General features: G+C 38.0%; 4 protein-coding genes across 4 annotated transcripts; 2 read left to right on the forward strand and 2 right to left on the reverse strand.

Annotated features, from left to right (window-relative positions):
- Nucleotides 1–5,411: 5,411 nt before the first annotated feature.
- Nucleotides 5,412–6,329, forward strand: LOC306639147 (olfactory receptor 9G19-like; the record flags this gene model as incomplete). Its single annotated transcript, XM_079102560.1, has 1 exon — nt 5,412–6,329. The coding sequence occupies one exon, from the start codon at nt 5,412–5,414 to the stop codon at nt 6,327–6,329; it is 918 nt and encodes a 305-aa protein (XP_078958686.1).
- A 22,143-nt stretch (nt 6,330–28,472) lies between these two features.
- LOC306639683 (olfactory receptor 9G4-like) lies at nt 28,473–34,096 on the reverse strand (the record flags this gene model as incomplete). Its single annotated transcript, XM_079103462.1, has 3 exons — nt 28,473–29,129; nt 31,815–31,888; nt 34,021–34,096. The coding sequence occupies 3 exons, from the start codon at nt 34,094–34,096 to the stop codon at nt 28,473–28,475; spliced, it is 807 nt and encodes a 268-aa protein (XP_078959588.1).
- Nucleotides 34,097–38,999: 4,903 nt separating this feature from the next.
- Nucleotides 39,000–39,938, forward strand: LOC306639684 (olfactory receptor 9G4-like; the record flags this gene model as incomplete). Its single annotated transcript, XM_079103463.1, has 1 exon — nt 39,000–39,938. The coding sequence occupies one exon, from the start codon at nt 39,000–39,002 to the stop codon at nt 39,936–39,938; it is 939 nt and encodes a 312-aa protein (XP_078959589.1).
- Nucleotides 39,939–56,388: 16,450 nt separating this feature from the next.
- On the reverse strand, nt 56,389–57,306 carry LOC306639142 (olfactory receptor 9G19-like; the record flags this gene model as incomplete). Its single annotated transcript, XM_079102557.1, has 1 exon — nt 56,389–57,306. The coding sequence occupies one exon, from the start codon at nt 57,304–57,306 to the stop codon at nt 56,389–56,391; it is 918 nt and encodes a 305-aa protein (XP_078958683.1).
- Between the last annotated feature and the right edge of the window lie 14,783 nt (nt 57,307–72,089).

Consider the following 72,089-nt stretch of genomic DNA (forward strand, 5'->3'; position numbering starts at 1 on the left):
AGAGCCCTCAGGAATGAAGACACTCACTGCAGTCTCTTTGCTCTCCTCAGTTTCTCCACATTTTGGTCAAATTCATTGGTAGAGTTTGTGGATGCTGATTTATGAATCAGAGAACAAAATGAAAAAGAACAGAAGTTGACCTAAAGGTAAAAAGGGAAGAAACCCAGCATCCTATTGTACTATAGTAAGTATGCACTTATAAACCTCCAAAGGTGCCTGCATAGACATGTGGGATATATCTAAATCTCCCTCTAAATCTATGTCACCTCTACCTATGTTTGCTTGGGTTCAATGAAACAGAGTACAGAAGTCAAGGGAAAATTATATCTGAATATACCCACCACAGGGGATCATATTTTCTAAATCAAACTTTTCTGCATCTTATTAAATGAGGTTGATATGATCATACTTTTTTAAATTGCCTTCTTTGCCATTCCACCAAGCTACAAAGCCATGAGGAATTCCATGAGTACAAACCACTTGGGATCTAATAATTACTATAAATAATTCTGGAAATAACTGATTTGGATATTGGAAAGTCAGAATAAGGTATTGCTGAAAGTTTGTTAGGTTGCATGATTTAGGAATAACTAATGGCGTAGAAGCTCTGCTTTAGTCTTATAATAATCCAGCATTCTTTTACATTCCATTATATGGCAAGAGCTATAAACCTCTTTTTCATTCACTACCATCATTCAATGCAAGTTCCTGAAACTACTAAAGGTAAAAAGGGATAGCGAGCTTATGCTATTGTTTGTGCTGAGAGGGAGCCATTTATGTCAAAGAAAAGATGGGAAATAAAATCATACAACTGACACAACTGACAAAGCAGTCAAAGAGAGGTGTTTGTTAAAGAGATGAACTTTTATGAATTGTGTTACAAGAACCCCACAGCATGACTGTTTCTATATTCATGCCCAAATAAAGCTAAAAGTTGAAATGATTTTACTTTAGTTTTTCCAAAGAAAGCAGAACACAAGTTAATTTACAAAGAATGTCAATTGACAGCTTACCATGGCCATCAGGTCGCCGCTGGGTGAGGTCAGTCAGAAGAGAACTCCTTTCTTAAAACACAACTTCAACCTGGAAGCTAGAGTTCATGTTTAAGGCTCAAGAGAAACATGATAGAAAGATCGCACTACTGTGTTTGTGTGTATTTATGTTACGATTATGAGCATTTTCTACTGAGAAAATTTACAGAATTGAGGTTCCAAAAATATCACTGACCCCAAAAACATCCTTATTAAATTTTAAGGAGTGGCTGTGGAGAACAAGAAGCCAGTGCAGAGCTTGGAGCACTGAGCTTTAGCCTCAGGTCCGCCCCTGGGTGTTTTGTGATCCCAGGAGTCATCTTCCTTCTCTGGAGGCCTGGGTGTCCTCCACCTCTGGTGCAGCAGCAGGAGGAGTACTGAGAGGAGGCACTGACCACGCAGCCCGGCAGGCAGTCTTCACTTGGACAGTGCTAGTTGCTTCCCTAACACCAGCAGCCCTTCTGCCAAGGAGCCTGGAGTTCCAAGTGTTTATTATTGATCCAGGTTAAGCCAGGATCTCTACGAATGCTCAGACTAGGACATTAGAAAGCCTCTGTGATCTCCTCTCACATCGTTCCTAGTGTTCCCATAAAATGTGTAATCTTCAGAAAAATCTAACAGACTTATGACACTTCCTACACCCCATTCTGTTTTTTCCTCTGTGTCTTCACAGGTGCACCTCATTTTCCTTTGGCGGGAATGTCCTCCTACCTCACACCCAAAATCCCTCCCTCTGGAGTGGAGAATTGTCCTTTAGGGGAAGCAGCAGAGTCTATACCCTGACCATACTCCCACAATCAGGAATGAAATTTTATCATATTAATACATCTATTTGTTTAAATTTTTTTATTTCTTCCATTAAACTACAATCTTCTCGTCATCAGGCCCAGGTCTTAATAATGCCTCTTGACCTCAGTACCCAGCAGAGAATCCAGAACACAGTAAATGCCAGACAGATATACAAACTCTGGAAAGATGAGAAGCCCTGGGAGAAATGGTTTTGAATCCTGGCTCTACCAGGGTCCACACGATGTGACCTTGAGCAGTGTGCATAGACCCATTCTTGTATCTCAGAAACCTCTTCTTCAAAATAGGAATGTAAGGACTTCTGCTTTACAAGTTTATTACTGTTGAAATGAGAGGACTCTTCTAAAGGACTCAGCAGACTACTTGTCACATATTATGTGCTCAAAAAATATTATAATCAATAATGGAGAAAGTGGACGAGTTACTTTTAGGAAGTATGATATGTTGGTTAAAATGTTCACCTTGCCACTGTAACATGAACTACTGTGACAGCTTTGATACCATAAAATTGAGCAATGGTTTTAGAAGCATGAATGGATATGTTTGTTACAAAATTCTACCTTTATAGATACTTAAGATGAATGAAGTTCACCTCTGAAGCAATCGAGTCACAGATGGATAGATATTCAAAGACTATCCTTCGATGAACTTCCCTCAATATAGCATAAAAATCATGAATTTTATGATCAAATTGTCTAGACTCAAATCTTATTTGTGCATACTTCTAAATGTTCATGTGCAGACTAATAAATTGTTCTGTACTTATTTGTTAGATTATGATATTTTTTACAACATATATTAGAAAATTTATTTGAGAATATTTATAGACATTCATTTAAAATATCCTAGGGGGCTGAGGTTGTAGCTCAGTGGTAAAGCATTTGTATAGCACAAGTGAGAGACTGAATTTGATCCTCAGCACCATATAAAAAACAAATAAATAAAAAATAAAGGTTAAATTCTACATTTTAAAAAAATCACTTCCTAGGTAGAGATTTTGTAAAAAGTAGGCTTTAAACATATTAAAATCATCATTTAAAAACTAATTTTCATTTTGTACACCAAGCAAGCTAATAATGACAATTCACTCTTCAGTTAATTGCTTTGAATCAAAGACATTCTAAACTATGAATCCCTGAGGTGCTTGAGTAATTAAATACACTGGGGAGCCTCACCAGGAATAAGTCACCTGGATTTGTGGTGTAGTCTTATGCTGGTCCTGACCCTGACTGTCAGGTAAGTGTGCTGGCCTGGGTGGGGACACAAGAAAGTTTCTGGACACACAATCAGGCTTGGCTCTATGACAAAGACACAGATATTGCAGCAGATGATTTGGGCCGAGACTGGAAACTTTCATTGACCACATCTGCGAGGAACTTGTCTGTGACAAAATCTGAACCTCTCAGACTTATGTTGTTGGTTTTGAGATAAGGTGTTAAATCCTAAATGAAAGGGACTTTGGAACCCACTTGAAACTGCTCTGCTGGTATCAAGAGGAAAGAAGGTGGCTTACTAGGGAAGTATATGGTCTCCCGAGAAAGCAGCACCACTTAATAATTGTCAATTTTTAGCTACTAACTAAATGTCATTCCGATCATCTGTAAAATCATATCTATTTAATTTGAACATAGAGGAGTGTGCTATAAGGAATGAATGAAATGTTACATGCAAAGGACCAAGTGTAAAGCTTGATTCAGCATAAAGGGTTGAAAATTTTTAGCTACTATTTTTATAAATCATCAAATGTTCAGAATCATGAAACTAAGAGCTTATTCAATTCAAAAGATGTTAAGAGTCAGGTTGAATCCAGGAATATTCAATTTTTCAACCACAAACCCTTTAAACTTTCATGAATCTATGGTTTGGAATATATTGGCACAATGAAATTGTTCTTCTTTTGTTTTAAGTATTAGAATTAAAATAAACAACCCATATCATCTCATAATAAAGGTAAGTCAACAAGAGACAAGTATTAAAGTAACATGCTTTGTGTCAAATGCAAATGATGGAAGCATTTTCTAGTGAAGGGGAAGGAAAGAAGTTACACTAGCAGACATACAGAATATCTAAAATGGACACTGCAGTGGTGAGATTAAGGTAGGAACGAGATAGAAGACATGTGAGGGAGAGGACTGCACTCAGCAATGCATTGACATGGAAAAACCTTGAAGGTACTGTTAGAGACAGGTGAGGACTGAGGAGGTGAGAGTTCCAGGTGTGAAGATGCAGTGGGGGAACATCCCAACTAGGGGAGGAGCTGCCAGGAAGGCACTGGACACGTCCTGACTGTCCTGGGGTCGGAGAGGGTATAGCATGGCTGGAGTGGAGTGAGCAGTACAGGAGAGAACAGTGGGCACTGGGAGCAAAGAGGAGAAGGGGCCCAGAGCCCAGGACCTTAGATGGCTTTGAAAGGACTGAGGCTTTTGCTCAGATTAAGTAGAGAAGTCCCTGGAGTGTTTGGAATGGAAGAGTGACAAGATACATCATGATGGGACCTATGGCTTCCAAGTTGAGAGACTCAAGTGGGGTATGAACAGGAGCAGGGAGGTGGCCAGAAGCTTCTGCAGTAATGCCCATGGGGATGGTGTGGCTTCCTCCATTATTGGAGCTGGGGAAAGCTGGCCAGCTTCTGGACATATTTTTAAGGTAGAGACCAGAGGATATTGTCAATCAATCAGATTGAAAGTTAGGTTCAGTCAAGAATCATAGTAAATCACTTTCTATGAGTTGAAATAAAGCCTGTTTCTGCTATAGCTCTGAAAGAGAAGGAAGGTTAGGAAGAATTCTAAATAATTTTTTTTTGTGTGTGTGATGTGTAGTAGGCACCCTATAGCAGTGGGGAATTGAATCAAAATGTCTGGGAAATATGGAGAAGAGAAAAGGTGAAGAATTAAAACTTTTAAACTCATTCATGTTTAAGGAACATTTGAAGCGGTTGGACTGAATAAGATCAAAAGGGGCTGTTTACAGTGGTAAAAAGAAGAAATTCCAGGAGTTCATTCAGGAAGCATTCTAAAATTCAAAAACTAGCATAGTGACACTGAGAAATGCAGCAAGGGAACTAAAATAAAACCAAACAGGTACATGATCTGGAAATTAAGTAAGAAAGCATTTTCCAGCAAGAAGAATACAGTGAATGCTGCAGATAGTTCAGATCAAAATATGCATCAAACCTAATTATTGGATTTAGCCATGTGAGGTCACTGCATCTCTCATGGATGAAGAATAGCTACAGTCAAAGTGGAATGATCTTAGATTTTACTAAGAAATAGGACAATTTATGAAAATTCACACTTATTAACACCAATATTAAGAAGTGAATATGAACTAAGCATTTTCCTGGGTCCAAGTGGAAGGATATAGTACAAACAGTTAGTATAGTCACTGAAATTTTTGTTTAGCTATAAAATGAAAATGTTCTAAAGGATCACATAGATTATTGCCTTCTAGACTAAAATTATCAGAAATATAAATACTCGTTTAGCATATTGTTTTTCTTTCTTTTTTTTTTTCATCAAAATGCTTCAAGTTAAACTCTCTTTTTCACTCTTCTGAAGTGAAATATTCTACGTCATGCCGAGGGGAAATCACACAGTGACCGAGTTCATCCTGCTGGGCTTCACAACAGACCCCGTGATGCAGCTGGTCCTCTTTGTGGCCTTCCTCATCATGTACGTTTTGACTGTGGCAGGAAACACCACCCTCATGGTGCTGATCTGTAATGACGCCAGGCTCCACACACCCATGTATTTTTTCATTGGAAATCTGTCCTTTCTGGATCTCTGGTTGTCCTGTGTCTACATTCCAAAGATCCTAGCAATCTGCATCTCCGATGATAAAAGCATCTCCTTTGCTGGCTGCCTGGCTCAGTTCTTCTTTTCTGCTGGGCTGGACTATACTGAGTGTTACCTGCTGGCTGCCATGGCTTATGACCGCTATGTGGCCATCTCAAAACCACTGCTTTATTCTCAGGCCATGTCCATAAAACTATGTGCATTTTTAGCAGCAGCCTCATATCTCGGTGGCTTTAATAACTCTGCTGTCCTCACCAAGAAAACTTTCTCCTTTGATTTCTGCAAAGACAATGTCATTGATGACTTTTTCTGTGACTTGCTTCCCCTGGTGAAGCTGGCCTGTGGCAGGACAGAGGGCTACCAGGCTCTGATGTACTTTCTCCTGAGCTCCAATGTCATCACCCCCATTGCCCTCATCCTGGCCTCCTACCTCTTCATTATCGCCACCATCCTGAGGATCCGCTCCACCCAGGGCCGCCTCAAGGCCTTCTCCACCTGCTCTTCCCACCTGGTCTCTGTCACCTTGTACTATGGCTCCATCCTCTACATCTACTCTCGCCCCCAAACTAGCTACTCTTTGGACACGGACAAAATCGTCTCTACCTTTTACACTGTGGTGTTCCCCATGTTGAACCCCTTGATCTACAGCCTGAGGAATAAGGATGTGAAAGAGGCTCTGAACAAACTCTTCAAATGATCACGACTGTCCTTCTGAGGAGGGAGCAGATTCATTTGTTGATATGGTCATTTGTCTATCAAGCAGAGCTGCCCTTGTGCTCCCCTGTGATATAATACAATGCAAAGTATGGGATTTCTACCCTTGGTATATGGTAGGTGAAGAATCTAAGATAATAAATTTACAGTAATACAGAAGATAAAATTGAAAACAATGTACATATTTGGATTGAATTTCATGTTACTCTATTTCAAAAACAACGATCTTAAGCCAAAAACAATGCTATCTTCTTACTCCATGATGCGGCAGAGACCCTACTCGTCCCAGCAGAAGTGTGTTTGTTAGATGCTTACAGAGTATGAGCTATATAATTATTTCACACAAATAGGAACACAAATATTGAATTATTTATGTATTCATAGCAAGTAGATGACATTTGCCACTGTTCTTTCCTTTAACAGACTATTTTAAACATTTGTAGATGTACTTTTTTTCATGAGAAACTTCAGTACAAAAATCCAGAGGTCCCAAATCAATAGTTTAGTGAACATTATTCCTAGCAAGTGTAATCATTCTCATCTACATGTATCTTACATAAGTTCTTTCTTTAAGGAAAAGGTTCCATAGATGATTTCTGAGACCCACTACAGGACTCTCTCCTCCCCACTTTATTATCTATGGATAAATGTATAAAGACTTTTGCATCTAACTATTGACAATCTAATCATCAAAACAATTATTATAATAAGAAATGACTACAATGAAGTAAAATGACTTGAGGAGTAATAGTCTTGAGCACCCAGTATTCATTGGAGAAAATTTTACAGGAAGAATGCAGTTAATGATCAAATAAAAGGGTAAACATGATAAAGGTGGATTAATTTTGAGTAAATTTTCATAGTATGTGCATATGAATGTAAGTTTTATTTTTAAAATACAAATATATCATATTATTGGCTTAAATAAAAAGAGAAATTTTAAGGAGCTAAGCATTAGTCAAATAGACCTGGAAAACACAGAAGCTCCACACACAGCAAATGGACTGATCTACAATGCTGGTCATCTGTGTTCAGATGGAATGTGAGACCTAGAGAGACTATCGATGCTGCTGTAATTTACAGTAACCATTAGAAACGGGGCCCAACAGTACAATCCCAGGATGCTTTGTTTGGAAAGCTATGCCTGCTCAGTCTCTGGTTTTCTAAAGGTATTTTTTCTTTCCAATTAAGGATAATATAATTTCTGTAACTTACATTTATCTTAAGGAATATTAACAGGCCCAATTGACTGACTTCTGTAGCAAAATATCAGTTATTTTATGTCAGATGTGTGAATATGGTAAAATAAATCATTCCGGAAGGAAACAGTGGCTACTAAAATTATAGTCCATGTGACAACTGTTTTGTCAAGACTTCCCAGTGTCCTAAAAAGTGATGCTTAGCCTAAGAGATGGTTCTAACCACTCTCCGCGCCTCTATTCTATTCTTTTTGGAGAAACAATGAAGTTCCTTCACCAAATAAGAACCAGTATATACACAATTACTGTAACCTTGACAAAGCTAAGTGCTTTTTCTATTTATTTTTTATATGAAAGAGTTATCTTGACTCTAGAGTCATGGATAAATACCTCCAAATCCTAGAAAAAGCAGATAATGTACGACTAATAATGATCCTAGGAAAATATAAAAACAAATAATGATAAAAATGTAGTTATACATGGGGCATTCATGTTTTAAAAGATGCTTTAGGTTTGATTAAGTGTGTACTTAGCAGTAAGTTCTCCCACACTCTGTAGTGAATTGCTTCATCCACAATTTTTGTCTTTGAATTATCCACATTAATTTGAAATTGCACTAAAATCATTGTGTGTGTGTGTGTGTGTGTGTGTGTGTGTGTGTGTGTGTGTGTTGCTGGGATGGAACCTTGCAAACAAAAGGGCTGAGCTCCACCACTGAGCTACATCTCCAGCCCACAGTATAAACATTTATTTATTCAATTCACAGATAAAGTTTAATTATTAATATACACATGATTTCCAAGATGTATCTTTTAGACATGAGTTTTAATGAACTAAACTTTCTAGTTTTTAATATATTTTTAATTTTTATTACACATACTTACACAACTTTTGATGTACATCATGGTAATTTGATGCATGTATACTATGTGTAATGAAATTAAAGATTTAAAAATATACAAATGTTTACTGGAAACCTCCTCTATGCATGAAAAAAAAAAAACCTCAGAGACTTAAATGTTATATTAAATAATGAGAATAAAAATGGTAGTATTTGTCTGGGTTCTTTAGAGAAACATACTATGGGATATCTGTGTATGTAGAGGTGAATTAGGAGCTGCAACTCCAACTCTGCCTTGTGGTCCAGCAGACCCAGAAACACCTGGAAACTGAGAAGACCTTTTGGTGTATATGAGTCCAGAGATTTTCCCATTATGTGAGTGAAAAGGATAGGATTTTTTCCCTCCTCTTTGTTTGTTCCTTTAAAAATATTCTTTTCTCTTTCTTTCTTTCTTTCTTTCTTTCTTTCTTTCTTTCTTTCTTTCTTTCTTTCTTCTTTTTTTTTTTTGTGTGGGAGGGATTCAACTGATTGGCTCTTTTTACAATTGCCTTCCACATTAATTTCTCTAAAACTGTTTAGTCGTGAGATGAATTATTTCATTCAAGTTTGGTAGCGTCCACTCACTGAGATCCAATAAGATATGCAAGGGAGAACATTGAGAACCAAAAATCCTCCCAAACCACCCCTCCCCTTTCCTCTCTAGTGGTAACAATCATTAACTGTTCCTTCATTTCCTCCTAGAGCATTTTTATCTATTTGCAATAATACCTATGAATGCATCTATAATATGCACATATAGGCCTATGGGAAGATACTGTACACTCCGCTCTCTGCTTTGTTTTCCTAATTAAAAAGCACTTTGGTGATAATAATGTATCTGCATATTATTAATTAATTACCTAACTCAGAATTATCTATCAAGTGTTCCTTTACTAGGCGCTGTACTGGAGCCCCTGCCAGAGGAGAGATAGGTACACTGGGAAACAGAACAGGCACTGACTCGGCCTTATTAGGGTGATGGCATAGGGCCAGACAGGGAAACTTACACAGATGCATGTACATTTTCCACCATAATTGACTCCAAAATTACACTACATATGTGCTTCTTCTCTAGCCCAGGATGCATAGGCTAAACTCACTGTATTGCTTTTGCTCAAGAAAATGGCAAAAATTAGTCAAGAGAGGAGATTTTTAATGCTAAGATGAGATTGAAATGTACATTGTGGCTATCAGTTTAGGGATACAAAATTATAAAAAAAGGGAAAAGATTTTTATGTATTATTCTTTTTTTTCCTTTGGCTATTAAGAAAAAATAAGATTGATTATATTTAATATATGTGTAAGTACTGGTTAAACCAATTCTTTTTTAATTTTACTACACTAATGTATATAATTTCATTCCTGTTGCTAATAAAAAAGAAAAAAACTGTTACTAATAAATCAGTATTACCAAAACAAAGAACACTGAAGAATACAGGGGATAATGATAGAAACCTCCTTCAATCTTCCCTTCATGTCCATCTCCCTTCAAATTCAGTTGTCACCTCATTAGGTTACCAACTCTCCTCTTAAAAATGGCATAGTCATTTTAGAGAAAATTTATATTTAAAGAAATATTGATTTGAAAGAACAGAAGATACCTTCTTCTGACAGATGTATTTTTCCTTTACATTTACCCACGAGATAAATTTTATTATTTTTTCATTGAAATTATATTTTTCAAACACTAAATTAATTTCCTGAATATGTGGATCATGTTTTGTTTGATTTTGATTCTTGTCAATCGCGATGTCTGTTTAATTGTTGTTATTTATTTTGTTGTATATCATTGAACAGGATGCAATCACATAATTTGACTTAACCATAAAAGTGTCTTCAAAATTTAGCTTTTCTTGTGCCCAGAAAGAGCAGGTGGACTTGGTCAGCACCTGTCCTGTCTGAACCAATCAGTGAATGTGCTTTCTTCTCTGGCCCAGGATGGATATGCTAAAACCCACTGTATTGCTTTTGCTCAAGAAAATGGTAAAAATTAGCCAAGAGAGGAGATTATTAATGCTAAGATGAGGTTGGAATGTACATTGTGGCTATCAGTTTAGGGATACAAAATTACAAAAAAGGCAAAAATTTTTCCATGTATTATTCTTTTTTTTTTCTTTGGCGATTAAGAAAAAATGAGCCCTGTTATCATCTTGTGGGACCATAGTGGGGTATGTGGCTCCTTGTCAACCACAATGCTACTACATGGGACACAGCTCTCCCAGCCCCTTCACCTTTTGACCTTTACACTTACTAGTGCTCACAGCATGGCAAGCCCTGTAATTGTTTTTCTAAACAAGATTTTTAAATTTGCAAACCAGGCTTCAGAAAGTTAGGGACATGTGTTGGTTATTTTTAAATTTTATTTACGTATTCAATTTAGTGAAGGGATACACAATTACTCTACAAATATTTGCTTCACTTGAAGCTGGGACTCATATTTGGCTGGCAATATGATTTGAAATTCTATCAAATGAAAACTGATAATTCATCATTTAGGATTTCTCCTCTTATTTTTCCCACAATGTGTAGAACAATTGTCAGCATATCCTTTTTCCTTTATGCCTTCATGATATTTTCCCCAAGTTTCCTCTTCTTATTAGGTTCAAAATGATAAAATGGGTAATTTTTTAATATTTAATGTTTGATTTTCAACAATTTTTGAGTCAATTCCAGAATCTAAGATCTAAGTCACCCAAAGGAAATTTGACGCACTCCATCCTTGTCCCCCAAATTTCTCTGATTAACTCTGTTTCAGAAAGTGTCGGCACCATTCTAAAAGTCTTTCATTTTGAGTGTTGCAAATGTAAAGCCTGTAGAGCAGCAAGTCTGAAACAAGGTCCCTAATTAGAATCCAACAGACCCTCTTCAACAGATAGACACAGACCACATTTCCTAGGTGCGTTCTCAAGAGGAATCTTGGGCTCCTGAAACCCATCTGCTCTCATTAGTAACCAGTGCAACCAAATCAAGAACTTCTGCTTTATACAGGTAGAGAAGTGTGTAAGAGGACTATGTTCTAGAACATCTGAGATAGACAGGGGCATGGCAAGAAGGAACTCCTCAAGACCTTGGGCATACTATGAAAGCTCTCACAGTCTCTCCAAGAAATCACCTAGCTCTGTGGTCATGACAACCTGAACCTTAAGCACAAGGACAAGGCCTATTTCCTGTTTTGTTCTCTTCTGAATACCTAGTGATTGGCACATAAATGGATTGCCCATAGTCATACTTCTGTAAAAGTTTGGTTCGTGACTAAATTGATGTGAATTATATTTCTGATTTTATGTAAAATCAACATCTTGAAATTGAAAGTAGTGATGTGGGTCATGAGTCATTTCAACACTTTGGTCATTCTGCAGTGAACTCTGAGAAAGTTCTCCTGCCACTACCCTCAGCCTGGAACTGAGGAAACAGATGCTGGCAAAGGGCCTCATCCGGCCTCAGGAGGCAGATATCTAGGAATGTGGCCTCTGTGCACAGGAACATGGCCTGTGGCACACTCTAGGTTAAACAGACGTCAGTGACTCAGAATCCTAGAGGCTCTATCACACCTTACAGTCTCTTTGTAGGTATTTGCTGTACCATTTTATAATTCGGAGTCAGAGAAGAGTTTTAACATTCATAAATACAGAAACTCCTTGTTATCTCTCTAGAAAAATGACTGTTAAACTAAATATAGTAAAATGAGAAACAAAACCAATACAATTTCTAATAAATATTCTAATAAATGCTTGATTTGAATGGACATTCAATGAACGATTATACACTTGTATACATAAATTAATCTTGTACCAAATCTCAGAAATCCTTCAAAAATTACCTACTGTTAAGGAACATAATGTGTTTAGCACTTATTCCTGATTATTCCTGTCTCTTTGTAAAGGGAATAATTTTCACAAACAAAAATGGAAAATTGTATTAATTTTCTCATAAGTGTCTCAATTCATGCAGCTCAGGTTTTTAAAGCAATTTATCATAGGAATCCTGATTGGTTCTCCTTTGTTTAATTGATAAAAGTTCATGCCAGCTTCTCATGGCACAGTAGATGCATCTGAAATTTAAACATCTATCAATCTGACTTTCCCTACTCTAAAATCATGCAGTTCTCCACATTGATACTTTCATTGTCCTCAACTTCCATTATGTTAGAAGTGTGTTGTCAGAAAACAGCATTATAAGACATCTGGAATTCTGTCCATCTAATCCAAAAAATGACTGTTGGATTGGGAAGGTCAAGTAGCAGAGAGCAGAGAGCACTATTCACTGTTTCCTAAGCTACTATTTATTCAATAAGTTTGTGTTCTTACTTTTCTTTCTGAAACACACAAAACCTAGGATTTATAATGCATACACACTTTCTATATGATATCTGAATATTATTCATCTTTCTCTAGTCCTACAGGCTTGGTGCCTATTGCATTTGCAAATCTCATAACAACATCTTTTTTCTGAACCTCAGTTGTGTGATCCATACTCTAAATTTGTTTCCCTGCTACCCCATTTTTCATGCTCTCCACAGAGCACAATCAGGTGGAAATCCATGCAAAACTGTATAGCATTTAAAACTGTGTGAGAAGTTACCATAACAATCTCTGAAAGTTTAGTGTGCCCCCTTAAAATATAGAGATACAAACACTTCTGTTATGTTTATCGAGTTTCTGTGTGTTTTGTTATTATAAAATGAGTTTCCCTCTTAAAGAAACACAAGGCAAGGTTCATGTTTTCTCCCATATAGTCAAGCTTCAGAGGAAAAGAAAATAGATAGGTTGGGTGGTAACATCATTTTCAGAGGGAAAACAGAGGAGAGGAAAGGGACCCAGGGGAAGAGAGGACAGGAAGGAAAAGGGGGAGTAGTGGGCAATGATATTAACCAGATTGTGTTGTTATATTGTGTGTATGTATGAATATGTGACCACAAACCCCACCATTATATGAAAGTATAATACACCAACAAAAACATGAAAAAAAAGACCTGTCACCTTGTACATTTCAATGTTTTCCAATTTTACTCTTTTTTTAGAAAAATAATATTCTTTCCTAGACAGGTTTTATATTTTTGAACTGTTCAATGAAATGTTGAATGAAATAAAATCTATAAACTGTGTAACTCTGGATTTGTGTTGTGTAAGCATTTACGTTAACGCCTCCTTTATCGAGGTTGAGGACAGGGATGGAGTGAAAGAAATCCAGAATTCCAGGTGTTTCACAGAGCTTCTTATGTAGATCACACTGGGTCTGGGTTTTCTTTGGTGCCCTCTGCAGGGAGTGATTCACTTTCTCTCGTGAATGAACATGGGGAACACCAAAGATTCTAGATCCACGTTTTAAAAATTGTGTGGAATAAGTAAAAATATTTTACCCGTGTGGCCCGTGAAATAGTATGTAAGAATTTTCACTGATAGGAGGCAGCATGAAAGAACTAACAAGAGCAGATAGAAGTGGCCGTTTTTCAAAAGCCTCTCAGATTCCTGAGAGTCTACCCCATTTATAAAGGTGAGAGGCTAAAGAAGAAGGCTGCAATTTAACAGCCTATGGAGGAGCTTGAACCAAATTGCCACATTGGCCTGAGGTAGGGGTGGTGGGTAGATGATTTACAATACAGTCACAATGAAGCAACAACAACATGCACTGTTTCTCTGAGTCAATTTGTACTGACAGAAGGAGAAACAACCCAGCTTTCATCTCTCCAGATTGTTTTCACTGGATCTCTCCCATTATGCACAAATCAACTGTATGTAAAAGAATAGTCAGGGTGACAACCCTTGGTCCTTGTTTCTGTCTTTCCCAGAAGTGTCTTCTGGCCCTCAGCCCTGACATGCTTTCTCTGAGAATTTCCGAGTTCCCTCATGGCATGTGAGGTCCTTACCAATCTCGGGGTGCTTGGTGGTGTTGCTCTTTCTTTATGTTCGTCTTCCTCCATTCTGAGCTTCTTGGGTGGATGAGGACCAGGTAACTGGATGAAAGAGGTGCCCTTTATTCTTGCATTGGTCTTGGAACAATTTTTCCAAGTCACCATGCAGTGGAGACTCAAGGGGTTTTACAGAGATTCAAAGGTACATTCTGTCATTCACAGTATATTTCATTCCTTCTTTCCCATAACATAAATACAAATCCTTTAAGATTCCAATCAAAAGCATCCTTAATGACTTAAACATTCTAGAAATCATCTCTGCATCCTTGCCCTTACAGTGAGTTTACATATTTAAATTCCCTTTTCCCCAAGTTCAAGCATTCTCCCAGGAGAGTTCTTGACACTCTGTGTAAGTGTATAGTTATGGGACCACACTTGTGACTCTCTTTATATTCCCTGAGGTAGTTTAAATTGGAATAGCTACTAAGCTTAACTCACTTACAGGCATTCCTGTTTCAACTGTGCCAACAATAGAGGACCATATGCACTTAAAACAGAGAAGTGAGATTGACATTAGATAATATGTTGGGAAGCTTATCAGAAGAGTTGCATATAGGGAGGAAAATAAGCCGGAGAAGTCAGTGATCATAATCGTATTTCCTGCACAAGGCATTATATAATTCTATACCTAATCATGGTGTCAGGAAAGAAATGGAAATTTAAGCTAAATAAATCCTCTAACAGGTCATTATTTCTGAGAGCAAGTCATTATCTCTGCAAGGTTGAGTGAGTAAGAAGTTGTCTAATCTAATCTTTGTGCTACCCAAGTGATCCACCAGTCCTCCCAGAAAATGATGGTGTATCTCAGGCAAAGAACTGGTTTTTGTCATGGGCATTTTGAATCCCTTCCAGTGGAAGTAGCTGAATCAGCCCAGAGGATGTCAGTGTCTATGGCCATGATGTTCAGGGGTCCCTTGAGCATGAACTGGTATGTATTGGGAAACAACTGATTGATATTCACAGTGCATGTCACCTCATCTACCTGGCTAGTGGCAGTCTCGCAGTGAATGCAAATGTACACAGAAGTTTGTATGCAGGCGTGGACAAAAAGGGTTTAGGACTTCTTCTAAGGCAGTTCATGACTTTGAAGATTCAGTTCAGTGTAAGTCTCCCAGTAATCTAGTTTCAGTTTCTGCAAACACAGTGACTTCAAAGTGCATGCTTATCCCTACAAGGCTACCAGAGTTTATTGCTAATGTGAGCTTGCTAAAATGTAAATCTTTAATGATTTATATTTGCTTCTACTTAGCCTCCATTTTCCTCCTTCCATTTTTTTCCTAAGAATAAATTTACTAATCCTGTATCCAATCTTCAGATCATCTGCCTAAAAAAATTGGTAAACTCTCATAACTACTAATTTGAAAATCCTCAGTTCATCCCACCACCCAAAAGAGATGAGGAGAGGGTATCCCATGGGATTCTGAAATCCATAATATTCAAGACTTTAATGAAAGTATTTGCCTGTGTATTTTTCCCAAGGATGTGGTATTGCATTTTCTTTAATGTATTAGCAGAGAGTGCCTACAGGGAGAACTTTGGGGAACTTCCATTACATTTGAACCTTTACAAAATGATAAGCCCCATGCCAAGAGTGCGGAGAAGACAGGTAAAATGATTCTGGTTCATTCTGTATCTCTACCCAATATGATTTGATCATGATTCCAGATAAATCATGATCTACTATATGCTTGGTCTTATTGGAACTACTGAGGCCAAAATAATCTTTCATATCGTTTACACTTTATACTACATTTCATATTACATTTAATGATCTTTCATATTTTTTAGCCCCATTGGTGAGAAACCAGTAACTGCTCAGTCCAAGAAGCTGGAAGACTTACAACAAGAGGGTCCAATGACAGAGCCCCAGTCCAAGCATGAGCTCTCCCTAAAGAGTTGTTGGTAGGAACATCCTAAAGCAGAAAAATTGAACCCTAATACCCAGGGTCAATAGCAGCAGCCACAAATGCACATACTCATGAATCCATCTTGTACACACGTGTGGACTTCCTCCTTTTCCACATTTGGTTCCATCTGGAAGCCCACCCTATGGTAGGTTTCCCCACATTTAGGGCTGACTTTTCATACTCAGTTCACTGATTTACATGCAAACCATCTCTGGAAATACCATCACAGATATACTCAGAATTGTGCTTTACTAATTTCCTAGGCATCTCTCAGTCCAATCAATTTGACAATCATGATTAACCATTAGATTAACCAGGAGATCTGGAGAGTTCCCTTTTTTCAATATTATAATACCTAGGTAAATGGCCTCAAAGCATTCAATAAAATTCTTAGAGGAAGATGTATGCATACACTTTGGCTAAGTTTGAGGTCCTTTATCCAAGGATCCAAGCTCCATTTCTAGCTATAGTTTTAGCGACTTTGAAGTAGCTTAGCATAGGTTGGAGATTCATTTAAGATTTTATACTTTCCTCCTAGGAGAAATTGTACTGGTATGTATACACTAATAAATGGAATAATTCTTCATTACAGGAAAAATCCACCTTAGTTAATTTCTTACCTATTCCCTTACTTAGAACCAGCAAACCCAGCATACTTTGTATGGATGTGCTCCAAAGAAAATAGTTGATTACCATCTAGAGTTTGTAGTGTAACTCTAGAAATGCAATTCCATTGCAGGTACTCTCACCATTGTCCCTAGCCTAAGGATGGCTCCTGGTGCAGAGCTCTGTAATAGTGCTGGTGACTTTGTCAACAATGTATTTCTTAATGTCTTGGTAAAATGGTCGTCCCTGGATTCCTATGATAATTGAGGTGAGAGTTAGCGAGTGTGTTGGTTAGGCAGAGACAGAGGAGATGGCACACAATGGGTCACGTACAATATCCCTATCTTCCTGTATCTCAGACTTCTCCACTAGTATGATAAATGGAAAATTTTACTTATTCCTCTCATCCTGTCTAATATCTATTGCTAAGTCGCAATATGTACTAAAATAGGATTTCTTTGAAATATCTTCACAATCTTTTTAATGCATTTTATAATACTGAGAAAATTGAGCTTTGAGGAATCCAAGTCAGTTCTTCAAAGTTACAACCATAGAAATTGTTGGCATCAGGATTCAAATGCAGATGCATTTTTAGCTCTTATAAAGATGTGACATTATGCTGCAGTCCTTTACATGTGCTAACACCTTGAATGTCACAAAATTGTCAAGTGAGCAGGGATTCTGTAATTAATAGTGGTAAAATCATCATATATTTCTTTCAAATATGATCTACAGATAACCTGAATTATAAGCACTTGTACTAATTCAATGAATGCAGGCCCCTCAGTCCCTCCTACTACCTTAGAAACTAAGGGGCAGGGCAGTTGATTTCTATGTGCACTGAATTTGAAAAACACTGCTTACTTGATTTTGTAAGTCCAACTGATTTGAGTCAGTTGTTTAACAAAAAGCTACATATAACCCCTACTCATATATACAAAAAAGAGTCTGTACATGGTTCTCCAGGGATTGAGAACTTGAATTTTTGTTAATGGATTAAAAGTAAAATTCTTTTCCCATGATGCTCTAGCTAGTTTGGTTTGAGATGTCAGTTCTGAAATCTAACCCATTCATCATGACAAATACAGACAGATAACCTGTTGCTGGCATGAGAAACACTTTCTTTTCATTTTTATAACTATTAATAACACAAATAGCTACTAATAACCGCTATCAGAAAATGTGGATATCAAATGATTCCATGGGGTTTTTGGGTAAAAGGACATTAATATTCCACCTGGAGAATCAATTCCATTGGAGTCTTTCTCTTCCAAATCAAGGCTTCCCATTCATTCACTCATTCATTCAGCATATACTGTGTGGTCTATTTTATTCTGGGTATAATTATAGGTACTGCGAGTATTGAAATAAGCAAAGCAAACAAAAAAATTTTATGGGGTCTACACTTGTGGGCTCCTAGCTCTGCTTGACCCTAATGACTTTGTGCATCCCTGAAAATGTGAATAGAACACTATATCACCACAAATAATTTGACCATTTATTGATATGATGCCTTTATTTTCTATTTATTTACACAATTCCTGGAAGAAAACTATGAAATATCAAAAAGTAAAATGGAAAGTTTTGGAGAAATTTCTTAACAGACGGTGACATACGTTAGGGAATTAAAAAAAAAAATATATGTGATTGTATTTTTGATTGCTGCAAAAATCAAGTGCCATTTAGTATCTAGTAGGCCAGGATCAAATGTCTTAGAGTAAGAGAGTTCTCTCAATGCAATATGTTCTGCCATCTATAGCCAGTATCTTACTATCTTGATGGAACTTTATGCATTCAAATTTATAATTATATGAACTTGACATCCTTCCACTTTATAAACATGTTCTTCAGCTTTCCATCCATATAATAAACACTTGACATAATCAACTTACAATGAGAAAAAGTTGGTTTTGCAGTTGTAGAGATTTTAGTCCGTGTTTGATTGGCCCTGCTGCTTTGAGCCTCTTGGTGGCCAGAGCACCTGGTGAAGCAGGAGTGTTCAACTCATGGCCAGAAAGAGAAGAGAAGGAAATACCAGCACCTCGGAGGTATCTTTTATCATTTTAATAACAGTTATTCTAATAGGTGGGATGTGAGAGCTCATTGTGTTTTTAAGAAGGTTTTCTCTGATTATTAGTGACATGGAGCATTTTTTATATACCTGAAGACCATTTGTATCTTCTTTTAAGAAATATATATTAAAATGCTTTGCCCTATTTATTGTTAGTTATTTTCTTGTCACCATATCAAAATGCAAATAATTCATATCCAAGATCATTGCATTGTAATCTCATCCTCCAGTTTTACTTTTTAAAATATTGACTGAAAATCTATCTTTACTTACTTCTTTACTTTTTATTTTTGTCTCTCTCCTAGAAGAAAGGTTCTAATGAATAAGAGTGAGCCCTACCTTCCTTGCCCTTATATCTCAGGGTTCAGAATAGCAACTGGACTGTATTAGTCAGGGTTCTCTAGAGGAACAGAATCAACAGGAAGTATGACTATACAAAGGAGATTGAATAGATTGGCTTACATTGCCAGAAGATGGATAGTCCAAAATGGCCATCTGAATGCTGGAGAGCTGAAAGAACCAGTAACTGTACAGTCCAAGAGGAAGAAGTCCAAACAAGAAAGATGAACAGTGTTACCCTAGTTCAAGACAAAGGCTTCTGGAAACTCCCTGGAGAATCACTGGCAGAGTCTGCTTTGCAAGAGTGAAAAATTGAGATGATCGAAACAGCAATCGAGAAACCATTTCTGTTACCATTCTTAAATATTTTATTATTTTAGTAAACACTTTATGAATTCTTTTCCACATCATTGAATATTAAAGCTTCTTTCAGTTTTTACTATTAAAAACAAAAGAACCCATTCAAGAAGAGCTGGGCTTGCATCTGCATCTGCTTCCTTGTTCTCTCAATGTTTATTCCATGCAAGCCACCATCCTATAGAGCAGTGCTGCCCACACTTAGGGAGGGGCCCCACTTCAGTTCATTATCCCACATGCCAGTCATTCCTAGACAGGCCCTCACTGACACACCCAGAAGACCCTTAATCATCTGCATCTCTTAATCCAATCAAGTTGACAAATCAAATTAACCATTACATGGACTCCAGAAGTATTTTCTAAGAAAAAAAATGAGTGAAGTCTCCCAACATCATTAGGACATTTCTGTTACTAAATGAATACACTGGGGTCATAAAATTGCTATCACATGCCCAAAGTAGGCAAGATATCTGCTTAGTGATGAACATGTCCTGGGTGCTGCATACTGGTTGATACTGGTTTAAGGAATTAACCCATGTCTGATCCATCCAAAGCCTAAAGTGACATATGTTTCTTAAATTGATGCTCATTGATAGCAAACAACTTCAGGAAAAAGTTAGGAAATTTTTTTTTTTTTTTAATTCTGTACCAATGAAAAGAAACTAAACAAGAAAGATTTTGTTTCTTGGTATTTATTCATTTGTTTTCTTTTAAGGGTCAGGAAATATGCAAACTATTTGGTTTATACTGGGTGTTTATACGGTTTTTATGAACAAAAATCAAGTTCTGTATTCTGTATTTTAAAAGGAAAAAAAAGTAATACTTCAAGGATCCCAAAGGTTGTAATTTAACTTAACTCTGTCCTCCATGACTGACCTAGATTCTTTTTCTGTTATATGGTGAGAATTAAGAAGTAAATATAACATCTCACAGATTGTAGAGATGGAGAGAATTTTCTTTGTCAGGTATCAAGGGGATTCTGTGACAGATGAAAAGAGAGGGGAATAGACCCTAGTGAAAGCAAATATCAGGAATCCTACAATGAACACAGAGTGAGAAAATACTTATTTGCCCCAATATCTTAATTTTATTTTAGTTGTCAATGGACATCATTTTATTTATTTACATGTGGTGCTGAGAAGCAAACCCAGTGCCTCACACATGCTAGGCAAGGCTCTACCACTGAGCTATGGCCTGAACCCCTTGCCCTCATCTTTTAGTTACAAATATAAATGTCCTTCTATATGTTTTTGATAATGAAGTACTAACCTCTAATCTTCAGTGTCTTCCTTTGTAAAATATATTTTAATCCTTAGATTGCAATCTTATAAAAAAATCATTGGGACTGGGGCTCCGGCGGCTGCCCGGGGGAGGAGTGGCGGGGAGAACTGTGTGGACTCAGGACACCGGGGCCTGCCCTGAGGAGGAGGAGAGGAGCGTGGCCACTTGGATTCGGAGAGACTGCGCCAGAGCTGCAGGCGGTTGCCAGAGGAGAAGCCGCGCGGCGAGCTGTTTGGAATCAGAACGACGCTTCTGAACCCCGGGGCCTGCCCTGAGGACAAGGAGGAAGAGGAGCGGCCGCTTGGATTCGGGTGACTACACGGGAACTACAGGCGGTTGCCAGAGAAGGGACTGCGTGGCGAGCTGTTTGGACTCTGACCACTTCTGAACCCCGGGGCCTGCCCGGAGGAGTAGGAGAAGGAGGAGAAGGAGCGCGGCGGGTCCTTTGGACTCGCAGTGACAGCATTAGCGCTCCAGGCGGCTGCTCAGAGGAGAAGGCGAGTGGTGAGTTGTTTGGTCTTAAAGTGACAGCTCCTGAACACAGGGGGGCTGCCTGGAGGAGAAGCGTGGTGGGACGCTTGGTCTTGAGGGACCACACCAGAGCTCCGGGCGGTTGCCCAGAGGACCCGTGCAGCGGGTCACGTGGATTCAGAGCCACTCAGAGGGACTGCTCCTGAACACCCGGGGGGTTATCTGGAGAAGGAGGAGGAACGGGCAGGGTCACTTCGACTCGGAGTGATTGATTGCCCCGGGCTACGGGTGGTTGGTGGGAGGAGGAGGCACGAAGTGAGTTTCTTGGACTCCTAGTGACCGCACCGGCATACTGGGCGGCTGTCTGGAGGAAGAGGCGTGTGGCGGGTCTCTGGGACTCAGAGCGATTGTTCGGGGCCACAGGTGGCTGCTCAGAGGAGGGGCCACGCAGCCAGGCGATTAGGTGCAGAACAGGGTCCCAGGATCTAGGAGGCTTCTGGGTGGAAGAGCCGCACAGAGACAGGCTTAGGGCGGAGCGAAGGTTCCAGGCCTATGGGCAAATTCTCTGAGGAGGGGCAGCCTAAGGAGATTCATCTGCGAAGGGTGAGGCTCCCAGGCCCAGGAGGTAGGGCCGGGCCCCTGGAAACTTTGCAGAGGAAGGCAGCCCAGCCCAGGCAGTAGCTGTAAATTGAGGGGAACCTCTAGGAGGAAACTGACCAGCGAGACCTCCCCACCGGGTGAGTCTTCCCTGCTGAGTGAGGTTTCCCACAAGGTCGGTAAAACCAGAGACTCAGGCCCAAACAGGCCTTGCCTCAGCCCACAGCCTAGGTCCCCTTTGGATGACCATTGGTCAACAAGTGGAGGCACCTCTGCCCACTAGCAGGGAATATACCCCACCTGAAGGCCACCACTCCTAGAGAGGCAGCTTCCTTGTGGAGCACCGCATTATCAACCTCCTCCAAGACTTCAGCCTACTGAAGGCTAAGAGGGGATATATATAGAAATCTTCAGGGTCATTGTAAATCAACAGAGGAAATCTGCAATATCTCAGCGGTCCACTGATATCTGAACAACATGAGAAAACAAGGAAAGAAAATGCTGCAAACAAATCTAGATGTTACATCAATAAAACCCAATGACAGCATGGCAGAAGAAATGACAGAAAAGGAGTTCAGAATGTACATAATTAAAATGATCAGAGAAGCAAACGAGGAGATGAAAGAGCAAATGCAAGCATTGAATGATGAGATGAAAGAGCAAATGCAAGCATTGATTGATCGCACCAATCGACAGTTAAAAGAGCAAATACAGGAAGCAAAAGATCATTTCAATAAAGAGTTAGAGATATTGAAAAAAAAACCAAACAGAAATCCTTGACATGAAGGAAACAATAAACCAAATTAAGAACTCCATAGAAAGCATATCCAATAGGATAGAACACCTGGAAGACAGAACCTCAGACATTGAAGACAAAATATTTAACCTTGAAAACAAAGCTGAACAAACAGAGAAGATGGTAAGAAATCATGAACAGAATCTACAAGAACTATGGGATATCATGAAAAGGCCAAATTTAAGAATTATTGGGATTGAGGAAGGCCTAGAGAAACAAGCCAAAGGAATGAACAACCTATTCAATGAAATAATATCAGAAAATTTCCCAAATCTGAAGAATGAAATGGAAAATCAAGTTCAAGAGGCTTACAGGACTCCAAATACACAAAATTACAACAGACCCACACCAAGGCACATTATAATGAAAATACCTAACATACAAAATAAAGACAGAATTTTAAAGGCTGTGAGAGAAAAGAACCAAATTACATTCAGGGGGAAACCAATACGCATATCAGCAGATTTTTCAATCCAGACCCTAAAAGCTAGAAGGTCCTGGAACAACATTTTTCAAGCCCTGAAAGAAAATGGATGCCAACCAAGAATCTTATACCCAGCAAAACTTACCTTCAAATTTGACGATGAAATAAAATCCTTCCATGATAAACAAAAGCTAAAAGAATTTACAAAAAGAAAGCCAGCATTACAGAACATTCTCAACAAAATATTCCATGAGGAAGAGATGAAAAACAAAGAAGCAAATCAGCAAAGGGAGGAATTATCCTAAAGGAATTGTCAAATAAAGGAGGAAACAAGTTGTGTCAAACAAATAAATAAACAAAATTTTAAAAATGAACCAAATGACCGGGAAACCAAATCATTTCTCTATAATAACCCTGAATGTTAATGGTCTGAATTCATCAATCAAAAGACATAGACTGGCAGACTGGATTAAAAAGAAAGATCCAACAATATGTTGCCTGCAAGAGACTCACCTCATAGAAAAAGATACCCATAGATTAAAGGTGAAAGGATGGGGAAAAACATACCATGCACATGGACTCAGCAAAAAAGCTGGAGTATCCATCCTCATTTCCGATAATGTGGACTTCAAGCCAAAGTTAGTCAGAAGGGATAAAGAAGGTCATTTCATACTGCTTAAGGGAAGCATAAATCAGCAAGATATAACAATCATAAACATCTATGCCCCAAACAGTGGCTCATCTATGTATGTCAAACAAATCCTTCTCAATTTCAGAAACCAAATAGACCACAACACAATAATACTAGGTGATTTTAACACGCCGCTCTCACCACTGGACAGATCTTCCAGACAAAAATTGAGCAAAGAAACCATAGATCTCAACAACACAATCAATAATTTAGACTTAACGGACATTTATAGAATATTCCATCCAACCAAGAGTGAATACACTTTCTTCTCAGCAGCACATGGATCCTTCTCTAAAATAGACCATATATTATGCCACAAAGCTAATGTTAGCAAATACAAGAAGATAGAGACACTAGCATGTATTCTATCAGATCATAATGGATTGAAGTTAGAAATAAATGAAAGAGTAAAACACAGAAACTATTCCAACATCTGGAGATTAAACAATATGCTATTATATGATGAATGGATAACAGAAGATATTAGGAAGGAAATTAAAAAATTCTTAGAGGTAAATGAGAACAAAGAAACATCATATCAAAACCTCTGGGACACTATGAAAGCAGTACTTAGAGGGAAATTTATTTCATGGAGCGCATTTAATAAAAGAAGTAAAACTCAACAAATAAACAACCTAACACTACAGCTCAAAGCCTTAGAAAAAGAAGAACAGAACAGCACCAAAAGTAGTAGAAGACAGGAAATTGTTAAACTCAGAGCTGAAATCAATGAAATTGAAACAAAAGAAACAATACAAAAAATTGACAAAATAAATAGTTGGTTCTTCGAAAAAATAAACAAAATTGATAAACCTTTAGCCACACTAACAAAGAGAAGACGAGAGAAAACCCAAATCACTAAAATTCGGAATGAACAAGGAAATATCACTACAGACAGGATGGAAATACAAAACATAATTAGAAGCTATTTTGAAAATCTATACTCCAACAAAATAGAAAATTTCGAAGACATCAACAGGTTTCTAGAGACATATGAATTGCCTAAACTGAATGAGGAGGACATAAACAATTTAAATAGACCAATTTCAAGTACTGAAATAGAAGAAGTCATCAAAAGCCTACCAACAAAGAAAAGTCCGGGACCAGATGGGTTCTCAGCCGAGTTCTACAAAACCTTTAAGGAAGAGCTCATTCCAATACTTCTCAAAGTATTCCATAAAATAGAAGAGGAGGGAACCCTCCCAAACTCATTCTATGAAGCCAATATCACACTGATACCTAAACCAGACAGAGACTCATCAAGGAAAGAAAATTTCAGACCAATATCCTTAATGAACATCGACGCAAAAATTCTCAACAAAATTTTAGCAAATCGCATACAAAAACATATTAAAAAGATAGTGCACCATGATCAAGTGGGTTTCATCCCAGGGATGCAAGGTTGGTTCAACATCAGGAAATCAATAAACGTAATTCACCATATTAATAGACTTAAAGTCAAGAATCACATGATTATTTCAATAGATGCAGAAAAAGCATTTGATAAAATACAGCACCCCTTCATGCTCAAAACACTAGAAAAAATAGGGATAGTGGGAACATTCCTTAATATTGTAAAGGCCATTTATGCTAAGCCCATGGCTAATATCATTCTAAATGGTGAAAAACTGAAAGCATTCCCCCTAAAAACTGGAACAAGGCAGGGATGCCCTCTTTCACCACTTCTATTCAACATCGTTCTTGAGACTCTGGCCAGAGCAATTAGACAAACCAAAGAAATTAAAGGGATACGAATTGGAAAAGAAGAACTCAAACTATCCCTGTTCGCTGATGACATGATTATATATTTAGAGGAACCTGGAAATTCCACCAGAAAACTCTTAGAACTCATAAGTGATTTCAGTAAAGTAGCAGGTTACAAGATCAATGCCCATAAATCCAACGCATTTTTATACATAAGTGATGAATCTTCAGAAAGAGAAATTAGGAAAACTACCCCATTCACAATAGCCTCGAAAAAAATAAAATACTTGGGAATCAATCTCACAAAAGAGGTGAAAGACCTCTACAATGAGAACTATACAACACTAAAGAAAGAAATTAAAGAACACCTTAGAAGATGGAAAGATCTTCCATGTTCTTGGATAGGAAGAATTAATATTGTCAAAATGGCCATACTACCTAAAGTGCTATACAAATTCAATGCAATTCCAATTAAAATCCCAATGACGTACCTTACAGAAATAGAGCAGGCAATTATGAAATTCATCTGGAAGAATAAGAAACCCAGAATAGCTAAAGCAATCCTTAGCAGGAAGAGTGAAACAGGGGGTATTGCAATACCAGATCTTCAACTCTACTACAAAGCAATAGTAACAAAAACGGCATGGTATTGGTACCAAAATAGAAAGGTAGATCAATGGTACAGAATAGAGGACACGGACACAAACCCAAATAAATACAATTTTCTCATACTAGACAAAGGGGCCAAAAATATGCAATGGAGAAAAGATAGCCTCTTCAACAAATGGTGCTGGGAGAATTGGAAATCCATATGCAACAGAATGAAACTAAACCCATATCTCTCACCATGCACGAAACTAAACTCAAAATGGATTAAGGACCTCGGAATCAGACCAGAGACCCTGCAGATTATAGAAGAAAAAGTAGGTCCAAATCTTCATCTTGTTGGTCTAGGACCAGACTTCCTTAACAGGACTCCCATAGCACAAGAAATAAAAGCTAGAATCAACCACTGGGATAGATTCAAACTAAAAAGCTTTCTCTCAGCAAAGGAAACTATCAGCAACGCGAAGAAAGAGCCTACAGAGTGGGAGAATATCTTTGCCAATCATACTTCAGATAGAGCACTAATCTCCAGAATCTATAAAGAACTCAAAAAACTCTACTCCAAGAATTCAAACAGTCCAGTCAACAAATGGGCTAAGGAAATGAATAGACACTTCACAGAAGAAGATCTACAAGCAATCAACAAACATATGGAAAAATGTTCAACATCTCTAGTAATAAGAGAAATGCAAATCAAAACCACCCTAAGGTTCCATCTCACCCCAATTAGAATGGCGATTATCAAGAATACGAGCAACAACAGGTGTTGGCGAGGATGTGGGGAGAAAGGTACACTCATACACTGCTGGTGGGGCTGCAAATTAGTGCAGCCGCTATGGAAAGCAGTGTGGAGATTCCTTAGAAAACTTGGAATGGAACCACCATTTGACCCAGCTATCCCAGTCCTTGGCCTATACCCAAAGGACTTAAAATCTGCATACTACAGAAATACAGCCACATCAATGTTCATAGCTGCTCAATTCACAATAGCCAGACTGTGGAACCAACCTAGATGCCCTTCAATTGATGAGTGGATAAAGAAACTGTGGTATATATATACTATGGAATATTACTCAGCCATAAAGAATGATAAAATTATGACATTTGCAGGCAAATGGATGAAATTGGAGAATATCATGCTAAGTGAGATAAGCCAATCTCAAAAAGCCAAAGGACGAATGATATCGCTGATAAGTGGAGGTTGACACATAATGGGGGGGAGGGAAGGGTTAGAGTTAGGGTTAGGGAGGGGGGCAAGTATGGAGGAAGGAACTACTGTATAGAGGGTAAAGAGGGGTGGGAGGGGTGGGGGGAAGGGAAAAAAATAACAGAATGAATCAAACAACATTGCTCTATGTAAATTTATGATTACACAAATGGTATGCCTTTACGCCATGTACAAACAGAGAAACAACATGTATCCCATTTGTTTACAATAAAAAAAAATAAATAAAATTAAAAAAAAAAACAAAAAAAAAAAAAAAAAAAAAAAAAAGAAAAAAAAAAAAAAAAAAAAAATAAAAAAATCATTGGATAAAGCCTACCGAAACACCTGCTATGTGGTAATATTGAGCTGTAAGTTTCTGCATACAGTCCTCTGGTAATGAAAATAATCAAGAGTTGAAAACATAGTAGGGGTATTTGTGAGTTCCATTATATTCCACTAGATTCTCTTTTTTTCCCTATGGAGTTCACATTGTGGGATCACAGAGAGAGTTCTACTCAGCACTTTCACTGTAAGAAATTCTTTAGGGTATATAAGATGCCAAAGATACATGTTTGTAGATTTAGAACTTTACTCTAAACATGTCCTATTTTGTCAATGTTTAAGAGAAAATTGATAATTCCATAGGTTCAAGTGCACCTTCATAAAGAAACTTAAAAATAAATATTTATAAATCCCAGCAAACTAGCCTTTTAAAAAAACTTTGCTTATTCAATGTGGTTTGCTTACGAAAGTTCAAAATGAGGCTATATACAGGAAAATCATTTAATTTATTTTGCTTTCCAACCAAGACTTCCCAAGAGAAAAACAAGATGAAGTCTTGGAAAAATCTACAACTGCACAAAGGCATAATGTCATGCTACAGAACTTTAGAAATCTGTATTATGGGATTTACCATAGTTTATAGCATAAGAAAATTAAAAAGATAATAAAAGAATGATTTGGCCAATACTTCATATTTCTGAGTATAAATTGTCATGTTTAATTAGACTATAGAAACTCATACAAACACGTCTACAAAATGGTAATTTGTGAACTGCAATGAAGACATAAAATAAGCTTCATGCATGTGGTCCTATGGACAGAATTGCCTTCCTGAAGGCCTCTTTGATGTTTTTGTTTCTGAATCTGTAGATGACAGGGTTGAGCAGAGGGTTGAAGATAGTGTAGAGCAGGGCAGCCACTTTGTCTCTCTTCAGGGAGTAGCTGGAACTGGGCCTTGCATATACGAAGAGCAAGGAGCCATAGAAAAGCATGACCGAGACCAGGTGGGAAGCACAGGTGGAGAATGCCTTGCACCTTCCCAAGGCTGGGCGGATCCTCAGGATGGCCAGGAGGATGTTGAGGTAGGAGATGAGGATGGCGAGCAAGCAGGAGAGGACAGTGAAGCCCACCAAACTGGAAAGGATTATATCGTAGACCTGAGTATCCGTGCAGGACATTTTCACCAACCGCAGCACATCACATAAAAAGTGGTCGATGACATTTCTACCACAGAAACTCAGGCGGAAGGTGTTAGTGGTATGGGCTATGGCATTCAGAAAGCCTCCTGTGTAGGAGCCAGCAACAAGTCCAGTGCAAACAGAAGCAGACATGGTGCCCGAATAAAGCAATGGCTTACAAATAGCTGCACAGCAGTCATAGAACATGGCTGCTAGAAGGTAGCGCTGGGTGTGGGCTGCCAAGCAAGAAAAGAAAAACTGAGCCCCACATCCAATCTAGAATGTGCATTTATGATCTAAGAGTGTAGGGTTATATACAGAGGCAAATCAGAAATCCAAGAAAGACTGCCAATCAAATAGTATGTAGGTGTATGCAGATTGGAATCAATTATTTTGGGAGGTGGATACCAGGGATTGAACTCAGGGGCACTCCACCACTGAGCCACATCCTCAACCTTATTTTATACTTTATTTAGTGACAGGGTCTCCTGAGTTGCTCAGCACCTCACTTTTGCTGAGGCTGGCTTTGAACAAACAATCTTTCCTCAGCCTCCCAAGGCACTGGGATTACAGACATGAGCCAATGTATCTGGCTGGAATCCATATTGATTAAGATAACCAGGGTCTTATTAGATAATCACAAATACTCCCAATAGAATCATTTGCCACTGGGGGTCTGCTGATTTGCCCAATAAGATGAATTCGGTGAGGACAGTATGATTTCCCACTTCTGTAACCACAAAGGAGAAAACCTGCATATCATAATGAGGGGAAAATAACTTAGTGATAATTTATAGTAAGAAAAATAAAGTATGCATCAATTAATTCCACAACAATTAGAAGACCTGTGGAATTTTCTTCCTTATTATCTAGAATGATAGAACTTCATTATGACTTAAGAAGAGCAGTGGAATTGGAATTAGATTCCTATTTTTAAATATTAGCTTCCAGTTTTTTAACTCTTCAATGCAAGGCCAGTCCCCTATCAAACAGGGGAAAAGAAGAAAATGGCTTCCTCACAGGTGTCTGAATGATGCAGTTGCGTGTCTAAACACTCATGCCCCTCTTTGTACATAGTCCCTATTCTGAAATTTTCTTATGAATCCAGTAATTTGATGGTGTTTTTATGAATACATTTCAATCTTCAACTCAACTTCATAAAGTGAGTAGAGTTATGATCCTTTTCTAACAGTTGAAATAACAGAAGCAAAAAGTGCTTAAATAGAAAGTCCAAGATCACAGAGCTGGTGAACAGCACAGTTCATGGTGAAACCTAGAATTCTCTTCATTGTGGCATGTTTGAAATAAATCAGTCTTGAAGCAAGACATGGAGCTTTTATTCCCTGGCGGGACCTAGGAAACCAAGCAAGTCGCCTCTTCATCCCTTAGATCCTGACCACTTACTTCTTAGTACACCTAAACTTTATACTCTTCAAGTAAAATCTAATTATTCATAAAAATTAAGATTCTAAGAATGTTTGTTTCTGCCAGTTCAGTTTTATGTGTGAATTACAAATTCAAGACATCACTTTTTGTGATTTTTTTATCACTTTTTTATTTTTTTGGGGAGATATCACTTTTTCTGGTTTTAGCACGCTTTAATCATACTACATGAGGGTGTGGCATTCCAGAGACCTCACTTCTTGGCTTGCACATGCCTATTGTCTCAGAGCATCCTCCCCTGGTCCTTTGGTTGGTGCCCACACAGAAGAGGTATTCCATTGTGTCCAACATTCTCTTCTAACAAGGACACAAAAAAATTTGATTTGAGCCCACACGAAACATTTTATTTTAAAGTAATCACCACTTTAAAGGTTCTGTCTCCAAACACAGCCACATTCTGAGGATCTGTACATTAGAATTTCAATATGAATTTGGGTGGGGGAATAATTCACCCCATAACAACTAGGAAGGATTATGAGTTTCCTCATGGATGAGACAAGGAATATTAACCTGGAGACAGAGAGGGAGAATGGTGATCAAATGACAGGGAAAATAGTTAGATACCATAGGATACATTTGAGAAATGTCTAATTAGTATAATTGGTAGAATTTCTATTATCAGACATTGATCATAATGTGACTCTGATGCACTGGGTCGACTTTTCATAGAATTCTACTCATATATTCATACCCTAAGAAATTCATTATCCTCAAATTCCAGATGGACTCTAATTGAGTCTTTGGAGACTGGAATGCACATTCCCTACTGCTGTGTGGGAGGAATCTCAAAGGATAGCTGAGGAATGCATATATTGAGTCCAACAAAGGCATGCCTAGACTCCAGAGAGCAGGAAAGGTTGCTATTTGCAGGAACTGGCCTTTCTGATCAAAGGTAGGTCCTGGGGGTCAGTTCAGCAAAGTGATTTGGCCTCTCTCTGACATCAGCTGCTGTTAGAAGGGGGATAGAGTTTCATTTGGCACCTAATGGATCATTACTGGGACACACACAAGTGCATGCACACACACAAGTGCATGCACACACACACACACACACACACACACACACACAAACGCACAGTCACCGCTAAATCAGATTCCACCTAATGACGTTTTAAATTTAATCTGGTAGTAGAGACAGATCACGCATATTTACCTACTCAGTGGCAAAACAAAGATAGCCAAATAGTGTGACATGCTGGAGATCCTAGTTGTGCTCTGCCCTGGATTCTTCAGACTTCTAAGATACTCATTTTCATTACTTGGTACTGATTTTCAGGAGCCAGAGGGTTGTGTTATTTCCACACAGTACTGATTGCTCTTCTTTGAAGAGTGCAGGGTAAGATGAATAGCCATACCCACTCCACATAGGAGGCTTCAGTGCCATGAGCTCTGACAGTTCTGTGTCTATTACTTCATGACTTCATAGTAACTGACAAATTGTTTCATATTCCAGATGGATCTCAGGACTTGAGAATGAGTCTTCTTTCTTATTTATCCTTTTTTTATATATAGTGATACCGTATACTGTAACTGGCGAAGTGCATTGGCTTGTAGATTTTTATCTGAAACAGTATGAACTAGGTTATAAATATCTAGGTTATAAATAGGTTAGAGAAAGACCCATAAAGCCATAAAGGAAATTATCCATTATTCATTATAGAAATATTTAATAAGGGTTCCTTTGTTACTAGGACCTGTGCTATACACAACATTATATTATTACTATTTTTTGATAGCAAGATATTATTATTATTATTATTTGATAACAAGAAAGAGCTCTTTAACTTGGGAGTGTAGCATTGTGGTCAGCAGGAAGAGACAATTCACTAAACAAGACTTAGAAGATGTATCCTGGGGAAAATAGGGAAGTGTGAACAGAGAAATAAGGATGGAGATCGTTGGCTGGAAGTGATGAAGGTGCATATAACAGAGTTCTTAGGATGAACTTTAGTCAGTAAATGACATTTGAAAAAGATTCAAAGGAAAATAGGGAATGAGCCAAGCAACTATCCTGAGAATATGAATCAAGTAGAAGAAATGAACAGTAATCTTTGATCCCAGGGTCAAGTTGTCATGTTGGTGGAATTGTGATAAAGTTGGCAAGGCTGAAACATGGAAGAGGAATGGCTATTGAGATATTGCCCCTTGTAGACTCAGTCATGAATGATGTCTTGACTGTGGTAATAAATTTGATTTTCACTTAGAATGAGTTGAAAATTTTATAATTTTTTAAATACAAAAGTTCTGCTACCTGCTCTCTCCATGTATTTTAAGCATTATGCTGGATGCCGTGTTGAAATAGATTATTGGGGAACAAAGCTTGAACCTATTTTAGTACTCGGTGCAGAAGATGCTGGTGTTTGGAGCTGGCTGGTAGCAGTGTAGGTGGTTAGAAGGGCACAGCTCAGGACAGGTGAGGACACCGGTTTCCTGGGTTAATGAAAAGTGGATGGGAGACCAAGAGGTAGGTTGATTCCCGATTTTTGACACAACAAACTGAAACACTGGGACTTCAGTAATTAATCCAGTAAATAAACAGATCATCTTTTGGAAGCAAATATTCAGAATGCAATTTAAATGTGCTAAATTAATCACTACTTACTATAAAATGTCAGCACTGAACAAAGCTTAGCTATCTTTGTTCAAATTTTTAACCTGAGAAACATGTCTAGGAAATCCATGGAAATGTTTTGGAAGTTTGTAAATGCTCTAAAGCTTTGTGGGTCTATGTGTGTGCATATGCATGTGTGTTTGTATGTGTGTAGGAAGAATCATCATCATTTGCATCATGTCCATGAGAAACCGAATCATTCCAAAAATTTCAGAGCACTAATTATTTGCAGATAGAGAAATGAAGGACTATAATGATTAGAGAATGTGCACAAGCTTACAGTATTTTTTAGGGAAACAAGAATGAAGTTGCAAATCTTTAGATTTACATGGTGTCACATGCCTGTAATACCAGTGGCTCTGGAGGCTAAAGTAGGAGGATGTCTAGTTTAAAGCCAGCCTCAGCAACTTAGTAAGGTCGTAAGCAACCTAGTGAGACCCTACCTTAAAATTTTTAAAAAATGAAATAGGAAGGGCTGCAATGTGCCTCAGTGGTTAAGCACCCTTGGTGTCAATTCCTGGTACCAAAAAGAAATAAATAAATTTTAAAAAACTACATAATTTTCCTGCTTTCCATAATTCACTTCAATTAAAATTAGGACATTGTCCCATTAGGCAAAGATATGTTTATAGAAGGGTACCTACTCTACTGTGCTGCACTGTATTACAATATGAAATTGTCTGTTTTTTTCTTGAGGGATTATATAGGAGATGTTAACGAATTGGAATCATATAAGGCTGGTGCTTGCAAGTCTCAGAAACTTTTCCTGTGAATTGTGCTCCTGAAAGGAGATGGCTCCCCTAAGATCACATGAATGATCAGGACTGGGGAAGTGTCCCAATTACTTTGCACTTTAATGCCAATCACTCTTTTCAAATTATAAGATTTGATGAAGTCACATCTGTTTATTTTGGTACCTGTTTTCTATTAGTGTTTTTAAAAAGAGTTATATCTAAACATCAAAGCTGACATAGAACCAAGAAACTTCCTCTTATGCTTTTCTCTGAGGGTATATATTTCAGTTTTTCTTCTTATGCTTTTAATTCACTTCAGGTAAATTTTTCTGAGTCCTATGAGATGGGTTGGAGGGCAATTTCACTCTTTGGCAAGTACTTCCCAGTTTCTCCAGCATATACTCCCCGCCCCCCAGTTTCTCCAGCACATACGAAACCGACTCCCGTTTCCACATAGTGTATTTATTTTTGGTGACCTTTCAAAGATTATTTGAATGTATTGATTTCTGGGAGTTTGAATTTGTTACACTGGTCTGTGTGTCTGCTTTTATGCAGTGTGATACACTGTTTTGATTACTGCAGCTTTGTATTATATGGGGGGTTTTTTGGCTCATTATTTCTGTTTTAAAACTTTTATTTATTTTTATTTTACATACTGCATTTTGATTCATTGTGCACAAATGGGGTGCAACGTTTTGTTTGTGTAGTTTGATAACAGAAAGTGTACTGCCTCCAGCTTAGTTCTTCTTTGTTATGATGGTCCGAGTTATTGGGGACATTTTGTGGATTCAAATAAACTATAAGGTATATTTTTTTTCTACTTTTGTTAAAAATCTCATTACAACATGAATGAACATGTGGGACATTTTAAGTGAAACAGGTCAGAGAGAAAAACAAGAACTGACTGATCTCACTGAGCTCTGGAATCATAGACACAGACTAAAATGCTGGCCCACAAGAAGCTGGGGAGCAGGGAAATGAGGAGATGGTCATGGGCACAACCTCTCAGTTGAAGATGAGCAAGTCCTGTGGGTCCAATCATTATACATCATGCAAACACACAACAAAAACATGATGGCTGCAGGTAACAATACCATATGGAATACTTGTAATTTGCTAATATATATTCTCATCATAAAAAGGAAGGCAAAAACATGTGAACCTTAAAAACATTGTATGAAAGCAGATGAGAAAATTTTCAGCATTTAGCAAAAATCCGAATGACTCTACAATTTGGCTCATATTGCCTCTTTGTAGAACTTGACCTTACTTATTTTCTCAGGATGCTCAACTTTCATAAATTAGTTTAATTATTATTCTCCCCCATAGAATAGAAACATTTACCATTTGTTCAGTGCATTTTCTTTCCAGGCTTTGTCTCCTCATCTTATTTATGTAATATTGAAAATGCTTTATGTTTTCAGAGGTTAATAGTATAGTTGGGAGATGATTAAAATACTTTTCTAAGATTACAGAGCTATCAGGAAATGGGATCATAATTAGAACCCAGAGAGCATTTCAGTAACTCAGTGCTTCCTGTGCTAGACCTGTCCACCTTCAGCTGAATTTTCTGATATGTGTGGTTATCTTAGCTCATTTGAATGCTGGATCAATCGAGTAGCTCCACCCCATGTCGGTGGACCAGCTTCATGTCATTTTAGGTGATGGAGAGCATGACCAGGTGCCTCAGTCTCCTGCAAGCTAGCCCAGGATGATTTACATGGCATTTACAGGATTCCAAAGGTTAGGAAGATTACAGAAAACTTCCTGAGACCTAGACTTGTAATCTCCATGAGTCTGCTTACCTCAACGTATTCATGAAAATGAACCACCTAACTAAATCCACAATGTAAAAGAAAAAATCCACTCTAGAAATCAATAAGAAATTATGTTTTTGAAACTATAACACATAGATTATTGGATCAGTGATTAATTCATTTTTTTCTTATAAAATTAGAATTTTGCTACTACGTAGAATATGATCTAATTATGATGCACACAGAAGTCAGAACCATGACTAAAATACTGCATATTTTAGCAGAGAGTCCGCATGCTTTCAACTAATTTATTAATTCACCATATCCGAGACCAAAAAGCTTTAGTGTAAAAACGTAGATAGGAAACACTTATTACCAAAAACATATTTTGAAAAGTTCTTATCTCTTCAGCCTTTCCAAGAATTTTGACGATGAAGTTATGCAAATACAAAATTCCCTATAGGGGAGAGACTGGGACTAATGGCCTTATTCCTGTCCTCCAGTATAAGGCTGTATTGTGTACAATCTGTCCTAACTCTATCTGGGATTTGTTTTTTTTTTTAATACTAGGAATTGAACAAAGGGGCTCTTCATCACCGAGTCACATGCTCAGTGCTTTTTATATATTCTTCTGAGACAGGATCTTGCCAAGTTGCCTGGGGCATTGCCGAATTGCTGAGGCTGTCTTTGAACTTGCAATCCTTTTGCCCCAGCCTCCTGAGTTGCTGGGGTTACAGGCATGCGCCACCGTGCCCGATTCTACCTAGAATTTTGAATGCTTCCCTTTTCTGTCTTTACTGGAATCCAGGTCTCAACAGGTGACAAGAATGAGTTTTCCTCATTCATTCTGTGGTTACATTAATTCTCATAATAGCTCCAGTCTCTGTGGGATTAAAGACTAAAATCAATGTATCTTCAACACATCGTGACCAGATGATGCTCCAGGCAAGTCTAAGGCACTTCCCTCCACCCATCCTCACTCAGTCTCTCTTAGGTCCTTTACCCCACCAGGCTCTCCGTGTACACTTATTATGGTGTGAGTGCTCTCCACTTGGTCCTTACCCCAAACTGGGAGGTCATTGTTATAAATGTTTGTCATTTTTATGACTCATTTAAATTCCTGAATTTTCAAATATTTCAAAATTTTCTGGGAAGATTTGAATAAAAGACTAGAGAATATACTCTATGATTCATTTACTGACTTTCAGTCAATCCAAAAAGTAAGGTAATTCTCTCTGAGCATTTATTTCCACTTTTTCTCAACTTTTATTTGAAAATGAGCTTAATAACCCTAGATGTGTGTAGACAAGTGATAACATAGTAGAGAAAGACCATAGTAACCATTGTGGCTATCATCAAATATGTTCATAGGTTATTACACAAAAACTATAATCTGAGATAATTGTACTCATGTTTGAGCAGATTCAGAAATAAAAATCATACTGTGCACATGCTTGACAGCAAAGCACTATGTAATCTAAGATCTGTATAATTATTATGAGGCAGTCAATCATGTTATAACAGATTCTCATTGAAATCATAAACAGAGGAAAAGTGTTAAGAGAGGGGTTGCAGTTTCTGGAACCTCACATGTAGGACCAAGGGTCTGTGCTGCATTTGCTCATGAGAACATATGAGTTGTGTAACAATAAAGAAATGCAGGAGTCTTCATTTTACTACAACATTATCAATTAAATTATCACCTCTTTGACTAGCATCAGCCACACATGGAAGGCAAGGATACCATGACCTCACTTTCTCACAGGAATGGTACAAGGGGATGTTGAAGTGCTAGGTGCCACCCACGGCCTGCAGTAAAACCAAGCTTGGTTGAACTAACAGGGAAATCTGGCTCTCAGGAACTGACAGTTATGGAAAATTGCTCCAGGTTGCCTAAAGCATGTGTTTACCCTGCTGTTGGTTCACCACTGGAGTTTGCATACAGGCCTGGTTGTGACTTGCGAGAGCCAGAAGGCTTGCTTACCTCCACCTTTAATCCCGGTTTTTACGAAGCTCCTACTGGTCCCTTTTTATCCGCACCACTATAAATAAAGAAAGCATGGGCTCCTTCAGTTGTTAGAGCCAGGCTCTACTGAGTGGCTCAACCTGTCACCCCCTATTCTAAAGATAATTCTGACTCCATAGCTCCAAGGGAAATAAACATTTTTAACATTGAGATACAGAGTAAGCAGGCCTTTGGTTTGTTTATTTTTTTTTTTTAAGATTTTAAAAATTTGTAGTTTAGTTGTACACAGTAGTAGAAAGCATTTGGACACATCATACATAAATGGAATACAACTTCTCACTCTTCTGATTATACACAGCTAAGAATCATGCTGATCATGTAATCATATATACACATAGGGTAATAAGGTCTGATTCATTCTACTTTCCTTCCTAGTCCTATAACCCCTCCCCTCCATTCACTGCCCTCTATCTAACCCCAAGGACATCTATTCTCCCTAACCTTATCATGAATTAGCATTCACATAGCAGAGAAAACATTTGGCCTTTGCTTATTTTGTTTAGCATGATATTCTCTAGCTCCATTCGTTTACCTACAAATGCCGGAATTATATTCCTTTAGGCTGAATAATACTCTATTGTGCATATATACCACATTTTCTTTATCCATTCATCTGTTGAAGGGCATTTAGGTTGGTTCTACAGTTTGGCTCTTGTGAATTGAGCTGCTATAAACATTGATATGACTGCATCACTGTACTATGCTGATTTTAAATCCTTTGGGTATAAAACAAGAAGTGCAATAGCTAGGTCAGGTAGTGATTCCATTTCAAGTTTTCTGAGGATTACCTATACTGCTTTCTATAGGTGTTTCAAAAACTTGCAATCCCAACAGCAATCCATGAGTGTACATTTTCCCACATCCTCGCCAACATTTATTATTGTTTGTATTCTTGATAACTGCCATACTGACCAGAGTGAGATGAAGTCTTAGAGTAGTTTTGATTTTCATTTCTCTAATTGCTAGAGACCAAAGGTACAGAATAGAAGACACAGAGTAAACCCACAAAAATACAGTCCTCTCATACTAGAAAAAGGCACCATAAATATTCATTAAAGAAATGATAGCTTCTTTAACAAATGGTATTTGGAAAACTGGAAATCCATATGTAGCAAAATAAAATTAAGCTCAAAGTGGATCAAATCAAAACTCAAATCAAAGTGGTTATGCACTAGAACAGAGACTCTGTGCCTAATAGAAGAAAACATAGGCCCAAATTTTCATCATTTCAGCTTAGGATCTGACCTCCTTATTAAGACACTTAAAGTACAATAAATAAAAGCAATAATCAAAAAATGGGATGGATTCAAACTAAAAAGCTTCTTCTCAGCAAAGGAAACAATAAGTAATGTGAAGAAGGAGGATACAGAATGGAAGAAAATCAGATTCTGACCCAAACCCACATGCTCTTAAGGTACAAATGAAGTCCTATAATTCCAGATCATAAGCAGTAAAACAACACAGGCATTCTAAGAGTTCGGGACTTAATTGATACACTGTTTATTTCTCTTAATAGTCATTATCACTAAATTATTTCCCCCTCATTATGATATACAGACTTTCCCCTTTGTGGCCATGGAAATAGGAAATCGCACTGTCCTGACTGAATTCATCTTGTTGGGCATCTCTGCAGATCCCCGGTTGCAGTCGATTCTCTTTGGAATATTTCTGATAATCTATTTGCTAACCTTGTCAGGGAACATAACCCTGGTTATTTTAATCAAGATTGATTCCCGCCTTCATACACCTATGTACTATTTGATTGGCAGTCTCTCTTTTTTGGATTTCTGGTACACTTCTGTATATGCCCCTAAAATTTTGGCTATCTGTGTCTCAGAAGATAAGCGCATTTCCTTGGCTGGATGTGGGGCTCAGTTTTTCTTCTCTGCTACTGTGGCCTACACGGAGTACTACCTCCTAGTAGCCATGTCTTACGACCGCCATGCAGCTATTTGTAAGCCGTTACTTTATTCAGGTACCATGTCTGCTTCTGTTTGCACTGGGCTTGTTGCTGGCTCCTACGCAGGAGGCTTTCTGAATGCCATAGCCCATACCGCTAACACCTTCCGCCTGAGTTTCTGTGGTAGAAATGTCATCGACCACTTTTTATGTGATGTGCTGCCGTTGGTGAAAATGTCCTGCATGGACACTCGGGTGTACGTGATAATCCTTTCCAGTTTGGTGGGCTTCACTGTCCTCTCCTGTCTGCTCGCCATCCTCATCTCCTACCTCAACATCCTCCTGGCCATCCTGAGGATCCGCTCAGCCTCGGGAAGGCGCAAGGCATTCTCCACCTGTGCTTCCCACCTGGTCTCGGTCATGCTCTTCTATGGCTCCTTGCTCTTCGTATACTCAAGGCCCAGTTCCAGCTATTCCCTGGAGAGAGACAAAGTGGCCGCCCTATTCTACACCATCTTCAACCCTCTGCTCAACCCTGTCATCTACAGCTTCAGAAACAAAGACGTCAAAGAGGCCTTCAGGAAGGCAATTCTGTCCATAGGATCACATGCATGAAGCTAATTTGATGCCTTTATTGCAGTTCACCAATTACTATTTTGTAGGTATGCTTGTATGAGTTTCTGTAGTCCGATTAAGCATGATAATTTATATTTATAAGTGTGAAATATTGGTCGAAATACTCTTTTATTATCAGGAATTCTGTTCTTCCCTTCTCTCTTTTGCTTTCTGGCCATGAGATGGATAGTTCTGTTCCAGCAGGTCTTTCTGCATGATGTTACCACAGATCCAAAGCAACAGGGTAAATCAACCACTGACCAAAATATCCAAAACTATGAGTCAAAATAAACCTTTGTTATAAGTTGATTATATCAGGAACTTATTATAGTGATGGAAGCTGACTACCACATTTATAAAGTGAAAGGATTTCAAGTTCATACAATTACTAATTTATTTTTTCAATTCATGAATAACAAATACTGAATATTGATGCCAAAGAGTTTTTCTTGGAGAGGACTGTCCTTTGTCCAGAACATTTGATCCTACTTTACATTTTATTCAATTTTGGTCCCATAAATATTCATGGGAAAGTGTTATGATTCTTTTTTCCAATAGAAAATGGCGATAATCAGCAGGCCAAATAGCCCATCTCGTACAGTGCCTGCCTCTCATGCCGGAGATCCGGGTTCGAGTCCCCAGCACTCTGAGATTGTGGAAATAACAAGCAAATGAAAATGGCGATAATCCACCCTTGGTTACACAAACAGGACACTGCAGGCACACATACCTTCTGAGTTCTCTGAAATCCATTTACACACCTGTACAGACATACTTGAAGAGTTGGACTCTGAATTTATCACATTCAGGAGACCATGGTAACCTGTAAGCATATTCCAGTCAGTTAATGCATTATCCTCCTAGCTAAGGTGAAAACTTCATATTTCAATCTAAAAACTGGTTTTGATTCAAAGTTATTAAAGTTTGTGTTTTTGTATTTAGAGGTAAACTTATTTGCCTGGAGCTTTTTTCAACATTTCACTTTGCACAAATAATTAGAAACTAAACAATGAAATAATAAGGACATTTAAGTGATATACTTCCCAAATAGGTGTTCTCCCCCCAAAAAATCTTGCAGAATAGCATCTTGATAAATAAGGGAGTCAAGTGGGAATGAACTATCAATATGTCTGTGATATCTTAAAAAATATGAATTACAACTTAGAACAAGAAGCTCTGAACAAGGGTAGAAAATGTAATTTCAAGAAATGCAGAGAACTTCTATCTAGTCCTAGTGTATTCTACTAGAATACACTAGTTCTACTAAAACACTATACTAGAATAGTGTTCTAGTTCTACTGTCTATTTTCTTCTAAAAAGTACACACTGCTTCATATTTTTAAATTTCATCTTTTCTCATACAACTCTTGTCTAATGATCAAGCAATTTCAGGCATATGATACATTCAAAGTACCAATATTTAAAGAATAATTAGTTGTGATTCATACTTATAAGTGTATATGTGTGTGTTTGTATATGTAGTCAAACAATGTGTGTGTGTGTGTATGTGTGTGTGTGTGTGTTTGAATTCCAGAAACACTACTGTTTGGTTTGGTTTTCCCCATTATATACATATATATATATATATATATATATATATATATAAATGTAATATCAAATTCAAACTTGTTAAAATCCTCTAACACTGAAGAAGAGAAGAGAACAGAAAATTACTGGGAAATGTATGAGATTGAGCAATAATGGTATGAACTTACATGAATAAGGCATAATGAACCCCAATCTTATATATAATGATAGTACACCGATAATCAATCTCCAACATTTACCTAAAATATAAAACTAAAAGAGATCTAGGGGGTTTTTCAAGATGGCGGCCTAGAGGGTGGCTGCATTACGTGTTTCTCCAGAACTCAGGATTCAAGAGAGGAGATATTGAGACGCTTGGGACCAACTCAAAGTAGCCGGGTGACTCTCACCCCCTGGGGGGGCATCCCGGATGGGACGGGGGTCCCGGAACGCAGGAAACTTTGTGAAGTAGAACTGCCGGCGAGACGCCCCTCCCCCCGCTGGAGCGCCATAGAGGAGGCCGCTCGGCACAGCGCTGGGACTCGGAGCAGCCACTGGGGCTCCGGCGGCTGCCCGGGGGAGGAGTGGCGGGGAGAACTGTGTGGACTCAGGACACCGGGGCCTGCCCTGAGGAGGAGGAGAGGAACGTGGCCACTTGGATTCGGAGAGACTGCGCCAGAGCTGCAGGCGGTTTCCAGAGGAGAAGCCGCGCGGCGAGCCATTTGGAATCAGAACGACGCTTCTGAACCCCGGGGCCTGCCCTGAGGACAAGGAGGAAGAGGAGCAGCCGCTTGGATTCGGGTGACTATACGGCAACTACAGGCGGTTGCCAGAGAAGGGGCTGCGTGGCGAGCTGTTTGGACCCTGACCACTTCTGAACCCCGGGGCCTGCCCGGAGGAGTAGGAGAAGGAGGAGAAGGAGCGCGGCGGGTCCTTTGGACTCGCAGTGACTGCATTAGCGCTCCAGGCGGCTGCTCAGAGGAGAAGGCGAGTGGTGAGTTGTTTGGTCTTAAAGTGACAGCTCCTGAACACAGGGGGGCTGCCTGGAGGAGAAGTGTGGTGGGACGCTTGGTCTTGAGGGACCACACCAGAGCTCCGGGCGGTTGCCCAGAGGACCCGTGCAGCGGGTCACGTGGATTCAGAGCCACTCAGAGGGACTGCTCCTGAACACCCGGGGGGTTATCTGGAGAAGGAGGAGGAACGGGCAGGGTCACTTCGACTCGGAGTGATTGATTGCCCCGGGCTACGGGTGGTTGGTGGGAGGAGGAGGCACGAAGTGAGTTTCTTGGACTCCTAGTGACCGCACCGGCATACTGGGCGGCTGTCTGGAGGAAGAGGCCTGTGGCGGGTCTCTGGGACTCAGAGCGATTGTTCGGGGCCACAGGTGGCTGCTCAGAGGAGGGGCCACGCAGCCAGGCGATTAGGTGCAGAACAGGGTCCCAGGATCTAGGAGGCTTCTGGGTGGAAGAGCCGCACAGAGACAGGCTTAGGGTGGAGCGAAGGTTCCAGGCCTGCGGGCAGATTCTCTGAGGAGGGGCAGCCTAAGGAGATTCATCTGTGAAGGGTGAGGCTCCCAGGCCCAGGAGGTAGGGCCGGGCCCCTGGAAACTTTGCAGAGGAAGGCAGCCCAGCCCAGGCAGTAACTGTAAATTGAGGGGAACCTCTAGGAGGAAACTGACCAGCGAGACCTCCCCACCGGGTGAGTCTTCCCTGCTGGGTGAGGTTTCCCACAAGGACGGTAAAACCAGAGACTCAGGCCCAAACAGGCCTTGCCTCAGCCCACAGCCTAGGTCCCCTTTGGATGACCATTGGTCAACAAGTGGAGGCACCTCTGCCCACTAGCAGGGAATATACCCCACCTGAAGGCCACCACTCCTAGAGAGGCAGCTTCCTTGTGGAGCACCGCATTATCAACCTCCTCCAAGACTTCAGCCTACTGAAGGCTAAGAGGGGATATATATAGAAATCTTCAGGGTCATTGTAAATCAACAGAGGAAATCTGCAATATCTCAGCGGTCCACTGATATCTGAACAACATGAGAAAACAAGGAAAGAAAATGCTGCAAACAAATCTAGATGTTACATCAATAAAACCCAATGACAGCATGGCAGAAGAAATGACAGAAAAGGAGTTCAGAATGTACATAATTAAAATGATCAGAGAAGCAAACGAGGAGATGAAAGAGCAAATGCAAGCATTGAATGATGAGATGAAAGAGCAAATGCAAGCATTGATTGATCGCACCAATCGACAGTTAAAAGAGCAAATACAGGAAGCAAAAGATCATTTCAATAAAGAGTTAGAGATATTGAAAAAAAACCAAACAGAAATCCTTGACATGAAGGAAACAATAAACCAAATTAAGAACTCCATAGAAAGCATATCCAATAGGATAGAACACCTGGAAGACAGAACCTCAGACATTGAAGACAAAATATTTAACCTTGAAAACAAAGCTGAACAAACAGAGAAGATGGTAAGAAATCATGAACAGAATCTACAAGAACTATGGGATATCATGAAAAGGCCAAATTTAAGAATTATTGGGATTGAGGAAGGCCTAGAGAAACAAGCCAAAGGAATGAACAACCTATTCAATGAAATAATATCAGAAAATTTCCCAAATCTGAAGAATGAAATGGAAAATCAAGTTCAAGAGGCTTACAGGACTCCAAATACACAAAATTACAACAGACCCACACCAAGGCACATTATAATGAAAATACCTAACATACAAAATAAAGACAGAATTTTAAAGGCTGTGAGAGAAAAGAACCAAATTACATTCAGGGGGAAACCAATACGCATATCAGCAGATTTTTCAATCCAGACCCTAAAAGCTAGAAGGTCCTGGAACAACATTTTTCAAGCCCTGAAAGAAAATGGATGCCAACCAAGAATCTTATACCCAGCAAAACTTACCTTCAAATTTGACGATGAAATAAAATCCTTCCATGATAAACAAAAGCTAAAAGAATTTACAAAAAGAAAGCCAGCATTACAGAACATTCTCAACAAAATATTCCATGAGGAAGAGATGAAAAACAAAGAAGCAAATCAGCAAAGGGAGGAATTATCCTAAAGGAATTGTCAAATAAAGGAGGAAACAAGTTGTGTCAAACAATAAATAAACAAAATTTTAAAAATGAACCAAATGACCGGGAAACCAAATCATTTCTCTATAATAACCCTGAACGTTAATGGCCTGAATTCATCAATCAAAAGACATAGACTGGCAGACTGGATTAAAAAGAAAGATCCAACAATATGTTGCCTGCAAGAGACTCACCTCATAGAAAAAGATACCCATAGATTAAAGGTGAAAGGATGGGGAAAAACATACCATGCACATGGACTCAGCAAAAAAGCTGGAGTATCCATCCTCATTTCCGATAATGTGGACTTCAAGCCAAAGTTAGTCAGAAGGGATAAAGAAGGTCATTTCATACTGCTTAAGGGAAGCATAAATCAGCAAGATATAACAATCATAAACATCTATGCCCCAAACAGTGGCTCATCTATGTATGTCAAACAAATCCTTCTCAATTTCAGAAACCAAATAGACCACAACACAATAATACTAGGTGATTTTAACACGCCGCTCTCACCACTGGACAGATCTTCCAGACAAAAATTGAGCAAAGAAACCATAGATCTCAACAACACAATCAATAATTTAGACTTAACGGACATTTATAGAATATTCCATCCAACCAAGAGTGAATACACGTTCTTCTCAGCAGCACATGGATCCTTCTCTAAAATAGACCATATGTTATGCCACAAAGCTAATGTTAGCAAATACAAGAAGATAGAGACACTAGCATGTATTCTATCAGATCATAATGGATTGAAGTTAGAAATAAATGAAAAAGTAAAACACAGAAACTATTCCAACATCTGGAGATTAAACAATATGCTATTATATGATGAATGGATAACAGAAGATATTAGGAAGGAAATTAAAAAATTCTTAGAGGTAAATGAGAACAAAGAAACATCATATCAAAACCTCTGGGACACTATGAAAGCAGTACTTAGAGGGAAATTATTTCATGGAGCGCATTTAATAAAAGAAGTAAAACTCAACAAATAAACAACCTAACACTACAGCTCAAAGCCTTAGAAAAAGAAGAACAGAACAGCACCAAAAGTAGTAGAAGACAGGAAATTGTTAAACTCAGAGCTGAAATCAATGAAATTGAAACAAAAGAAACAATACAAAAATTGACAAAATAAATAGTTGGTTCTTCGAAAAAATAAACAAAATTGATAAACCTTTAGCCACTCTAACAAAGAGAAGACGAGAGAAAACCCAAATCACTAAAATTCGGAATGAACAAGGAAATATCACTACAGACAGGATGGAAATACAAAACATAATTAGAAGCTATTTTGAAAATCTATACTCCAACAAAATAGAAAATTTCGAAGACATCAACAGGTTTCTAGAGACATATGAATTGCCTAAACTGAATGAGGAGGACATAAACAATTTAAATAGACCAATTTCAAGTACTGAAATAGAAGAAGTCATCAAAAGCCTACCAACAAAGAAAGTCCGGGACCAGATGGGTTCTCAGCCGAGTTCTACAAAACCTCTAAGGAAGAGCTCATTCCAATACTTCTCAAAGTATTCCATAAAATAGAAGAGGAGGGAACCCCTCCCAAACTCATTCTATGAAGCCAATATCACACTGATACCTAAACCAGACAGAGACTCATCAAGGAAAGAAAATTTCAGACCAATATCCTTAATGAACATCGACACAAAATTCTCAACAAAATTTTAGCAAATCGCATACAAAAACATATTAAAAAGATAGTGCACCATGATCAAGTGGGTTTCATCCCAGGGATGCAAGGTTGGTTCAACATCAGGAAATCAATAAACGTAATTCACCATATTAATAGACTTAAAGTCAAGAATCACATGATTATTTCAATAGATGCAGAAAAAGCAATTGATAAAATACAGCACCCCTTCATGCTCAAAACACTAGAACAAATAGGGATAGTGGGAACATTCCTTAACATTGTAAAGGCCATTTATGCTAAGCCCATGGCTAATATCATTCTAAATGGTGAAAAACTGAAAGCATTCCCCCTAAAAACTGGAACAAGGCAGGGATGCCCTCTTTCACCACTTCTATTCAACATCGTTCTTGAGACTCTGGCCAGAGCAATTAGACAAACCAAAGAAATTAAAGGGATACGAATTGGAAAAGAAGAATTCAAACTATCCCTGTTCGCTGATGACATGATTATATATTTGGAGGAACCTGGAAATTCCACCAGAAAACTCTTAGAACTCATAAGTGATTTCAGTAAAGTAGCAGGTTACAAGATCAATGCCCATAAATCCAACGCATTTTTATACATAAGTGATGAATCTTCAGAAAGAGAAATTAGGAAAACTACCCCATTCACAATAGCCTCGAAAAAAATAAAATACTTGGGAATCAATCTCACAAAAGAGGTGAAAGACCTCTACAATGAGAACTATACAACACTAAAGAAAGAAATTAAAGAACACCTTAGAAGATGGAAAGATCTCCCATGTTCTTGGATAGGAAGAATTAATATTGTCAAAATGGCCATACTACCTAAAGTGCTATACAAATTCAATGCAATTCCAATTAAAATCCCAATGACGTACCTTACAGAAATAGAGCAGGCAATTATGAAATTCATCTGGAAGAATAAGAAACCCAGAATAGCTAAAGCAATCCTTAGCTGAAGAGTGAAACAGGGGGTATTGCAATACGAGATCTTCAACTCTACTACAAAGCAATAGTAACAAAAACGGCATGGTATTGGTACCAAAATAGAAAGGTAGATCAATGGTACAGAATAGAGGACACGGACAACAAACCCAAATAAATACAATTTTCTCATACTAGACAAAGGGGCCAAAATATGCAATGGAGAAAAGATAGCCTCTTCAAACAAATGGTGCTGGGAGAATTGGAAATCCATATGCAACCGAATGAAACTAAACCCATATCTCTCACCATGCACGAAACTAAACTCAAAATGGATTAAGGACCTCGGAATCAGACCAGAGACCCTGCATCTTATAGAAGAAAAAGTAGGTCCAAATCTTCATCTTGTTGGTCTAGGACCAGAATTCCTTAACAGGACTCCCATAGCACAAGAAATAAAAGCTAGAATCAACCACTGGGATAGATTCAAACTAAAAAGCTTTCTCTCAGCAAAGGAAACTATCAGCAATGCGAAGAAAGAGCCTACAGAGTGGGAGAATATCTTTGCCAATCATACTTCAGATAGAGCACTAATCTCCAGAATCTATAAAGAACTCAAAAAACTCTACTCCAAGAATTCAAACAGTCCAGTCAACAAATGGGCTAAGGAAATGAATAGACACTTCACAGAAGAAGATCTACAAGCAATCAACAAACATATGGAAAAATGTTCAACATCTCTAGTAATAAGAGAAATGCAAATCAAAACCACCCTAAGGTTCCATCTCACCCCAATTAGAATGGCGATTATCAAGAATACGAGCAACAACAGGTGTTGGCGAGGATGTGGGGAGAAAGGTACACTCATACACTGCTGGTGGGGCTGCAAATTAGTGCAGCCACTATGGAAAGCAGTGTGGAGATTCCTTAGAAAACTTGGAATGGAACCACCATTTGACCCAGCTATCCCACTCCTTGGCCTATACCCAAAGGACTTAAAATCTGCATACTACAGAAATACAGCCACATCAATGTTCGTAGCTGCTCAATTCACAATAGCCAGACTGTGGAACCAACCTAGATGCCCTTCAATTGATGAGTGGATAAAGAAACTGTGGTATATATATACTATGGAATATTACTCAGCCATAAAGAATGATAAAATTATGACATTTGCAGGCAAATGGATGAAATTGGAGAATATCATGCTAAGTGAGATAAGCCAATCTCAAAAGCCAAAGGACGAATGATATCGCTAATAAGTGGAGGTTGACACATAATGGGGGGGAGGGAAGGGTTAGAGTTAGGGTTAGGGAGGGGGGCAAGTATGGAGGAAGGAACTACTGTATAGAGGGTAAAGAGGGGTGGGAGGGGTGGGGGGAAGGGAAAAAATAACAGAATGAATCAAACAACATTACTCTATGTAAATTTATGATTACACAAATGGTATGCCTTTACGCCATGTACAAACAGAGAAACAACATGTATCCCATTTGTTTACAATAAAAAAAAAAAAATAAATAAATAAAAAAAAAAACAAGAAAAAAAAAGAGATCTAAATGTTTCTATGATATTTTTATTATTGTTTTTCATTATACTTCATTCTTCTACTTCAGAATGCATTAAGATTTTAATAAGAAATGTTTATTTTCTTGGTGGTTCCTGATTGTTACTTGTTTTTATAACAGCATTTAGTATCTGCTTTTTTCTTACCATGGATGTAATCGTAATGTCAAATGTTCTGTTTTGGTTTCCAGTAGTGAGAAATGCTAGTTGTCTTTGTGAACATTCACCATTTTCATAATATGCTTTGAGAAGTTTGAGAAGACATTTCAAAGAAATCCTTTCTTTAGTACTTATCATATCTTAGTATGAAATGGCTGTGAGATTGGATGTTTGGGAATAAACTGGAACAATTGGTCCTAGGAGGGAAATGGAAACTCTTGTAAGATTCTCCAACCTTTGATGAGCTACCACACATGTTGCAAGGGAGGCTTGGGTTCTTGGAGAAAGGGCATCAAACTTAGTTAAAGTATATGCAGACATTTTCTTCTAAGCCTTTACTTGAATGGCTTGCAGTCATTTCCCTACATATTATAGATCTCCTGGGATTGTGATGGTTAATCTTGATTGTCAACTAGTTTGGGCCAAGAGATGTCTAGGAAATTAGGAAAGCACATTTCTGAGTGTATCTGTGAGAGTGTTTTGAGATGCTGGGCAAGTCAGCCATCAAACTGAGTAAGGAAGGCCTGCTCTGAATGTGGGGCAAACATCCAATAGGGTGGGGGACCAGATGGAACCAGAAGTGGAAGAAGGAGGAAGTCCACAAGTGTGTACAAGTTGGATTCTCCTTGGGCACGTTATTTGTTTGTCTGTTTTTGCTGTGACCTTTGTCCCTGAGCACTAAACTGCAATTTCTTCAGACTTGGACTATGAATTCACACCAAGGAATCTCCAGAGAAATTACAGCTTTCAGCCTTGGACTGGGATTGCATCACTGGTACCTCTTGTTCTGATCTTCCAACTTCTTGGACTGAGCAGCTACTGATTTCTCATCAACTGGGCGAAAGAAAACAACAAAATACTATTTTGGCCTGAGTGCATGCCTCAGTTGTTTCCAATTTACAGCAAATCATTATTTACCCAGAACCACATTTCATACTGGGTAGAGATACAAATAAAAACTGAATCATTTAAACTTTCTTTCCCTCATTCTTGGCACAGGAATTCATTCATGTTTAAATGTTCATATGCAATGGGAGTTCCCCAAATTTCTCCCAGGGGACACTCTCTGCTAAAACAGCAAACAAAATGTAATACCACATCCTTAGGAGAAATAGAGAGATAAAAAATTTCATTTAAGTCTTGTATGTTGAGGCGGTCAGGGTCTCATGTATCATATTCTACTAATCTCTTTTGGGTGGCAGGATGAATGGAGGGTCTTCAACATAGAAGTTATGATTGAACAGTATTTACATGTAGACAGTTCAAAGCAAGGTTGCAGAAATAGTAAGTTTTTTCCTTGGAAAAAAAAATGGAGAGAATAAAATGAAAGGTAAAGTAGAAACAAATATTTATCTTCAAATACTACAATTGAAAGGGGTTCTCCCTGGTACTCAACAGTTGAGCCTTGGAGGGATAATTAAAGACCTTCGAGTTCAGTATGTTTGCAGAACCTGAGATTGAGGTAGGCTGGGGCTTGTCACACTGTACTGAATCCTCAAAGTCATAGACTGTTATATAGAAGAAATACTGAATTCTTTATGTCCACACTTACATGCACACTTTGGTCTATACTTGCATTCACAAGAGATTGCCACTAGTTAAGTAGATGCTGTGGCATGCACAGTGAATGTCAGGCAGCCTGTTTCCCCACACATCCAAGTTGATACCCAAGGGGTTTTTGTACATTGTGGTCATAGCAGCTGACATTAAATCTATATCTCATCTATACCATTTTCTTCCCTTCATCGGAGCTGATTTGGCTGCTTCTACTGTTTAGGGTCCACATGCTAAAGACTAAAATCATTGTCGTGCCTGTGATACACCATCACTTTCTGGAAGGATTGTTGGATCACTTGGGTAGCAGCAAGATGTGATTAGATAACTTCTTGCTCAAACTTGCAGAGGCAATGTCTTACTTTGTAGAATAATCACTCTTTTATGATTTATTTAGTTGTTCCATTTTTCCTGCCAGCATCCCTAAATATTGAATCACCTAATCCTTTATGCATGAATTATTAGTGTGGTCACTGATTTATCCTGTTTATAATCCATTCTCCATGATACTGTTCTGATAATTCTTCAAACATTTTGTCTAATGTTGTCACACTTTTTTTTTTTTAAATGTACTGAGGTCCTCTATTGTCTTTACGATTAGAACAGGAATGCCTATAGATAAGTTGAAGCTGAGGTGCTGTTCTAATCGGAAACTATAACAGAGAATTTGGAAGAGAGTCACTAGTGTGCTCCTATGTCTGTATACATACACTCAGTGTCAAGAGTCTCTTGGGGGAGCACTTAACCCGGGGAAAAAGGGAATTTAATCATGCAGACTTGCTGCAAGGGCAAGGATTCAGAGGTGGTTTCTAGAATGTTTGAGTCATTAAAGTTGCTTTTAATTGGAATCCTAAAGGATTTGTATTCAAGTTATGGGAAAGAAGGAATGAAATACACTGTGAATGACAAAAGGTACCTTTGAATCTCTGTAAAACCCCTTGAGTCTCCTCTGCATGGTGACTTGGAAAGACGTTTCCACCACTGATGCAGAATTAAAGGGAACTCACTCCATCCAGTTACCTGGTGCTCATGCACCCAAGCAAGCTCAGAAGGGAGGAAGACGAACATGAAAAAAGAGCCCCAGAGAGCACCCTGGGATTGCTAAGGACCACATAGGAAAAGAAGGAACTGGAGATGCTCAGAGAAAGCATGTAAGGACCAGGGACAGAAGACACTTCTGAGAAAGACAGAAACAAGGACCAAGGATTGTCACTCTGACTCTTCTTTTAGATACAGGTGATTTTTGCATAATGGGAGAGATCCAGTGAAAACAATCTGGAGAGATGAAAGCTGGGTTGTTTCTCCTTCTGTCAGTACAAATTGACTCAGAGAAACAGTACATGTTGTTGTTGCCTCATTGTGACTGTATTGTAAATCACCCACCCATCACCCCTACCTCAGACCAATGTCACAATTTGGTTCAAGCTCCTCCATAGGCTGTTAAATTGCAGCCTTCTTCTTTAGCTACTCACCTTTACAAATGTGGTAGACTCTCAGGACTCTGAGAGGCTTTTGAAAAACTTCAACTTCTATCTGCTCTTGTTCATTCTTTCATGCCGCCTCCTATCAGTGAAAATTCTTACATACTATCTCACGGGTCACACAGGTAAAATATTTTTACTCATGCCACACAATTTTTAAAAAGTCAGTCTAGAATCTTTAGTGTTCCCCATATTCATTCAGGAGACAAAGAGAATCACTCCCTGCAGGGGGACCTAACAAAACCCAGACCCAGTGTGATCTACACAAGGAGCTCTGTGAAACACCTGGAATTCTGGAATTCTTCCAGTGTATCTCCATTCTCAGCCTTGATCAGAGTGGTGGTAAATTTGTAAGTTCTTATACAAGACAAGCCCAGATTTACATGTTTTATAGGTGTTATTGCATTCAGGACTTCAAGGGTTCAAAATATAAAAGCCTTCTGGAAAAGTACAGTTTTTTCCTTAACAGGGAAAAATTGAGATAAAATGAAGTTGTACAGAGGTGACATTCCTTTAGGCAGGAAAATCATTTTGAAATAACAAAATGCACATCAACCATTTAAACATAACGAAAGTATTTATATTTCTACATTTTATGAGATGGTTACTAAATTTTGGAAATTGTTCTTGATACTCCTTCTGGAATTTGAAAATGCTACTTAATTGTGCATGAATTTCCACCTAGTCATGCTCTGAGGAGATGATGAAAGATGTGGGTATGGTCACATTTAGAGTCAGGGAAGGTCAAGTTTACAAATGTTTAAATTGCAGGTTCATCTCCAAGGCCATGAAAATCTGGAATGTGGTCACTTAGTAATTAAATAAAGGTAAACCAATCAGGATGTTCCTGTGATAGTTGCTTGGGAAAACAGATGAAAAATGAAGAGAGATTTTTGACAAACTCCATTTTTCACTTTTGTTTGTGAAAATAAGTACCTTAATAAGAAAACATGAAGAACCAAGGAGAAGTGCTGAAAATGATATGTTTCTTTACAATAGTTAATTTTTAAAGCATTTCTGAGTTGGTACAAGGTTAATTTATATTTGTAATGGCACAATCTTTTTTCGAATACCCATTCAAATCAAGCTTTTATTATATTAGGAAATCTATTGGTAGTTTTTTTCTTTCATGTTGCCTTATCCACTTTAAGTACTTTTGTTGACGTCTGTTTTCAATTGATAACAAAGAATTTTTGTATTTACACATGTCAAAACTATTTCTATGACTCCTACTTACAGAAAGGGAAGGTGTGAGCCAGGAGGATTGGTTGGTGCTCAGTGTTCTTTCTCCCTTGCATATCTTATTGGACCTCAGTGAGTGGCCAGAACCAAACATGAACAAAATTATTCCACTCATTTCTAAAAAGTGTCAGTGAAATTAATGTAGAAGGCGATTATAAATAAGAGTCAAGCAACAGAGAGGAAGGAAGGAAGGAAGGAAGGAAGGAAGGAAGGAAGGAAGGAAGGAAGGAAGGAAGGAAGGAAGGAAGGAAGGAAGGAGGGAGGGAGGGGAGAAAGGGAGAAAGGAAAAGGAGGAGGGAGGGAAAGAAAAAAGGAAGGAAGGACAAAAAAATCTCTCTTCTCCACCCATATAATAGGAAATTATCTGATTATCTGGGATTCATAGGCACTGTGGTCTCTCCACAATTCCCATGTGCTTCTGGATCAGCTGGGCCATAAGGCAGAGGTGGAATTGCAGTTCCAGAATTCGTTTCTTTTTTTTTTCTTTTGCTTTTTCTTTTTTTCTGAGCAGGGACTGAATCTAGAGCTGCTTTTCCACTCAACCACATCCCCAAAGCTTTTTAATATTTTATTTAAAGACAGAGTTGTACTAAGTTTCTTAGGGCTTTGCTAAGTTGCTGAGACTGGCTTTGAACTCACAATCTTCTTGCCTCAGTCTACTGAGTCACAGGGATTACAGACATACACCACCAAGCCCAGCCCATAATTCACCTTTTCATACACAAGAATACACTCACAAATATACCATTGGTTTTATTTCTCTGAAGAACCCAAGCAAATAGAATCATTGAATTTCTGATTTTCTAATAGAACATTTAAGTCCAAAAATTTTTCTTGCATAGAGAAGCCTTCTTTTAGACATTTCTTCTTTTTAGAATGTTTAATTTTCTTGACATTGCATACATGCATCAAATATCACAACTCATAAAGATGTATAAATATAATATCTCAATAAAATGTAAAATACACTTAAAAATAAAATTTTGGTTTATTAAAACCCATACATCTGAAAGACATATCTTAGAAACCTTATAAATATTAAGAATCTAAACTTCTTATATGATTTGAATAAAGAAACTACTTCAATGTGTTTATACTGCAACTTCAAGTTATTTGGGAAAATTCTTAGTGATTTCAAACCAAAATTGCAGATGAATCAATTCCCTATCATAAATGAGAAAACTTACTGATTAGTATACATTTAATCAAATCTAAAACATGAATGCCAAAATGCTACAATTTCATCATTATTTTTTATATTTTCCTAGGATCACTATTAGCTGTACTTAATCATTTTTATAGGGTCTTGGGATATTGTTTATACATAATTCTGGAGTCAACATCATTCTTAAAATGGAGAAGAAATAAATTTAAAATACACTTAGGTTAGTCAAGTTTATACTAAATGTATATATGTATATATTGATTCTTCTTTGGAGAATGAAACTTGATTGCTTCTCCTAAATGGATACAACGGAGACCTGAACAATGGTAGAACTGGCCTCTCTGTAGTTAGATGTCACTGTTTAGGACACTGGGAAGTCTTGACAAGGCGCTTGTCACATACTTTGCACTTTTAGTAGCCAGCGTTCTCCTTGATTTTCCATATTCACAACTGACATAAAAAGAGTGATGTTCTATCACTGAAATGGGTGATCTGGGCCTGCAGATATTCCTCAAAAAGAAGGTAGGTTATAGGAATTTTATTATCATTAGCTGGAAATAAAACATACCTTTTAGAAAACCAGAGACTGAACTGGAGTAACGTTCCAAACCAAGCATCATGGAATTCCACTGTTAGCCCGTTTATGTTGGTTACTGTGAATGACAACTGGCACTGCGAGTCTGCCTGGACCTCACATTCCATAGGCACATGCCTGACAAGCCAAGAACATTCCTGTCTATTCTGTGGGGAGCTCATGTGTTTTCCAGCTTCATTTGACTGCTTTATGGTATCTTAGAATTTTTCTAAAAAATTTAAACCAAGACAAACAAGACATATTTTTGGTTTAAACACTTAATTTACAGGTTGGCACAGTGCACACACCTGTCATCCCACCAACTCCAGAGACTCAGGCAGGGGGATCGAAAGTTCAAGTCCAGCCTTGGCAATTAGTGAGGCCCTAAGCAACTTAGTGAGAGCCTGTCACAAAATAAAAAATAAAAGGGCTGGGAATATGGCTCAGTTATGAAATGATGCTGGGTTTAAAGCCCACGTATGAAAAATTTAAAAAAATTAAATAGCACATTAATATTATCTTACTTTAAAAATATAATCAAGATTAAGTGCAACATTATCATGTTTACCCTATTATTTAATCATTAACTCTTTATATTATTTCTGAAATTTTTCTCTATTGAGTCCTGGAGGCTCTTCGACTTCTATTGCTCATGCAGTTCTACTTAACTCTAGTTATTATTATCATAACTGTCTTCTGATGATCACAATGGTGTTCCTTATCTTCATATGTTCATGCATCTATAAGAAAGTGGGGTTGAGCAATTTGTGAGGTGAACCTCAGAAATCACCTATGGAACCTTGGCTAGCTTTCCTTGTAGGGATATATAGATGAGAAGGATCACGCCTGCTGGAAATAATGTCTACTACACTATTTTTTAGGTGCCTCTGGATCATTATACTAAAGTTTCTGAGTGAAAGAAAGTGCCTCTAAAAATGATTAAGAATCTATTAAGGAAAAGTAAAGGGATGAATGTCATCTGTTACTAGGAAAATATAACTAACTCACTCAATATACTTATTCCTTATAGTAGGAAATAAATATATAAATAATACTCTAACCAGGGAATGAATAAGAGCAGATTATAATAACTATGCTTATATAATGATGTCAAATACTATGGATAACAATAGTGAAATAATAAGTAAAAAAAAAAAATTTGTATGTACCCAAAGTGTCTTCTCTTAAGAGGAGCAGGGTCAAATGTTAGAATTTCAAGAGATATACAATTTTTTGGCTTAGGTTTTTGTTTTTAATATAGAGTACCATAAACCTCAATCCAAATTCTTAACATTTCATGTTAAATTTCACCTCTGTGTTACCAGCTCTCATATCAGATTCTTAATCCACCATGTGCTGAGGGTTGAAATCCTATAATTTGCGTTGAGTCACAGGGAAGCACAAGGGCAACTCTGCTTGATACACAAATAACCTCATCAACAATGAATCTGCTCCCTCCTCAGGAGGACAGTAGTGATCATTTGAAGAGTTTGTTCAAAGCCCCTTTCACATCCTTATTCCTCAGGCTGTAGATCAAGGGGTTCAACATGGGGAACACCACAGTGTAAAAGGTAGAGACGATTTTGTCCGTGTCCAAAGAGTAGCTAGTTTGGGGGCGAGAGTAGATGTAGAGGATGGAGCCATAGTACAAGGTGACAGAGACCAAGTGGGAGGAGCAGGTGGAGAAGGCCTTGAGGCGGCCCTGGGTGGAGCGGATCCTCAGGATGGTGGCGATAATGAAGAGGTAGGAGGCCAGGATGAGGGCGATGGGGGTGATGACGTTGGAGCTCAGGAGAAAGTACATCAGAGCCTGGTAGCCCTCCTTCCTGCCACAGGCCAGCTTCACCAGGGGAAGCAAGTCACAGAAAAAGTCATCAATGACATTGTCTTTGCAGAAATCAAAGGAAAAAGTTTTTTTTGTGATGATAGAAGAGTTAATAAATCCACCAAGATATGAGGCTATGACCAAAAATGCACCTAGTTTTATGGACATGGCCTGAGAATAAAGCAGTGGTTTTGAGATGGCCACATAGCGGTCATAAGCCATGGCAGCCAGCAGGTAACACTCAGTATAGTCCAGCCCAGCAGAAAAGAAGAACTGAGCCAGGCAGCCAGCAAAGGAGATGCTTTTATCATCGGAGATGCAGGTCACTAGGATCTTTGGAGTGTAGACACAGGACAACCAGAGATCCAGAAAGGACAGGTTACCAATGAAAAAATACATGGGTGTGTGGAGCCTGGCGTCATTACAGATCAGCACCATGAGGGTGGTGTTTCCTGCCACAGTCAAAACGTACATGATGAGGAAGGCCACAAAGAGGACCTGCTGCATCACGGGGTCTGTTGTGAAGCCCAGCAGGATGAACTCGGTCACTGTGTGATTTCCCATCGGCATGACGTAGAATATTCAACTTTAGAAGAGTGATTATGAGAGCCCCAATGGAATCATTTTACTAAAAAATAATATAGTAAATATGATAAACATGTAACAGTACAGTTCTGGTAATTTAAGTCTAGGAAGCAATGATTTAAGTGCTCATTTGAAAATAAGCTTATATGTTGTAACTAGTTAATGAATAATTCCAGTGATTAGGATGTTTGCTTGTACTCTGCCCTTCCTCCTGGCCCCTAGGAAAATGCTCAGTTCACGTTTAACTTTTAGTGTTGGTGTTAATAAATATCAATGTTAATAAACCGACTTATTAATGAGTAAATTAAAAACATAAGATTGGCCCACTTTTCTTTTGATACTCTTCCTGCATGAGAGACTCAATGACCTCGCATAACTAAATCTAATAAGTATGTTTGTGTTGTCATCCAATTTGATGTATCTCAAGTATTTGCCATGTTCTTCTTTCTAGGAAATGCTCCTTCTCTTGGTGTTTCTTTGTGCTATTTTGATAGATTTTGAATTTTAGAATGCTTCCAGAATCAAATCTGGGCCCTTCTTAGTTTAACTACTGTAAACAGCCCCTGTTGATCTCATCCAGTCCAATGGTTTTAAATTTTCTTTATATGTGAATATGTCTGAGTGTTATTTATCTTAACCATGAGATTTTTCCACATTCTCCAGACGTGTTGATACAAATAACCATTTAGTGTCTGCTACAGTAAGTCTACTGGGCTTTGCAGGAAACAAAAATGTTATTCTTCCTAACCCTCTTACTCTTTCAGTCTGCAGAGCAGAAAATGGCTTTATTTCAGCTTAGGGAAAGTGGTTTAATAATGTTGTTGCGTGAGGTCAGCTTCACTCTCTCTGACTGATTGGAATATCCCCTGGTCTCTACCTTCAAAATATGTCCAGAAGCTGGCCAGCTTTCCCCAGCTCCAATGATGGAGGAAGCCACCCACAGGCATTAATGCAGAAGCCTGCTAGCCATCTCCCTGCTCCTATTCTTACCCCACTTGAGTCGCTCAAGTGACTCTCAAGTCTCTCAAGTGGGCCACAGGTCCCATCATGATGTATCTTGTCACTCTTCCATTCCAAACACTCCAGGGACTTCTCTACTTAATCAGAGCAAAAACCTAAGTCCTCGCAAAGCCATCTAATGTCCTGAGCTCTGGGCCCCTTCTCCTCTCTGCTCCCAGTGCCCACTGTTCTCTCCTGCACTGCTCACTCCACTCCAGCCATACTGTCCCCTCTCCTGCCCCAGGACAGTTAGGACGTGTCCAGTGTCTTCCTGGCGGCTCCTCCCCTGGTTGGGATGGTCTCCCCACTGCATCTTCACACCTGGAAAGCTCACCTCCTCAGTCCTCACCTGTCTTCAAGGATTTCCCACGTCAATGCATTCCTGAGTGCAGTCCACTCCCTCACATTTGTTTTATCTCTTTCCTACCTGAGTCTCACCACGGCACTGCCCATTACCCATATTCCATATGTCCACTAATGTAACTTCTTTCCTTCCCCTTCACTAGAAAATGCTTCCTCCATTTGCATTTGAAAGAAACATGTTACTTTAAAACATATCTCATGTTGATTTTTACTTTTATCATGAGATTATATGGGTTGCTTATTTTATTCTAATTCTTAATAAAACAAAGAACAATTTCATGGTGACACAAAACATTTGAAATCATGAATCCATGAAAAGTCAAAGGGTTTGTGGTAGAAAAGTTGAAGACTCCTGGATTCGGCCTGACTTTTAGCATGTCTTAATTTGAATATGCTCTTAGTCTCAAGTCTTAGAAATCTGACCACTTAAAAAAATAGTAGCCCAAATTTTTGAACTCTTTACTCTGAGTCAAGCCTTATTCTTGGTGCTTCACATGTGATATTTCATTTATTCCTCACAGCTCTCCTCTCTATATGTTCAAATATCAATGGCAATCATTTTACAGATCATCAGATTGAAATTTGGTAAGTAGCTAACAATCATACAATTATTCAGTGGTGCTTCTTTCTCTGGAGACCAGATACCTCCCTAGTGAGCCACCTTCTTTCCTTTTGATATCAGCTGAACAGTTACAAGTGGGGTCCATGGTCCCTCACATGTAGGATTTGACACCTTAACACAAGACAAGGTTCAGATGTTCACAGGCAAGTTCTTCACACGTGTGGTCAATGAAAGTTTCCAGGCAATGCCCAAATCATCTGCTGGAAGATCCTTATTTGTCTTAGAGCCAAACCGAATTTGGAGTTCAGAAACAATCTCTTGTCCTCACCCAGTACAAGCACACTTACCTGACACTAATAGTCACAACCAACATAGGACCACACTAGGAACCCAGCTGACTTATTTCTGCTCAAGTTCCCCAGTGTATTTGATTTGTGAAGCACCTCAGGGGTTCATAGTTCAGAAAGTCTCTGAAAAAGCAATTAACTGAGTGCATTGACATTATTAACTTGTTCAATGCAAAAGAAGAAAATGATTTTTTAAATGATGATGATGATGATTATAATATATTGAAGACTTTCTTTTAAATCTCTAGGAAATTTAAACACATAAAAGCTAAAATAAATATTGTCAAATAACTCCCTCTAATGTCTGTTCCAAATAATATCATAGCCTATCAAATATATACAGAATAATAATTGGCCTGCCCATGAAAATTTAGTTGTGTGTGCAAATAGGATTTGACTCTAAGGCAATTTGATCATAACATTCATGGTTGTTAGGCTATAGTAAGGGAAACTCAGAGAAGGATAATTTTCAAATGTCTATCCATTTGTGACCAAGTTGCTACAGAGGTGAACTTGACTTATCCTAAGTGTCAATAAAGATAGCTTTCTGCAACAATTAATCACTATCATTTCTGAAAATCATTACTTCATTTTGAGGTATAAAATGATAGCATTAATTTCTGTAATAGTTTAGGCAATTTTAACCAAGGTGTCACACTTGCTAAAGTAACTTGTCAACTTCCTCTCTTACTTATCATAATAATATTTGTTGAGCACATAATATGGGCCAGGTAGTCTGCTGAGTCCTTTAGAAGAGTCGTCTCATTTCAACAGTAATAAGCTTGTAAAGTAGAAATCCTTACATTCCTGTTTTACAGAAGAGGTTTCTGAGATACAAGAATGGGTCCATACACACTGCTCAAGGTCACACCGTGTGGACTCTGGTAGAGCCAGGATTCAAAACCATTTTTCCCAGTGCTTCTCATCTGTCCAGAACCTGCATACCTGTCTGGCATTTACTGTGTTCTAGATTCTTTGCTGGGTACTGAGGTCAAGAGATATGAGGCCTAGGGCCTGACTGCAGAAAGTCTGTAGTTTAATACAGGAAATCAAATTTTATAAATATATAAATGCAGTAGACTGATAAAATGTTCTTTCCTGATTGTGGGAGGCTGGCCAGGATATGACTCTGCCCCACACCACCTACTAGAGGACTCTCTCCTCTAGAGGGAGGGATTTTTTGTGTGGTGGGAAGAATGAATACAGAAGGAGGAAGTTTGCTTCTGTGCTTGAAATAGACGGTTACCATGAGGTAGGAGGACATCCCTGCCAAGGGAAAATAAGCTGCACCTGTGAAGACACAGAAGCAGCAAAACTGGGTCTAGGAAATGTGCACATTTGGCAGGTCTGTCTGTGGAAGACAACATATTTATGGGAACTCTAGAAACCATGTCATAGAGCATTCTTGGTGATAGTGGCTTAACTCAAATCAAGAAACCCTTGAAACTCCAGGGTCTATGGCAGAAGGGCTGCTGGTGTTAAGGAAGCAACTATCACTGTCCAAATGAAGACCCACTCTACAGAACACCTCCTCTCAGCTCCCCTCCTGGTGCTGTACCAGAGACAGAGGAAACCCAGGCCTCCTGGAGAAGGAAAATGACTCCTGGGATCCTAAAACAATCAGGTGTGAAACCTGAGGCTAAAGCTATGTGCTCCAAACTCTGCACTGGGTTCTTGTCCAATAGCTAAATAGGTGCCTCCTAAGCCACCTCCTGTCATGACATGAATCCTCCTTCCTAGGACGGGTTTTGCATTTTGGGTCACGTCTGGAGGAGAGACGAATAACCCTTGACTTTCTGACCCTCACATGTTAACTCCCTCTCCTCTGTCAGAGGCTGTTTTGCCAAGTGAGGGGCTGGGGGGCACAGGTAGAAATGGGGCAGCTCTGGGATGAAGCACACTTTTATTTCTCATGGAACAGCTTGACAAAAAATATTGGTATTTCTCCCCAAGAACTTACACACACCTGTGCACACACACTTGCCTCCTATGTAGCTCAAAGGCTTTCACATACAACATATTTGCATTTGATGCTTTCTGTTCTTAGAACCTTCTTTTACTCCCATTTTTTCCTAAGGGGTGAGGGGAGCAATATTCGGCTGCTCAGTAATGTGTGGGTCCCTTAATCACACTCTTCTAAGCTGTGTTTCCTTCCACTCCTCCACACTCTGCCTACCTTCCCTGCTCTAGGGTTCTGCATAGCACTTACCATATGACTCCTCATGTAACTCACTGACTTAATTACCTAGCTTGCTGTCTGCCCCACCAGGAGGATGCCTGTTCGAGAAGGGCTACTTTGTCACTCTGGCTTCAAAAAGCATCTGACTCAGAGTAGGCACAAGTCATGCATTTGCTGAACATATGAGTGGATGGACCACCCTTATCCTCAAAGGCCTGTCAATCAAACCCATACTCTGTTCTGATCTAATGATGACATTTAAGCCTTAAAGGAATTGTTTCTTATCTCACATTTTTGTCATAACTTCAAATCGACTACTCTCCTGTACTCTTCAAAGGTGGGCACAAGGAAAATCAGAAAGTTTCAGAAGACAATCTGACCACTGAAATGTATAGATAACTATCTGAGCAACAAATAGTCTTTCATGTTGAAAGGAACCATATCCTCTACATCAGAGGCAGGCACAGGGAGAAAGTGGGCAACCAGACACAGCTCGGGAACTTCAAATGGATGGCATGGATTCAGGTCCAATCTCCCTGCTTATGAGGGACCTCAAAGACCCTGGGTGCTTTACTCAGTTCTCATCAGTCTCCCTGTCTCACGTGTAAGCAAGAATAATAATTCCTAGTGCTAGTAGGGCTGTTTTAAAAATTAAAGGATGTAAGGTTTTTAAGAAACACTTGGAGAGCTTAAATCCTACAAGGCTTCAATACGTCAGTGACCCTCTAATTTGAGAGCATACGCATCACTTGACATATTGCTGAAATTGCAGCTTCCTGGGCCTCACACCCAAATGATAAAAATTTAGATGGTTGGGGGTCCAGGGAGCCTCCTCTTCCTCAAGTAGAGCAGTGTTTTTGATGCAAATTCATTGTAAAACTGTAAAAAACACTGAGAAGTTTGTTACTAGAATGTCAGCAGACCTACTTTACATGGGTGTGAAGATGGACTGAACTACTCTGCATACACACAAAGGTGTTTTGCTCAATTTTATATAATAATTCAGGAAGCCACATGGACTCTTCAGTATGAGATGTGGGGTCATGTAGACCTGGATTTAATTTGATGCCAATCCTTTATAGTTTGGTCACCGTTGAAAACTCAGCTAATTCTACTGAGAAATCACTTCCTCATCTGTAATATAATAAAGTTCTTATCTGCAATAATACATTTCTTGCATAATAGAAATGGTTAGATTTAAAGAGATTGTGTCAGAGATTAGAGTGTCTGTAATCCAATGAAAGGTACTGTGAGCTAAGCATTTAACATTATTTTGTTATTAATGTCATGAAATCATACAGTGATGGGACTGTTATAATTTATATAAACGAGTGAAATAATGAAACTGGTGGCAATACTGCCCCTTTTTATCTTTGCAATTCTCCTCTGTTAATGAAACCTACATCTCTGTGGTTCCTAGCTCCCTTTCAAGCTCGATTTTCCATCATGGTGCCCCACCCTTATCTTCTTTTGCCTCTGTTATTTCTTTCTTATTTTCCATTCCTTTAAAAATAAGATGGATGTTTTGGGAACAGTGATAGCTTTGGAACCTCAATTCTATAAATCTTCCCCATAGAAAATGCTCAGATCCACAATACAAATACAAACGCAATAGTACACATCTTTTCATGATGTTTCCCTTGAGCCTTAAATATGAACTCTAGGTCCCAGGTTAAAATTGTGCTTTAAGAAAGGAGTTCTTTTCTCTCTGACCTCATCCCACAGTCACCTACCTGACTGTCATAGTAAGCTGTCATGTGATTCTTTTTAAACATACCTGTGTCCTTCTGCCCACCAGAGGAAAATAAACTAGTATCACTTGAACTTTTTAGTTTATTATATGTAGAAATTGGGGCTCTTGATATATTCATAAACATTTATCTCTTTAACAAATGCTTTTCTTTGACTGTTGTTTTCAGTTTTGTCAGTTGTATGATTTTATTTCCCATTCTTATCTTTGACATAAATGACTCTCTCTTAGCACAAATAATATATAAGCTCAGTCTCCCTTTTTACCTTTAGTAGTTTCAGAAACTGACCCAGAGTGATGATGAATGAAAATGAGGTGCTTTTTTTCTTCTTTCTTATTGTTGTTCTCATTGGGTTTTTTGCTTGTTTGTTTGTTTTTTAGTTCCTGTTATATAACAGAATGTAAAAGAAGGCTGAATTACTATGAGACTAAAGCAGAGCTTCTCTGTCATTAATTATACCCAAATCATGCAACTTACCAAAATTTCAGCAGCACCTTATTCCAACATTCCAATGTCCAAATTGGCTATTTCTAGAATTATTTTTAAAAAATTATTAGACGTGCTTTACACACATGGATTTCCTCATGGCTTTGTAGCTTAGGGAAATGGCAAAGGAAGCAATTAAAAATATACTTTGAAAAACTCATTTCAAACTTAATTTATAATACTCAGAAAGGTCAGGTTTAGAGATTGTGATCGCCAGTGATCAGTATATTCAGACATAATTTTCCTTTGCATTCTGTACTGCTTTTTATTGAACCTAAATGCATATGTATATGTATATATGTATGTATATAAAACATATGTATCTATACATGCATATTTATATAAATGCAAGGTTTTGGAAACTGCTATAAGGTTGCTAGATTTATTCCTTCTTCACTTGTAGATCAATGCTTTGCTTTTTCATTCTGGTCTCTTATCCATAAACCAACCTCGACGAACTCTACAACCAACTTGGACAAATCATGGAAAAATCTACAGGAGAAAAGAGACTGAAGTGAGAGTCCTCATTCCCTGAAGGCTCTTTCCTTCAGGGTTACTGTTGCTCATTTCATCCTGGATCAAAGTCAATAATCATTCACAGAACCATCAATGATGTCTTGGAATGAAGTGTGGGTGGAGGGTGAGGCTTTGAAATATCAATTGATTGAAGCATCGATTATGATCATTCTAATACTGATTTTTAAATCATTGGAGTATCATTGGATAATTCTAATATTGATTACAAAGTTATGTAAAACAATTGTTTCCAAGTGATAAAAGATCCCTTGGAAAAATCTAATTACAGCTTCAAAGAAGTTTCTTATATCTTATATTTCTTTAGGAAGTATATAGTTGAGGTTCAAGCCAGTGTTCAATTATAAGGATTACAGTAAAGCAGTGTCAATTAAGTGCTAAACCTTGCCAAATATTCTAAGGTAAGCATAAAGAATTTACAAAGGTAAGAATTGGGTAGCCAAGGAAAACCCTTGCCAATAGAAATAAGACCTGATACCCACTCAATCCTGTCTCTCTACAGGAACTTAGTTTTTCTCTAGAGGAAAGTTTTTCAATGACCTCATAAGCTCTTGTGTATCTCCTCAGCTTTCCACATTGCTTCCATGGTGAAAGTTAAGTGTCACTAGCCCAGATGAAGAAATCCAAGACTTAGGGACATAATGTAGAAAAAGTGCTATTAGAGTTCCTCATGTATTATGTATGTTAGACCCTTATCAGATATAAGATGCATGGTTTGCAAATGTTTTTATTTTTTTAATTTTTTTCCTGGTGTTGTATATTGTCTCTTTACTCACTTTTTGACATGATATCGCTTTTATCTATTTTGGTTTTTGTTGCCTGTACTTTTGGAATCCTATCCAAGAAATCATGGCTCAGACAAATGTGAATATTTCCCCTTTTTTTTCCCCTAGTAGATTTATAGTGTCAAGTCTTATCTTTAAGTCTTCTATTCATTTTTTTAGTTACTTTTTGTATGGGATGTCAATTTGAGAGAAAACTTTTCACCCTTGGCTTTCTGAGTCTTGACTATTTCACTTAGCATGAAGTACTCCAGTTCCATCCATTTTCCAGCAAACACTGTAATTTAAAAGGTCCAATTTCATTCTTCTTCATGTGGATATTCAGTTTCCTTAACAGCATTTTTGAAGACACTGTCCATTCCACTTTGTGAATTCCTGTCACCTTCGGGGCAAACAAATGGATTATAAATACCTGGACTTATTTTTGGATTTTCTATTCTTTTCCAGTGTCTACTTTTATAAAAGTATTAAGTTGCTTCACTTAAAATATTTATGTATTTGAAATCAGGGAATATGATGCTTCAAAATTTGTTCTTTTTACTTGTATTTACTTTGGCTATAGGTATATTCTTGTTCCATATGAATTTTCTATTTATTTTAAAGTAGCATTGAAATTTTGATACACATTCTATTTGTACATAATTTGGGGTGGTATGGACATTTAAATAATATTAATGTTTTCCAATTCATGAACATGGGGTAACTATTTCATCAATGTTTTATAGTTTTCAATGTATATATGTATTTCAGATTCTTGGTTAATTTTACTTTAAAGTGTTTTTCAGCTAGTTTAAATGATATTATTTTCTTCATTTCATTTTTTTTTGGTAGTTCATCATTAGTATGCTGCTTTTTTCATTGATTGTGTAACCTGAAAGTTTACTAATTTTTAAAAATCTGTTCCAACAGGTCTTTCAGGAATCTTTAGGGTTTACTATATATAAGATCCTGCCATCAGCAAAAGAACAATTTGACTGCCTTCTTTCCTCTGTTTTTTTTTTTTTTTTCCTATATGTTTATTTATTTATTTTTTCCTCTTTGCTCTGAAGAGAACTTCCAGTCCTATGTTGAATAGAAGTGATGGGAGTTGACCTTTTTGTCTCATCCTTGATTTTAGAGAAAAAGTTTTAACCTTTTTAGTATTTAGTAAGATGTTGACTGTGGCTGGTCATATGTGGCCTTTATTGTGCATAGGTAGATGGCTTTTATTCCTATTTTGTGAATAGTTTTAATCATTCACAATAGTCAAGTTATGGTACCAATAAAATAATGGATAAGGAACATGTGTGTCTGTATAGAAACACAATGGAATTTTACTCAGCCATGAAAGAATGAATTGTGGCATTTGCTGATAAATGGCTGAAATTGGAAAACATCATGCCAAATGAAATGAGCAAGACTAAAAAGTCAAGAGCCAAAAGTTTTTGCTCCTACTTAGAAGCTAGAGCAAAATAAGGGGAAAAGTAGGGATCCCATGAACATAGAAAGGAGATCAGTAGAGCAGAGAAAGGGGATCGAGGGACAGGGAGGAGGGACAGAAAAGGGGGGGAATTACGTAATTAAATTGACTAAATATGCTTTATGCATATATGAATAAGCCACAGTGAATTTCACATTTATGTATAGTTATGAAGCACTAATTAAAAACAATTAATATATAGAAGACCAGTAGAGCAGAGGAAGGGTAATCGGGAGATGAGGGATGAAAAGAGGAAGTACTGGGGACTAAAAGGGAGACAATTATATCCCATTCTTATATGATTATGTCAAAATGAACCCCACTATTATGTATAATTATAATGCACAATAGAAACATTTTAAAACAGACTTTTATCATGAATAAATGTTTTTGTCACTCACTTTGTAAAATGGCATATCACAGTTACTGATTTACATTTGTAAGCATCCTTGCATCCTTGGGATAAATCTCAATTGATTGTACTAATTTATCTTTTCAGTATGCTATTGACTTCTTTTTGGTAGTGTCCTGTTGAGGGTTTTTACATTCATGTTCATCAAGAACATAGACCTGTAGTTTTATTTTTTTCTAGACTCCTCCACTGACTTTGTTGCCACTGTAAATCTGGCTTTTTAAAATAAATTTGATTATGTCATGTTCTTAATTTCTTTTAAAAACCAGCAACAGATTCATGAAAAATGTTCAACAGGTGTAATGGTAAATTTGAACTGTCAACTTGATTGGATTAATAGATGCCAATGATTAAGATGTCCCTGGGTGTGTCAATGAGGGTGTGTCTAGGGATCACTGGAATGTGGGATAGTGAACTGAAGTGGAGGCCCTCCACAAGCGTGGGCAGCACTGCCCAATAGGATGGAATAAAAGTTGGAAGAACAATGAAGCAGATGAAGATGCAAGCTCAACTCTTCCTGAACAGGTTCTTGATCACTGCTTTGATTGTCTGAGGATATCAGACTCTCAATTCTTCACTCTTCCAAAGTGTACTCTCCAGGTAGTTTCCAGAAGCCTTGGTCTCAGACTAGGGTAGCACTGCTGATTTTTCTTGCTCTGGGGCTTCTGCCTCTTGGACTGCACAGCTACTGGTTACGCTAGCTCTCCAGCCTGCAGACAGCCATTGTGGACGATCCAGCTTCTGGTCATGTAAGCCAATCTAATAAATCCCCTTTTCATAATCATACTTCCTATTGATTCTGTTCCTCTAGAGAACCCTGACTAATACAACAGGGGAATGGTATTTAAAACTATAATGGACTACCACTATAATGGCCTCTTTGAATGGCCATTTTCAAAAAGAAGAATGGTGAGTGTTGGTGAGCAGAGAGGGAAAGACAATCCCTTATATATTATTGGTAAGATCATAAATTATAACAGCCATTTTGAAAAATTATATTAAAGTTCTTTAAAAATCTTAAAAGTACCATATGATCCAGCTATCCCACTTCTTGCTATAAATCCAAAACTTCAAGGTCAGTATGTAAAAGAGATGTATTCATTCTATATTTATTTGAGCATTATTCATAATAGATAAGAAGTGGAAGCAATCTATGTATCCATCCATGAATGAATGGAATGTGGCAGATAGATATAATGTAATACTACACACCTGTAGGTAAATCCTGTCATTCACAATAATGTGGATGAAACTGGGAGACATTTTGCTAAGTGAAATAAGCCAGGCACAGAAATGCAAATATTACATGATTTGCATTACAGAAATGCAAACATTACTCTAATAGATGGAATCTTACAAAGTTGGTCTCAAAAACAGAGTGAAAGGTGGTTACCTACTGCAGGGGAAAGAGAAAGAATAGGGAAAGGGGAATTACAAGGGTACCAAATTTTAGTTTAACTGCAAGAATAAGTTTTAGTGGTCTGATGTACTGCATGGTTAATAATAATGTGTTACTATTCGAAAATTGCTCAAATAACCCCTTTTATTGCTCCTATCACAAAATAAGTTAGTGAGGTGATGAATATGTTAATAAGTTTGAGTTAACAATTCTAAAGTGTATACATAGATCAAAACATCCATTGTACCTCAAATAAACGCAATTATTATGTAGGAATGAAAAACAATATATAGAGAAGAATAAACTGAACATCATGAAAGTGAAATGGTGTGTTTGAGGTCACATGTCTAATAAGCTTCAGTGTCAACCTTGTTCCCTTACAAACTATTTACCTGATATGCAGTAAGAGATGAGTCCAGAGTTTGCTCTGATCAGGGAGAAGGTAACAGAAATTTAAAATTTGTGTAGAAAGTATACTAGGATTATAGCCTCCTCTAATTCCTGTGGAATCTCCTGGTCCCTCTATTTTAGGTGTGGCTATTCCTGTGGTGAATGTACCCATTTTCATGATTAGGAGTGTTAAGCAATGCAGAAGGATGAGAATATTCTGTTAATTTGTGAAATATTCTATGTCTAAATTATTGAAAACATTCATACTCAGGAAAGAGGATTAGGTGAAGAGAGAAACTAGCACTTGAACCATTGAATCCCTCATAGTAAATGCTTTAATTTTAATTATTGTTCTGGGACATTGTCCCTCAAGAATTTAAAATGAAGCCTAAGGCCCAAAAGTGAATTAGAATATTTAGGATGATTTAGGGATTGTACATGATCACCTTTCTTTTTTTAAGCCAATAAAAGGGTAGAGTTGGTTTACAGCAGTATCTTGTGTGTAGATATTGTGAAGGAATGCTTTTCTGTGGAACTAATTTTTTTGCACATAAATATCACCTGAATTGTCTAGAGGACAGATATGAAGTCGATTATTTCCATGTACTGCTATGATTTTAGTATGATTTTAGGGTATGTTTTATCTATGTGCCTATATTTGAAGTAGTTTATTGAAATGTAAAATATTTTAAAAAATGCAAATCAATCGTCATTCAACTAAAAGACATATTGGGATTACTCAGACATGGTTGCAAATTAGGACTCTAAATAACTCCTTTGAGAAATTTGTATAACCTCTCTGATCTTCAATACTTTTCTGCAGAAAATGGAAATAACATATCTCAGGGTACCCATGAAGACAAAATTTGCTGTGTACAAAATACCTAGTAAAAGACTGACCATTTAGTAGAGAATCATTGTAGGTAGTAATTAGCATCAAACTTTTGAGGAAAAGCTGATTGTTTGCTCCCACTGAACATCTAATAGTATTAATGTTGATGATGTCATTTCCCAGCTGGGCACTCTCGCTGACCCAAGATTTGTCTCTCTGCTAGGAATGACCTTCCAGGAGACCCCACTCTCATCTGTTCCTCTTTCTTTACAGTGTCACACAACCAGATCTCAATTATTTTATTCAAGAGAATGTGAGAAACTCACTCATGCTAAGTGGTAAAGTATTATCCACAGTTTAATTTTTAAGTTCCGTAACTGCTGTTTTTATACTATCTAGTAGTAATTCCTTTTCCAATATATTTTTCATAATTTTGTAATGAATTCATTAGAAAGTTGTTCTTAGACTACCCAGTAAATCCTTGTAATAGTCTTCCTTAGTTAGGATAATATTATGATGATTTGATCTTTAGTGTTATTAGTCCTTAAACCTTTCCCTCCCTGAATTTTATTTTAATATTAAATTTTCTTTGCTGATGATTTCATGGTCCTTGAGGAGACATCATAAATTTTGCAATAGGACTTGTGTGAGTTAAGTAAGCTCTCAATGCCTCTGTTTTGATTTGTCAAGTACTACCCGTATCACTATATCTAATAGTCCTTACACCCTTACAACACAGGTACATTGGTAGCAAATTCAATAAACCTGGAGTCTCTATACTATTATTAGTTATGATTTATAAAATGTTTACTGTGCCAAAACTCCTAGCTACACTCCCTATAATAACCCCAGGAAATAACTGCTGATCAAGTCCTTATTTAATATAGGGCAAAGGTGGGTTTAGAGAAGATTACAAACTTGTGCAAATGATCCAGCACAGTAGTGATGGGGTCAGAACACATATTCCTGCAGTTCTTGTCCTCAGACCATGCCCTTAACTCCTACACTGCATTGCTTTGCCAGATTATCCCTGAAAAATGAATCACTACTAAAAACCAAAAACCTCACTGCTATAATAGTATAGAGGAATTATGACTTGATACAATCAAAACATCAGTGAAGAGCTTCACCAGATGAAGCAATAATCATTTTGATTACACATTAGAGAAATGATACTTCCAGTTTAAGTGGGTTATATTATAAAGATTCATAGAGTTAGGTTTTTTTTTTTTTTCAAATTCAGAACATATGAAGAAACATCAGACTTTTCTAACTAAATGAAAAGATATTTGGGATTTTTTTCCTGTTATATGAATAATTAGTTAAATTTATATAACATATAAAATGTTTAAGGTGCTGGGTCTATATAATGCCAAATAATCTGATGTACAGTGGAAGTTAGTCACACATTAGCCTGCTTGATATGAAGCCATATCAAATGTTTTTCTTCTTTTCCTTTTCAAACTGAATTAGATGTTTGGAAAAAAAAAACTACTAGGGAACAAATGACTTTGATTCTCAAGTACACGTCATTGAAATTCTGGGTACCATGTGGATGAATTTATTTACCTGAGCTCAAGACTTGAAAGTAAGAAATTAGGGTTCATGCAAGTTTTACCAGGCTTGATAGTGCTTACTGTATGCTTCAGGGTGGGAAAACATAAAAATGACAGGATTTCTAGACCCTCAAAGTCAAATGAAAAGATAAACTGATGATTTTTTATTTACGCACACACACAAGCACACACACATAGTCTATCCAAAAGATGAAATTGGTTTGGCAGAAAAGACTGATTACTTTTGTACAGGTGAATGAAATTAGGGTGTATGTCTAAGAGGCTATTGTTTAGTTTAAAACAGAATCAGCAGAAATTTTCCAGGCAGACAAATTGGAAGAAGGCATTTGACAATTGGTGCCTTTGCCCTGTGAGGTAAATCAAGGATGTGCAGTGAACTAGATGATAGCTTACTTGATGAGATGCCTGAACAGAATCTGCAGGTAATTACAAACCATCCAGGGTTCTGGAATTCCATGTTTAATTTGGTGAGTTTGCTCCATATTATGGGTGTAAAAATTTCTCTTATAAAGTATCTTTATTTTTCATTCCTTATGAAGAATATGCCACTATGTGTGTGCTGATAGGAATGCATTAAAATTGTGCCCTGAAAATCTACACAATTGAATATGCTCCACTATCTTTTGGCTGATGATGCTATAAGGTGACAGAAGACACTCCTTGAGGCAACTGTGCATTCAAAGGGATTGAGGGACT

This window comes from Sciurus vulgaris, assembly GCF_902686455.1.
Source record: "Sciurus vulgaris genome assembly, chromosome: 11".
Classification (NCBI taxonomy): domain Eukaryota; kingdom Metazoa; phylum Chordata; class Mammalia; order Rodentia; family Sciuridae; genus Sciurus; species Sciurus vulgaris.